Source organism: Jaculus jaculus, chromosome 16, assembly GCF_020740685.1.
Source record: "Jaculus jaculus isolate mJacJac1 chromosome 16, mJacJac1.mat.Y.cur, whole genome shotgun sequence".
In the NCBI taxonomy this organism is placed as follows: Eukaryota; Metazoa; Chordata; class Mammalia; order Rodentia; family Dipodidae; genus Jaculus; species Jaculus jaculus.
This window is the reverse complement of record NC_059117.1, coordinates 6,128,749-6,197,697: the sequence shown is the minus strand read 5'-3', so window position 1 is coordinate 6,197,697 and position 68,949 is coordinate 6,128,749. Positions and strand designations below refer to the sequence as shown.

The following is a 68,949-nucleotide window of genomic DNA, read 5'->3' as shown; positions in this document are numbered from 1 at the left end:
TGGGTCCTGGGGAATCGAGCCTTGAACTGGGGTCCTTAGGCTTCACCGGCAAGTGCTTAACCACTAAGCCATCTCTCCAGCCCTTCCCTGAACTTTTGATAGAATTCTACAATAAGTCCAACTGAATCTTGGTTTTACCTTGTAAGTAGACTTGTATTTACTGCTTCAATCTCATTGTTAGGTTTAGAGATTAATATCTAAACTATAAAAGAATTAGCTGAGCATGGTAGTGCACACCTTTAATCCCAGCACTCCAGCAGTAGAGGTAGGAAGATAGCCGTGAGTTCGGGGCCACCCTGAGATTACATAGTGAATTCCAGGTCAGCCTCAGCTAGATTGAAACCGTACCTCAAAAAAAAAAAAAAAAAAGAGAGAGAGAGAGAGAGAGAGAGAGAAAGAAAGAAAGAAAGAAAGAAAGAAAGAAAGAAAGAAAGAAAGAGAAAGAATTAAAATAGTTGAACAACAAATCCACCACTGAACAAATGGTCCAATGAACCAAACAGTTCTCAAAATAAATACAAACAGCCAATAAACTTTTATTTCATTTTATTTGATAGAGAGAGAGAAAGAGGCAGAGAGAAAAGAATGTGTGTTCCAGGGCCTCTAGCCACTGTAAACAAACTTGATGCATGCACCGCCTTGTGCATCTCGTTTTCGTGGGTACTAGAGAATTGAACCTGGGTCCTTGGGCTTCACAGGCAAGCACCTTAACCACCAACCCATCTCTCCAGCCCCTAACAAACTCCTTTAAGTTTAGCATCTCTAGTCATCAGAGATACCCAAATTAAAACTACTTTGAGATTCTATCTCACCCCACTCAGAATGGCCACCATCAAAAAAACCAAATGAGAATGAATGCTAGCAAGAATGCAGGGAAAGAGAAAGTTTTATCCACTCTTGGTGGGCATGAGCAGTAGTGTAGCCATTATGGAAATCAGTGTGGAGACTTCTCAAAAAAGTCTAGAAATAAGACTTCTGTAGGTCCCATTTATACCACTCCTGGGCGTATCCCCAGAGGACTCTGCATCCTGCTACAGAGGCACTTGCGCGTCCACGTTCACTGCTACTCTGTTCTCAATAGCTAGGAAACGGAACCAGCCTAGATGCCCATCCACAGACAAATGGATAATGAAAGTGATATAATTCTATTTGTCCATAAAGAAAAGTGAGATTATGAATTTGCAGGCAAATGGGTGGAGCTGAAAGATCATATGAGGAGTGACAACCCAGGAAGATGAATAACACATGTCCTGTCTCTCATGAGGATTTTGCTTCTAAATGTTAAATGTGTGTATCTAAGTGGGAGCAAGTGTGGATAAAGGCCAGGGCTAGAAAGTGGCCCATGAGACGAGAGATAAGAGACTTTCAAGGAGGGGTGGGGAAAACAGTAGAACACACGAGGTGTTACAGTAACTGGGAATAACTCGAGAGAAAAGGTACAGCAGGGAAGACAGGAAGATGGGGCCCGGGGGAGAATCAACCTAAACAGCGTATTATGAAAATGCCCCAAGAAGCCGGGCGTGGTGGCGCGCGCCTTTAATCCCAGCACTCGGGAGGCAGAGGTAGGAGGATCGCCGAGAGTTCGAGGCCACCCTGAGACTACATAGTGAATTCCAGGTCAGCCTGAGCCAGAGTGAGACCCTACCTTGAAAAATCAAAAAAAAAAAAAAAAATGCCCCAAGAAAAGCTGTTACTGTGTAAACTACGTTAATATTTTTTTTAAGTAAAGGAAATAAAATTGAAGTTCTTCAGCTGGGAAGGGAAAGGTGTTTGCTAATTGTGCAGTTACTTACGCAGTTACTAATTGTGCTTCAACCAGACTCCGGGGTGAAAGGTTCCCTCCCCACATCCCCAGAGCTGTCCCTGACTTTCTACCCTGCTCAGTGGTATCTGCTGCTTGTAATGTGCTTGTGTGTTGAGTTCTCCCCTCAGTGTGTGTGGGATTTGAGATTTTTAGTAGTGATTACAAGGTAGCTAATTAACCAATTGCATAAGTTCTCATTTGGCCAAACTGTATGCTTGTCACTTAATTAAGAACTCCATCTGGTTACTGTTATAAAATAAAAATTCAGATTTTTAATCTTTGTTAAAGTCTTAAAATACTTCTGAGTTAAAATTGAATGTAGGGATCACTCGCTGTGGGCTGCTCCCATTTTACAGAAGCTCTGCTTTCTTTCCTTTTTTTAACTTCTATAAATTTTTTTTTTATATACCTGACTTTGGAAAAAATTAAATGGCCAGATGTGGTGGTGTACATCTTTAATCTCAGCATTCAGAAGGCAGAGGTGGGAGGATATCCATGAGTTCAAGGCCACCCTGAGATTACATGGTGAATTCCAGGTCAGTCTGGGCTAAGATGAGACCCTACCATGAAAAACCACAAAAACATTGAATCTTTCAAAAATTAAATGAAATTTATGAATGTCAAAAGTGGATTTAAAATTCCTATGTTTCAGCCAGGCTGGTAATGAATACCTTTAAACAGTATATTCTGGAGTATGAGGTAGGAGGAATAGGAGGAATGCTGTGAGTTTCAGGTCAGTCTGGGCTAGAGTGAGACCGTAACTCAAAAAAAAAAAAAAAAAAAAAAATGAGCCCGATGTGGTGGCATACGCCTTTAGTCCCAGAATTTGGGAGGCAGAGGTAGGAGGATCACCATGAGTTCAAGGCCACCCTGAGACTACACAGTGAATTCTAGGTCAGCCTGAACTAGAGTGAGAGTCTACCTCGAAAACCAAAAAAAGGAAAAGAAAGAAAGAAAAAAATGTATTTCTCTCTCAGTCACACATTAACTTTAGCATCAACAGTGGAAAGTCATAGGGGAGATGGGAAAGATATTGAGATACTTGGCCCTTGCAGCATATAGTGGGTGGACATGGGCAGCTGATAGAGGAATAATTTATGTGCTGTGCACAGTATTTTTCGGTTGGAGATCTGAGGAAAGGAAAAGCAGTCTTCACCTGTGAATAGCTGCCTGTCACCTTCAGACATGTTGAAACTTAAGATTAAGAATCTGTGTTATTGATTAAATCTTTTTTTGTTTTGTTTTGGTTTTTGTTTTTTCCAGATAGAGTCTCACTCTAGCCCAGGCTGACCTGGATGGAATTCACTAATTAGTCTCAGGGTAGCCTTGAATTCATGGTGATCCTCCTACCTCTGCCTCCAAAGTGCTGGGACTAAAGGCGTGCCAGCACACCCAGCTTGACACTATTGAATCGTTGTGCATGTACATATATGGAGAACTTATTCTGTTTTCACCACATATTTAGACCAAGCCTGAGAAAATTGCAATGCAGAATTAGTATCCCACACCAAAATATAAAACTCTATGGTTTGGGAATTAATGAAATAAGATTCATCTATTTAAAGAAATGTTGAGGGCTGGAGAGATGGCTTAGTGGTTAAGGTGTTTCCCTGCAAAGCCAAAGTACCCAGGTTTCACTCACCAGGACCCACATAAGCCAGATGCACACGGTAGCACACGCATCTGGAGTTCATTTGCAGTAGTTGTAGGTCCTGGCTCACCCATTCTCTCTCTCTCTCTCTCTCTCTCTCTCTCTCTCTCTCTCTCTCTCTCTCTCCCAAATAAATAAATAAAGTTTTTTAAACAATTAAAATTAAAGAAATGTTGGTGTTGTAATGCAAAGGTACACATGTAAAACTAAGACCTAATTCTTATTTCTAATGTCTTTAAGACTTTCTTAAACATATTATTCTGCTCTTAGCAACATTTTGTAATTGACTTAAAGACAAAATTTTATATTTTGTTTAAAAAGTTTAAGTTTGGGGCTGAAGAGATTGCTTAGTGGTTAAGGTACATGCCTGTGAAGCCTAAGGACCCAGGTTTGATTCTCCAAGTCCCATGTAAGCCAGGTGCACATGGTGGCACATGTATCTGGAGTTCTTTTGCAGTGGCTAGAGACCCTGACATGCCATTCTCACTCACTCTTTCTCTCTCTCTCTCTCCCTCTCCCTCTTTCTGTCTGTAATTAATAAATAAATAAAAATAAAATCTTTTTTTAAAAACTTTAAGTTTTCTGATACTTATGCATTGAGCTTTTAACTACTCAGGAAGTTGTCTTACCAAAGCCACAAAGCTGAAGTTCATCCAATTATCTGTTTATATTTAAAAAAAAAACACTTTATAAGCAACTACTTTGAAGCAATTTTAGTACAATTAATGCCATAGATATCTGTGACCACAAACATGTAGAGCTATGTATCTGAACTTTATGGCCTATGCAAAAGTTTGCAGAGTTAAAGGCATGTAAATTTAATACATAGAAAATGACCAGTAAGTACTGTTATCAGTATTATTTAGATAGAAAAACCTGCCGTTGGGGAAATCTTGCTATCTCAAACCTTGGTGTCTGCTTCAGTTAACTTTGTGTTGCTGAGACAAAGCGCCTGACCAAAAGCATCTGATGGGAAAAAGGGTTTACTCTGGCTTACGGACTTGAGGGAAAGCTCCAGGATGGCAGAGGAAAGCATGGAGAGCACAGGCTGCCCATCACCTCTGCCATGGCAGGAGGGAAACAGCAGCAGGAGAGCGAGCCCAACTCCAACAAGCGGGCTATAACACCCTAAGCCTGCCCCCAACAACACACCTCCTCCTGCCAGACTCCTGAACTGCCACCAGCTGGGGACCAAGCATTCAAAGCACATGAGTTTATGGGGACATCTGATTCAAACAACCAAAGTATCCATGTATTCGCCATAATTAAGCACATATTTTGTTTTTCTATATGAGATACACTTGTTGTCACAAAATAAGAGCTGGAGAGATGGCTTAGCAGTTAATTGCTAGCCTGTGAAGCCTAAGGACCCCAGTTTGAGGCTTGATTCCCCGGGACCCACATTAGCCAGATGCATCTGGAGTTTATTTGTAGTGGCTGGAGGCCATATTGTGCTCATTCCCCCCACCCCGCCTCTCTCTCTCTCTCTCCTCTCTCTCCCTCTGTCACTCTCAAATAAATAAACAAAAAGAAACAAAAAAAAAAAAACAAGTCTGTCTGTAATAATTAGCATTGTTTCCTATATTTGTAAGAGTTCTAAAATTGTGGGTCAATATTTTAGCCCTACTGTTTTACTGAGCCAAAGATTCAAAGGAAGCACTTTCAATCACTGGGCTGTCTCCCGAGTTTCCTTATCAAAGATTCTAAATTTTGCTTCAATTGAAGAAGCTGAATTGATATAAGGGACTTTTGTGATTGTCACTGACCCTCTTATAGATATTAGCCTTCTAGGATCAGAGCTTAGGAAAGGAAAATCCCTACAAAGTGGAATTGCAGAGAGTTAACGTCTTCCCTGTCTGTGTTCACGTGGTCCTAATTGTATCATGGCTCTTTGGTTAGACCTGCTTTCACACTGCTCTCCAAGCAATGCCTCCTGGTAGTTAAGAGGTGGTGAACTTTGGTCAGCTGAGGAATATATCTGTAAACAAGTACTTAGTTTTCAAACTAGTTTTCTTTAAATATTTGCTCTTGCTGGCTACATTTTTGTGAAGCTTTATAACTGTTGTCTGTTAGCGTTCTGAAGAAGCAGAACTTCCAGCAAAAAGGAACAGGCACGATTTTTAGATGTGAGGATATCACCACAGGCCAGACACGATGGAGTCTATGCCTTCCCCTCTTCCTATAGCACGCAGTTGCTGAAAATCGACCATAAGTGCTTAGTGTACTAACTCCTTGACATCTGTCACTTTCTCCCACCCACCAAAAGTGTGATCCAATCAGGCCCACCAGGATAGATCTCATCCTGTTGATGAAAGATTATCAAGACCAGATGGTTAATCAGGAATGTCTTCAAAGAATACTGTCCAGAGATCAAGGGAGAAGTTGTCAGAATTAAAATGAAGTCATGCTGGGCATGGTGGTGCCTGCCTGAACTCCCAGCACTTAGGAGGTTAAAACAGGAGGATTATACCTTTCCAGCTAGCTTGGGCTTCACAGCAAGACCCTGTCTAGAAGCCAACAAGAAGATGGAGTTTCTTGTGCCAGCCCTCTCAAATGTGACTAAAGCCAAGATGTTACAAAGAAATTGGTCATGTGCACAGTTACTGGACACTAACTAAATGTCTTTTAACCTTGGGTCCTACTTGTATTCTGATTATGATATTTGTTTCAGACACAAGCATATTTTTCTTCAAGATTGAAGCATTAAAACAAAGGGAAGGGAAATTAAGCCCCTGGCAGAAATGAAGACACTGTTAAGAGACACTGTGTTAATGCCTTTGGCTCTCAGGCTATTGATCAAAATATACCACAAGGAATAAGAATCGTGCTGGGAAAGGGAGATGCTAAAGCCTGGTGCCAGCCAGAGGGTTAGTGTGTCTCCTGGAAAGATATTTCCAACAGTTTGACAACCTGTCAGATGACCTTGGAGCCTGGGTAAGACCACGTAATGACAAGGATGGCCTAGTTATGTATGCCTCTTGCTCTCTATTTAAACCTAAACCTTGTGTCAGAACGCTAAGAGTGAACTTGGTGGGTGGGGGAATCACTGGACCCCTTTATCTTCTGACTGGAGGAGCTCGTGGCTGTCAACTACAAGAGAGAATTAAGGGGGAAATATAGAATGCTGACTGTAGGTCACAGTGTAGTGGGCGTCCATGCCAACTGACTATGCGGTGGAGGTGCATCTGTTTGGGGGTAAAAACTGGATCTGCTACCTCCTGTCCTCTGGGAGGCCCACAGAGTGCACAGCATGCCTGAAACATTCCAGAAATTGCAGGGGTCATGGGGACATGCAAGGAGAGATTCATTTGTTCAGTGGAGAATAGAGAAAAAATGTCCTGTACTTGGTCACAGCGTACATAACCAGGAACAAGGATGTCTCCACCCACACCGCGCACGTGTTGAAGGAATCTCGGTGGATGGGGTTTCCACAGCCACATGCAGAGGACAGCGTGCATACCGAGTCCACGCTTGCTTTTTTGTTTTTCTTTTTAACTTTCTGTTGAAAACTTCCACAAGTATAGGCAATATAGCATGCTCATAATTGCCTCACAATGCCCCCGTTTCCCGCTTCCAAGTTTCCCTTCCACGGAATGGCTTCTTTCCAATTACACTCTCTTCTATTTGAATGTCATCATTTTTTTCTCTCTCCTATTATGCAGGTCCTGTGTAGGTTCTGTCGTCACTGTGAGGTCAGGAGTATCAAGGCTACTGTGTGCTTGGGAAACAGCATTTTAAGCACGCCTCCCCTTCTTTGGCTCTTACATTCTTTCTCCCCCCACCTCTTCCACAATGGCCCCTGAGCCTCGGAGGTTGTGACAGAGATGTCTTGCTTAGTGCTGAACATTCCACTGTCATTTCTCAGAACTACAGTGGGATTTTAATCATCCCAGTGGTCACCACCATCTGAAAAGAGCAGCTTCTCTAACCAAACCTGAGACTCTTCATGGACCCCTGCAGAGATTAATAACGAAGGCACCAGAGTGACGTACTGTGGGGAAGAAGGAGACCTGGATGGGGGGGCCAGGGAGGGGGAGAGGATTGGAGAGGAATCTAACTGCATGACCTTCAAAATGTAACAATTTTGAGTGCTTACGTTTCAGTTTCCTTAGCCATTCAAAACCATTTTAAAATGTACAACAATGGCTTCAAAAGTTTAACCACCTATCATCTGTTTTTAATCCAATCAAAAAATATAAGGACAATGAGGACATCCCAAAACGAAATTTTCAGATGACATGATGGAATTTCTCATTGCTGCTTAAGACTCAGTCTGTAGTCCTTGTCCTTGCATTCCACTTCCCCTAAGAGAGTCGCAAACCCTCCTGACGTCCAGTCTTACTGTTCCTTCTCTCATTGCCCTCAGTGACCAGAGGAATCAATACACTTGGCATCAATCGAATTGGCTTACTTGTTTGTCTTTTTCCTTGAAAGTGAAGTTCATGGGCCTTCTTTAAGAACCTGATGAGAGAAATGATCCTCCAACCTCTTCAGAGTCCTGGATCCTGTCGCCAACCCCGCCTATGAAACCCAGCTGCCCAAGTTTATAATACGGAAATGATCAACTGATCTAAATGAGGGAACGCGTCCAGTGTTTTCTCTCCATCTTAGTGGTGATGTGTTTCTTCACCAGAAAAACACGGGAATGAGAATACTCGGAGGCTCCGAGGTGTCCCAACAACACTGTTTCTTGAAAACTACTTTTCAAATAAGCTTCTTTCCGCCTGTCACAGACGTTTACCTCCATGGTAGAGCACAATGTCCTTCGTGTGCTTTTACAAGACTCGGCGCCTCCTAGTATTCAGTGCTCCGCCAAAAATCTATGCAGGCAGTGCATCCTCGTATTAAAGTTTGTCAGATTTTAACTATAATGTCTAAACTAGAAATCAGATGGTGAAACCAAGAAAAAAGAAAAAACAAAAACAGGTCAATGGCGCGCTCTGCTGGCAGAATGTGGTATGAACAATTTAATGTGTGTTGGGGTTTTTTGGGGGGGAGCTGGGGGAAGTAGTTCGAGGTAGGGTCTCCCTGTAGTTCAGGCTAACCTGGAATTCATTCTGTCATCTCACTCTGGCCTCGAACGCACAGTGCTCCTCCTACCTCAGCCTTTCAAGTGCTGGGATTGAAGGCATGCACCACCATGCCCCACTTCAATGTATGTTTTGTACTGTGAATTAAGTTTCATTATGAAGTTTTGTGTGTGTGTTTTTTTTAAACAAATTTTACCTTTTTGTAAAATCCCCTCCTAGTCTCTTCCATTCCCTGTCCCCTTTGGGCCCTCCACACAAAATCACCTCCTTTCAACTCTCCTGCCGCATTTCCTTTTCTCCTCATCTACCCCTGGGGCTGGGGAGGAAGTTCAGCAGGTGAAGGCAATTGCATGAAAAGCTGCTGCTCCGGGTTTGTCTCCCCAGGAGTCACGTGAGGCCAAGTGCTCATGCTTCTGGAGTTTGTTTGCAGCGAGAGCCTAGTGTGTGTTTCTTTCTTTCCCTCTCTCTCTCTCTCTCTCTCTCTCAAGAACACTGGTGCTTTGACTCATGAGTCCTACATAAACTCATGTACTCTCCATGCTTGGTCCCCAGCTGGTGACAGTTTGGGAGGTGGTGCCTCGCTGCAGGAATTGGCGTTCTGGGAGTGGCCTTTTGGGTGATATAGCCCAGCTTCCCCCTTGTCAGCGCCCAGCTCACGCTCTTACTGAGGGCTTCTGCCTGCTGTGGCAGGAGGTGATTCCCGCCTCTGCTCTACCATCCTTCTCTGCCATCAGGAAGCTCTCCCCAGAGACCATCAGCCAGAATGAAACCTCCCCTCCCATCTGTTGCTTTTGGAAAGTGTTTTCTTCAAGCAATACAAAGGATAACTATGACAGACAGGTACCACATTGGGATAAAGGGATGGAAAAAGATGTTTCGAGCAAATGGAAATAAGACGAAACAACTTTAAACCTAGATATATCGGAATAGATAAAGAAGACTGCTCCATACTACTCAATGGAAACCACTTGCCAAGATATAATAACAATCTTAAACTTATATGTACAGAACGTATGCAGTGGATTTTATAAAGCAAAATCTCCTAGGAAAAAAAAAAAGCTAAATACATTGGATTTACCAAACACAATAGTAGTAGATGACTTCAATCCTCCACCATCACCAATAGACAGATCATCTAAACAGAAAACAGAGAAACAATGTAGCTAAATGGCATCATAGATCAAATGGACTTAACAGCCATCAACATTCTATCTACACATACAGAATACACATTCTTCTCAGCAGCCCATGGAACCTTCTCTAAAATGAATGATAAATTAGAGCAAAAGGCAAGTCTCGCTGGGCATGGTGGCGCATGCCTTTAATCCCAGCACTTGGAGGCAGAGGGAGTTGGATCATTGTTGAGTTTGAGGCCACGCTGAGATTACATAGTGAATTCCAGGTCAGCCTGGGCTAGAGTGAGACCCTATCTCAGAAAAAAAAAAAAAAAAGCAAGTTTCCACAAATGTAAGAAAACTGCCATAACTCCTTGTATTATATTTAAACACAATGCAACAAGAAGAACATCAGAAAATAAACTCCATGAGATCAAGCTACCTACACACTACTGAGCAATGAATGGAATATTTAAAAACCAAAAAATTCCTAGAATTGAACAAAAATGAAAATACAATATACTAAAGCTATGGGACACAATGAAGGGAGGTTTAAGAGGGAAGCTTATAGCTCTAAAGACCTATGTTAAAAAAATAATGAGATTTTGGGTGAAGAGATGGCCTAGCAGTTAAGGCATTTGCCTGCAAAGCCAAAGGATCCTGATTTGATTCTCCAGGACGATTTAAGTGAGATACACAAGAGGGCACATGTGTCTGGAGTCATTTGAAGTCCAGGCTCATACATTCTCTCTCTCACTCTCCCTCTTTCTCTCTCTGAAATAAATAAATAAAATATATTAAAAAATAATGAGATTTTAAATAAGTAACTATCCATTTAAAGGCTTTTAAAAAAAAGAAAAGAAAAATATAAACCTAAAACAAATCATCACGATAAGGGCAGAAATCAGTGAATTATAAATGAACAAAACAATCAACTCTTATTAGTTTTATACAATATTGTTCTCTTTATATCAAAATGGCTTTGAATATGCTTATTTCTTTGCACTCATATGTAAATTTTAGAATCACTGCATCAAGTTCTAAAAATAATAATAATAATAATAAGTATTCCCACGGTGATTATTGCGGGGACTTCATGCTGAATGCATGTGTCAATTTAAGAAGAATAAGTTTTCAAAGTATCAATTTTCCAACTCATGCATATAAGATAACTGTGTCTTATTTAATTAGGCTAGCCACCATTTTGTACTTTGTTTTTTTTAATTATGTATTTTTTTTTAATTTTTTTGATTTTTTAAATTTTATTTATTTATTTATTTGAGAGTGACAGACACAGAGAGAAAGACAGAGAGAGAGAGAGAGAGAGAGAATGGGCGCGCCAGGACTTCCAGCCACTGCAAACGAACTCTAGACGCGAGCGCCCCCTTGTGCATCTGGCTAACGTGGGACCTGGGGAACTGAGCCTCGAACCGGGGTCCTTAGGCTTCACAGGCAAGTGCTTAACCACTAAGCCATCTCTCCAGCCCTTTTTTTTAAAAAAAATTTATTTATTTATTTGAGAGAAACAGACAGAGAACAAGGCAGAGAGAGAGAGAGAATGAGTGCGCCAGGGCTTCCAGCCACTGCAGATGAATTCCAGATGCATGTGCCCCTTGTGCATCTGGCTAATGTGGGTCCTGGGGAATTAAGACTCAAATCGGGGTCCTTAGGCTTCACAGGCAAGCACTTAACTGCTAAGCCATCTATCCAGCCCACATTTTGTACTTTGTGTATATAAATCTTACACTTTTATTGGCTTATCACAAAATATTATTTCTATTGCTACAGTAGACATTTTAAAATTATATTTTCCAATTATTTACTGCTAGCATATTAAATTCACATTGATTTTTGTATATTAGCTATATGATTCTCAATGTGTTATTAGTTTAAGGAGTTGTTTTATAAAATTTCTTTTCAACTTTTCCACTTAAACACTAACAAGTCATGGATATAAATGGCAAAAATTAAGCCGAGCTCTACTCACGAAATTAGGTCTCTTAGAATCTGTGAAGTATGGAGATGTAAATAAAAAGTAAACTTGGGGCACTTTTTTAATGCACTAAAACTTTATGATTCCACAGCCAACAGGAATGAGAACATAACACAAGGAGCATCGCGGGTTCAAGGTTTCTGCCACATTTGTATTTAGTTTGTTGAAGAAAGAATTCTGGAGGGAGTCAGTGATGGCTTGTGTTGAATGTCAACCTGACGAGACCTAGAATCACCTGTGAGGGACTATCTAGATGGCATAGCCTCTGAGCAAATCGTGAGGGGTATCTCCATCGGGGTAGTGAAGGTGGGAAGACCCGCACTGTCCGTGGATAGCACCATGCCCTGGGCTGGGTCGTGGACGGTATGAAAATGAGAGTGATGGCTGAGCAGCATGTACAACTCTGCGTCCTCCCTGGGCTGTAAGTGACCAGCTGCCTCAGGCATCCACCACTCCGCCTTTCATGCCGTGATGGAACGAGGCACAATCTGGAACTGTAAACTGAGATAGACCCTCCCTACCTTAAACTGATTTTTTGGCCAGGTATTTTACCCTAGCAATGAAAAGGCAGCTACTAATAACATGACACCCACAATTAGGAAGTCATCATATGCTCCTCAAAAGTGTTCCTCACAGTAAATTCATTTGTAAAGTGAGTCAGGGCTGAATAGATTTCTGGTGGTTAAAGCACATGCCTGCAAAGCTTAACAACCCTGGATTCAATTCCCTAGTAACCACCCAAAGACGCCCATGCATCTGGAGTTCACTTGCAGCAGCTAGAGACCCTGGCACACCCATTTCCTCCCTGTGTCTGGCTCTCTTCTGTCTCTTTCTGCTTGAAAATAAATGAAGTTTTTAAATGTATTTTTAAAAAGTAAGTCCGAGCCAGGCATGGTGGCACACACCTTTAATCCCAGCACTCGGGAGGCAGAGGTAGGAGGATCATCATGAGTTCGAGGTCACCCTGAGACAACATAGTGAATTCCAGGTCAGCCTGAGCTAGAGTGAGATCCTACCTCAAAAATAAAATAATAAAATAATAAAATAAAATAAAAATAAAGTAATCCATCTCCTGAATAAGATGGTGAAGTAGTACTTTGCACTTATAATTCCAGAAAGATCTATGCCTGAAAGTACCCTTACAAAAACTATGAAACCCAAGTGAGAGATTACACAGCAACTTGGTGTTGCACAAAAATGAGGCACGTTGAAGAGGGGAGGAAACAGAGTTTAGATCTCCATATCATCCCAAGGTGGCCTGAGCAGCATAGTGTGCAGCGCAGTAGATAACCTCTGAATGAAGGAAGGAGCATAAAGTGACAGCCTGCTTAGATTTGTACCCCAGCTCTAGGCATCACCATGGAAGCCTGGTGCCAAGCCCAGGTGTGGCATAGCTGGATCAAATGGAAGAACGCTTCAGACATTTGAGAAACCTCAAACCTGGCTGTACAAGTTTGCACTCTCACAGTAGTGGCTGAAGGTTCCTCTTTCCCCACATCCTTGCCAGCAATTGTTGTCATGTCTTTTTTTTTTTATGATAGTCATTCTGTTTGGTTTAATTTGCATTTCCCCAGTGGCTAAAAATGATGAGCATTTTTGAGATGTTTATTGGCCATTTGTATTTCTTCCCTTGAAACTCTGTACAGTTTCCTGCCCAATTTTAGAGTGGGTTAAGTGATTTTTTTTTATTGATTAGTTTTTTTTATTTTAGTTCTTTGTATATTCTACATATTAAACCTCTGTCAGATGTATACCTGGCAAACATTTTCTCCCATTATCTATAGTGTCTCTTAACCCTGTTGAGAGTTCACTTATCTGTTCAATAGCTGATCTATCGCTTTCAGGGTTTCATCACTTTCTTTTTCCCTTGGCTACTATGGTTTTATGCAGTATTTATATTTATTATTTATTATTTTTATTTATTATTTTCATCTATGGCCATTGCCTCCCTGAACATGCCCAATCTTGTCTGATCTCTGAAGCTAAGCAGGGTCGGGCCTGGCTAGTACTTGGATAGGGGAAAGAATTTTCCAAAAGGCATATATCTTGGTCTGCTCTCCAGACGTTTTTTCTGTAGTTGTTTCACATTTTCAGGTCTCATATTGAGTCTCTTTATCCACTTGGAGTTGATTTTTTATGCAGGGCAAGAGAGAAGGACCTAGATTCATTTTTCCACATGGAGTTATCCAGTTTCCCCAATACCATTTGTTAAAAATAGTCTCTTTTCTCCAATGTGAGTTTTTGGCCACTCTGTCAAAGACCAGATGACTGTAGGTACTTCAACTTATATCTGGATCTTCTATTCTGTTTCATTGATTTATGTGTTATTTCTGTGCTGTTAACATGCTCTTTTTACTACTGTAGTTTTGTAAGATTCCTTGAAATCTGGTATGGCAATACTTGCAGCAGTATTCTTTTCCCTGAGGACATTTTGGCTATCCAAGGCCTTTTGTGCTTCCATATGAATTTTGAGATTATTTTTCTATTTCTGTGAAGAATGGTGCTGGATTTTTTATTTTTTTTGTATTTTGGTTTTTGGTTTTTGGTTTTTCGAGGTGGGATCTCAATCTAGCCCAGGCTGACCTGGAATTCACTATGTAGTCTCAGGGTGGCCTCAAACTCACAGCGATCCTCCTACCTCTGCCTCCCAGTGCTGGGATTAAAGGCGTGCGCCACCACACCCGGCTGGAATTTTGATTGGAATTACATTGAATCTGTGTATTTATTTTTGTAGGATAACCCATTTTCATGATACGAATGTATCTAATCCATGTACATAGGAGATAATTCCAACTTCTCATGTATTCAATTTATTTCTTCTGTTTCAATGCATTCACTATAGAGGTCTTTCACTGATACTAAGTTGTTTACAGGAATTCTAGGGCCATATTTGGCTTTGTTTATTCTGTCTTGACTCAAATTGATAAATAAAAAATATATATATTAATTCAGACTAGAGAGAAAGCTCAACAGTTAGAGGCACTTGCTTGCAAAGCCTGATGGCCTGAGTTCAATTCCTTAGAACCCATGTAGAGCCGGAAGTGTTACATGTGTCTGGATTTCATTTGCAGCACCCCCGGTATGTCCATGCTGGGGCAATCTCTCTTTTTCTATCTCTTTCTCTCCCCCTCTCTCTCGTTCCCTCTGTCCCTGTGAAGTAAATAACTCAGTTTAAAAGATTAAAATTTCTTTTAAAAATTCCAATAATTCGGAGTGCACTCTTAGATAAATCATCATAAGTTTACAAATGGCCCAGTAGCTAAAATCCTCCTGGGCAGGCACCGACACAGTCAGATAGCATTTCTCATGGCTACACAAATGCCAGCAGAGCTCTCCACACACCTCTGATTTTATGTTTGTTCTGCATATCTTCCCTACTGTTGCAGTCCAGTTCGCATTGCTGGTAGAAATCACCCAACCAAGAGCAGCTTCTGGGAAAAAGATTTTTTTAAAAAATATTTTTATTTATTTGTTTGAAAGTGACAGGTAGAGAGAGAGAGAAAGAGAACGGGCGCGCCAGGGCCTCCAGCCACTGCAAACAAACTCCAGACGCGTGCGGCCCCTTGTGCATCTGGCTAACGTGGGACCTGGGGAATCAAGCCTCGAACCGGGGTCCTCAGGCTTCACAGGCAAGCGCTTAACCGCTAAGCCATCTCTCCAGCCCGGAAAAAGAGATTTATTTTGGCTTACAGGCTCGAGGGGAAGCTCCATGATGGCAGGGGAAAACGATGGCATGAGCAGAGGGTGGACATCACCCCCTGGCCAACAGAAGGTGGACCACAGCAACAAGAGGGTCTGCCAAACACTGGCAAGGGGAAACTGGCTTTAATACCCGTAAGCCGGCCCCCAACAATACACTCACTCCAGGAGGCATTAATTCCCAAATCTCCATCAGCTGGGAACCTAGCATTGAGAACACCGAAGTTTATGGGGGACACCTGAATCAAACCACCACATTCCGCCCCTGGCCCCCATAAACTGATAATCATACATGATGTAAAATGCAATGCATTCATCTCATTTTAAAAGTCCCCATAGTTTTTATCAATCCCAATGATATTTATACATCCCCATAGTCTAAGATCTTTTAACTGAGCCATAATACCAAAACAACCTCAAAAAACCCATAATGGCACAGAATAAATATTCACACTGCAAAAGATGGCATTGGGCATAGCAAAGAAACCTTCAACTAATACAAGATTTAAAACAACCAGGGCAAATATCAAACTCTATAGCTTCAAGACCAGCAACTCTAGCCAGTGACAAATCTTCAAGTCCAATAATTCTAACCAGCAACAAGTCTCTGGCATTCCAATTCCGCCCCTCCAGCTAGGCTACTCACAGTCCTGGGAAACTTCATCAGGGCCGGCAGCTCCTCGGCAGCCATCTCATGGTCTCGGCATCTCCACTGGGTCTCCACTGCAAGCCACGGTTCATCCTCATGGCCCCATAGGGTCTCTATGCAGGCAACCAGCAAACCCGCTTCACACTGCCCATGGCCATTTCCAAAACACAAGACTGTGTTGCAAACTCAATGACCCTCTTTCCAGCATTTCTTATACTCCGTGAAACCAGGTAGGGTGCCAATTTGTTAATCCAGGGGGGTAATAAAGCAGACTTTGAAGAACAGGACACTCCTTGAGCACCCAGGACCCTTCAAAAGAGTTGACATTCTTTCTGTTGCCCCAGCACAGGTCTCAAAGGTTGTAATCTCTCAGTTGCAGCTGAACGGGCAGCAGTTCACCCAAAGATTTTTCTTTCTGTGCCATATTCCTCTGCTCACACCAGTTCATTTCTACACAAAGCAACCCTGCACAACTTCTCAGGACATGGGCACAAGAGCAAGCTTCTCACACAAACTGCTAACCCAGTCCAGGCAAAGCTCTTTCTCATCCTCATAAACCAAGCCTCACAGTCCATAGTTCTTACTGCATTCAGGTCTTGTAGCTCTGACCATAGTAGTCCATCAAGCTGTACTTAGAGCACTGCAAAGCATCTGTTAGGCCAAGGTTTCACTCTTTCCACTTTCCTCTTGAAAATCAGCTTCAAAAGGCCAAAGCCACACAGTCAGGTGTCTAGCAGCAATTCCACTCCTCGGTACCACTTTACTGTTGCAGTACGGTTCGCATTGCTGGTAGAAATCACCCAACCAAGAGCAGCTTCTGGGAAAAAGAGATTTATTTTGGCTTACAGGCTCGAGGGGAAGCTCCACGATGGCAGGGGAAAACGATGGCATGAGCAGAGGGTGGACATCACCCCCTGGCCAACAGAAGGTGGACCACAGCAACAGGAGGGTGTGCCAAACACTGGCAAGGGGAAACTGCCTTTAATACCCATAAGCTGGCCCCCAACAATACACTCCCTCCAGGAGGCATTAATTCCCAAATCTCCATCAGCTGGGAACCTAGCATTGAGAACACCAAAGTTTATGGGGGACACCTGAATCAAACCACCACACCTACTAACTACAAACAAAAAAAACACATAATGTATACTTTGGTGTCACACAGGTAGACTATTTCAAGTCAACACAGATTTGTTAAAAAGAGAAAAAGCCCCCAAAGACAAGGCCTGAAAAACTACAGCTGTCCAAATGGTTCAGAAGAGTCCCAAAGATAAACTCAGACTTCCTCTCAGACAAACTGCAAAATGTGTATTAGGGGCTGGAGAGATGGCTCAGCAGTTAAGGCACTTGCCTGCAAAGCCAAAGGACCCAGGTTCAATTCCCTAGGACCCACATAAGCCAGATGCACAAATAACACATGCATCTGGACTTCATTTGCAGTGGCTTGAGGTTCTGGCATGCCCATTCTCTCTCATGTGCTTGCTCGCTCTCCCTCCCTCCTTCTTTCTCTCTCAAATAAATTAATAAAAATATTTTTAATGCGTATTAGTTTATAAAGAACTAAACAATTCAGAAGGCCCTCCAAACTGACAAGGAAATGGAAGGGCGAGGCCCAAGGACAACCAATCAGAAACACACACCCACCGGACTTGAGGACTCTGTGAGTTCAAACACTCATAACTCTGCCTCATCCAGTAGTAGCAGGAATCAACTGGAGCAGGCCAAAGTAGAGAGATAAGAAAAAGAAATCCTGAAATAAACATGACTTTAGCAGCAATGTGGGACAATTCAATCTGTCTTCTCTTTCCAGGTTAATTTCCTGTGAGTAGGTGACACCCAAAAAGAGTCTTTTCCCTTAGCTGCCTCACCTAAGTTGTAACCATAGTTATTTTTAGTTTGCTTCTTTCTTTCTTATTCAACTTTTTTAAAATTATTATTAACAATATATTTTGAATGGACACATCATATGTTGCTACTCTCTTTTCCCTCATCCCTGCCCCCACTCCTCTGGGGACCCTCCTCAGTGGGGTTCAGGAATTCCCCATGGGGTTGTGGGTCATGCGTTTCGACAGCAGCAGCCAGATTTGGGGAGGAGGCAATGGCCCTGGGCATGGGGTCTCAATGTGTGGCTCTTAGTCCTTCTGCCCCTCTTCTACTAAACTCCCTGAGCCATGGTAGGTGAGTTTTAAGTCTACTTCAGCGACTACCTGCCTGAGGCAAACCCTATTGCTGAAGACACCATATGCTGCTGACGCAGAGTATGGAGAGACGTGGACGGAATCTGGAAGAAATCCAGTCCCCAGACAGCCTGTCTCGTGCTGGAAAGCTCTACATGAGCTACTGGAAAAAGTGGCCAACAATGTTCGGATCGACCAGAGGTCTAAGCTACTCAGAAGCAAACACCCTGACGGGATGTACACACCAGGGCAATAGTGACGCAGTGTTGGTGGGTAACTGGTTGGCTACGAGATCCACTCAGTGGAAAGGAACCATATCTGGAATTTGAAACCAGGTCAGAATCCTACGGAGACAAAGATTATGCTCTCCAGTGTCAAGCCCTCTCTGGTCTTTGGCGGAAAGAGAGGCTACATCGATCAAATTCTCCCTAAATTAATAATTCTTATCCCATTTAAACTATGCTGATTTCACTCTGTATTTGAGAATCTATTTTCTTTTTCCTTTTCTTTTTTCCAGAAGGTAACAAGGCTGGAGGAGATAAACCACCCCTCGGACTTCAGCCAAGCCACAGTTGAATCCACAGAGGAATGGGAAGATGAACAAGAGCGCTGCTTCCAGGCTGAACCTGACAATCAGTGCCAGGGTGAAGGAGACAGACCCTGAAGATTCTCAATACCTACCAAACAGAGATCCAGAGGCTCCTAAGAGCCCATCACTGGCATAGACTTAAAATGTAAAGCAGCCTCAACAGGTTACTCTCTGCCACTTATTGTCAATGTGCTAATTACAGATACAGTAACACTGAGATGCAAAGAAATGAGAATGATTTGGTATGGCCACAGCAAGAAGAGGAATAGATAAAGCGGTGCCGTGACCCCGTTTGTCTTCTAAGTACATGAGATTTAGGCCTAGATAAAAGGTACGAAGTGTGCATAGTGAAGCAGCCTCACCAAAGTGTGGTCCTGTCTATCACTTACCTACCATTGTCTCAGCTCTAGGCCTCTAGCTTGGTCTGATTGCTTTTTAATGTTAGCTTCTCCCATCACCCAAGGAGTCCCATCTGGTTCATGAAAGATGGTCACTTCTGTGTCTGGTGTCGCTCACCTTCATGGGTAACTGCTCTCCTCTGGAAGGTGGTTTATCTTGTGAGTTCATGTTCTTCCGGGAACCCAAGGTTACTGCAGTTTTAGGAAAATGACTCCTCTCTGTGCCTTTAATCTTTAAAGGGGATGGGCTTCATTCAACAGACTCTCATTCACTGATTAACATGCTGACTTATAAAGGCAAGAAGATGCCCCAAAAGTAAAGAGGACAGGAATGAAATTAAGTCAGGCATGCTCAGTTTTTCATCCTATTTTTAGTTACCTTGTTGGTCCAAGCAAGGAGTTAATGCTTTTTAACCAAAGCAATTTGTAAATGTCTATTTTAATACTAAATACTGCTTTTTAAGATGCTAGGTCTAGATATAACCTTAGCAACTGTGTGTCTCAATGTCCTTATTTTATTATCAAGGAGAAGAAGATGGGTGCTATAAAATATTTGTGGCACAGAGGGCTATAAATATGAAACCCACTACCTGCAAAGACACACTTCCTTCACAGCTTCAAAAGTTAACAGACCATCTCTGAGATATCTTCCAGCTCTTAGAAATTTTACTTTTCAAGCCCTTTCATAGAATAAATTCAAGAATTTTTAGTCTAGGTAAATTTGGATCCCAAACTTTAAAAAAAATCAATGTCCTCTTGAATGCAAAATATTTAATCTCTTTAAGCATAATGTTGCACAAGGGTGAAAAGGTTCTCACTGTACCTTCTATATTCTTTCTCTGGGCCACAAATTAAATTGACATAAGACAAATTAAGAGAAAAGATTTACAGATTTATTCCCTGCACATTCCATATCATATGGAATAAAATTAATACCCTGAAATGGTGATCCTGTCAAGCTTATATGGGGAAAGAAAGGCAAGTGAGGAGAGAGTAAACAAATTGGGGGAAAGATGAATGAGCCCTCTGAAGAACAGCCAATGACCTAGGACAGTGTCTGAGCATGGGGTGTACCTCTGGTCTCCTCTACTGTAATATGCGTTTAATTATTACAGATTGAGGAGGTCACCAGGAAGGGGATACAGTACTACTGGGTTCATTTTGTAGGAGCTACCTTTAGGCTAATAAGGAAAGCTCGGAACAAGCTCCCAGTATTTCGTGATCTCTGAATACCTGTAGTTTGAAATCGAAAATGACATAGTCTAGGTGACATTTCCTAATGTTTCAGAATCATCTGACAAAGAGAGCATCATATGGGATTGCTGTCCACAGCAAATCAAGAAATGTATTTGAGGTATCCTTGTACAATTGACATCATTATATATTAACTATTTATATATTAATTCTCTTCTATTGAATGTCTAACTTTTTAAGACATATGGAAGCATCACAAAATGTCATAGGTATGAAAGGGATTGTAAAAGTCACACTCCTGATGCTACTCTGAGCCATCTTACTCAGTGCCTCTGAGGCAAGACAGACAGACAGACAGGTAAATCTGGGGGTGGGGGTGAAAAGAGAAAGGCATCTCAAACTCATGAGTCTGGTTGAAGCCCCTCACCAGCAGAAAAATAAGAATTCTAACACAATTAACAATGGCTTGAGGGCTGGAGGGACAGCTTAGCACTTAAGGTATTTGCTTGCAAAGCCAAAGAACCCAGGCTCAATTTCCCAGGACTTACATAAGCCAGATGCACAAGGTGGCATATGCATCTGGAGTTCATCTACAGTGGCTGGAGGCCCTGGTGCACCCATTCTCTTGCTCTCTTGCACTCTCTCTCTCTCTCCCTCTTTTTCTGTCAAATAGATAAAAATATTTTTTAAAACAATGTCTTAAATCCCTTTGCCTCTTTTCCATCTGTATGCTGAAGTTTTCAGGAATCTCATCCAAAACCTCTTTTACCATAACAGCCACACCCTGGATCCCTTGTGAAGACCTAGTGACTCCCAGTTTTATCTTAGTAGATTATGTCTCCATGGACAGTTGATAATCTCACTTATCAAAGAATGAGAAAGAGATAAAAGAGGAAGGAGCCTCTGGAATACATTGAACAATAGAATTACAAACTGTGTCTATAAATCTATCTATGTGTCCTCGCTCTCACGATGCTTGAGTATGACTCTCCTTGAAACGCCATATCCACAGTTGGGTCTATCTTACTCTGCTGAGTGACTTTCTCTTAGAGGAAGAAGCCACTCACGCACTCAGGCGTGCTCTCATTCTATTTATGGACTTCCTGTCTTTCTCCTCACCCTCACATTGAAGCCTGTATTGAAATAGCTTTACTAAAACCTTTAACTCTGCCTCAAACTGGCCCTGCTTGGAATCCATGCTCATGTCAAGGCCATAAATCCTGGAGTTAGTCTGAGCTGAAGTCCACAGGGGACCTCCTCAGGCTGAGGAGATGACAATTAACAGCTATATCTCAGTGCCTCTCTGCGGACACAACCCTATCTGACCACCTACCATGTGCCTGTGTTTCAATACCTTCAGTGACAGAAATACTCTTCCTTCCAAAGAAACCTATTTTATCTTGGGGCCAGCTTGATTTTTAGATAATTCTTCTGTAGAATTCTCACTCAGTTATCTTAGTGTCAAACATTAGCATCATACAAACATGCCTTCTACAAAAAGCCATTTAGGTATATAAAGACCCCATTATTATCCTCTAAACCTTTGTTCCATGAGTTCCTATTTTCTTTTCTTAATTCAAAAAAATTTTTTTTCAAGCAGAAAGAGAGAGAATGTGTGCACCAGGGCATAGTGCCACTGCAAGCAAACTCCAGATGCATGTGCCACTTTGTGCATCTGGCTTTACGTGGGTTCTGGGGAATCAAACCTGGGTCATTAGATTTTCCAGGCAAGTGCCTTAACCATTGAGCATCTCCCCAGTCCAGGTTTTCAGTGTCAGCACCAACCTAACTCTTGTCTTTGCGTTCCAGATTATTTATAGTCCTGTAAACATAGTTCGTGCCAAAAATTACCACAGTAGTCCAGATGTGGCTAATCGGCATCGTGACGTGGGACCATCACTGTCCACATTCTAACTTCTATATCTGTGTTGATACAGTCTGAGCGCATTCTGGTTTTTTCCGACATTTGACTCATAAAGCTATGACTCACACCGAGACAACTGTTTAATGAATGCACTGAACATTCTTATCTGACAGTAGATATCACAAAGCTACTCACTTATTATTTCTGCAGTTGAGCAGATGGCTATCCGAATTAAGACCAGGACTATTCCTGCTAATTTCAACGTGTCACACTCATTCTCGTCCTAATTTGGTCCCACCGCTCAATACAAGTTTCACAGCATGCCTCCTGCTCACCATGTCCCAGCACTGGGATAGGAGATATGATAGTTTTGTGCAGAGCCCTGGGTGCAGTGGAGTCAAGCAAGGAGCCCGGACCTGAAATGGAATTCACTAAGCTCAAGGTGGAGCCTAGAAGACCGCTGGTGCGCTGTCCAAGTGCTGAACCGGAGGCAAAAGCAAGGTGCCCTAAGGAAGGGCATGGCTGATTCATGAATGTGCTCCATGACAGCCCAAATACTTTCCAAAACCAGTGAAATCTTATTCTGAAGCTTGTGAGGAAAAGAATGGAGAATCTTATAGATAAGAAGCTAAGGTCCATGAGGCCCCAAGGGAAAAAGTTTTTTGTAATATGAAGAGCAACTAAGCGCAAGGCAGGAAGCGCAGTAGAATTCTAGTCCAAATAATTTGAGTCTAGGAATGTTTCTGCTGGGCAAAGCCATGGGATTGAAGACTCTATACATCCGACTCTGAGGCTGAGTGACAATTTGTCGTGTATCTTGCCTATATTGGAAGGCTCGGGGGCAGGGAGGAGGAGGAGCAGTGCTGGAGTGGATCCAACAGATGGGAGCCAGTGATGGAGAAAGCAGAAGCTGGAGAATGGGAAAGGGAGGAATTCATGCAGCCCTTGCAGTCCAGGGACAGTGTAAAGACTCAGCCTAGGAGAGGTCCTGACACACACTCCTGGGAAGTCACATGCTCCCGCCTTCCACTATTTGGATTTCCTTCTATGTAGTCCTATAATTTTCCTTAAGATCAGATTTCCTTGAGAACAATGTCCCTTGTGATGTTTTTTTTTTTTTCTGATGTTCATTGGACATTTTTCGAAAGATATGTGCTAGAATCAGTGTTCCAATATTCATTTAAAAAATATATATGTGCGTGGTGGCGCACGCCTTTAATCCCAGCACTTGGGAGGCAGAGGTAGGAGGATTGCAGTGAGTTCGAGGCCACCCTGAGACTCCATAGTGAATTCCAGGTCAGCCTGGGCCAGAGACTCTACTTCAAAAAACCAAAAAAATAAAAATAAATAAAATAAATTAAAAAATAAAAAATATATATTCTTTGTATTTGCAAGCAGAGAGAGGCAGCAAAAGAGACAGACAAAGAGAATGGGTGTGTCGGGGTCTCCAGCTGCTTCAAACCAACTCCAGATACATGTGTCACTTCGTGCATCTGGCTTTATGTGGGTACTGGGGACTCAAACCCAGATCATTAGGCTTTGCAGGCAAATGTCTTAAATGCTAAGCCATTTCTCCAGCCCCATATTCAACTCATTTACATTATACTAGGATGTTGTTCTTATCCAAAGGGATAGTGTGAGCAGAGAAGACTAAATACCTTGCTAAATTCTATGAATAATGCCCACTCTGCAAGTCTCTCAATCTCATGGCTGGATTTATAAAGGAAATGGAAGGGTGGGGAGATAGCTTATGTGGTAAAGCACTGGTCTCACAAAGCATGATGGCCCAGGTTCAGTGCTCAATAACCAAGTGCAAAGCCCAGGAATGGAAGTACCTCTGTAATCCCAAACCCTCGGGAAGAAAAGACACGGGAACCCCTGGGGCTTACTTTCCAGCTTGGTGTAGGAGGAGACAGCATTCCTGGGGACACCTCAGGTTGTCCTCTGGCCTTCACATGCACACGCATGCATGAAAAGTAAATGTAAATAAATATACATATATAAAGGAAATGGAGATACTTCAGTATAAATTTTTAATGTTATTTTTTAATTTATTTATTTGAGAGAGGGAAAAAGGGAGAGAGAGAGAATGGATGTGCCAGGGCTTCCAGCCACTACCAACTCCAGATGCATGAGCCACCTTGTGCATCTGGCTTATGTGGGTCCTAAGGAACTGAACTGAGGTCCTTTGGCTTTGCAGGCATGCGCCTTAACCACTCCAGCCCCTTTGGTATAATTTTTAATAGAACCCAATTACAAATTCTAGTCACCTATTGCTTTTTTGGTGACCACTTGTTTAGTGATTAAAATCCTGTCTGGCATGAGCTACTTTTCTAAGCATTCCAAAGCTGGTGAGCCATGCTAAGAACTTTGAGAATGATCCTCGAAACACTGGGCGAGTGTTTAGGTTGCCAGCAGTATGCCACTATCAAATTAACATGCACAAGCCAGTGTGCATGGGGATATGGCTCAGAGGGTAAAGATGCTTGCTTCCAAAGCCCACCGGGCCAAGTCCAACTTCCCAGAGCCCACATAGAGGTGGATTCAAAGTGGTGCATGCCACTGAGATCCCAACACGCTTAAAGCAACGGGGAATGGAGGCAGAAGGAAGCAAAGCCCCCAGGCCAGCCAACCTAACGTTCATTCGCAGTCTGGAAACTCATTTGCAGAAGCAAGAAATCCTGTCTCAAGGAAGGCACAGCACAAACACCTTGCAGTGGTCCTCTGACCACACACTCTGTCTCTGTGAGGGAGATGATGCCTCAGAATACCTCTTTCCACACAAAATCAGGGTACAGAGCCTGCTTTGGTGGCAGATGCCTGTCACCCCAGCTCTCAAGAGGCTGAGACAAGGGAAGTGCTGTGAGCCTGAGGCCAGTGTGGCAGTCAGTGCCGCATAAGCACTGGGCCAAGACCTCATCTGAGGAGGAAAAGGCAGGCAGTACCGAGCACTGCAAGGTCGCGGATATCCAGGCCATTTTGTGTCTGGAAGAATGCATTGTAAGCAGTCCTACACGTACTTCTTTAGGAAATATTATGATCTTATTTAAATTTTATATAATATTCCTTTATGTCACATGTAAACATTATGTCCAAAGAGGATGAAAAAAAATCAAACCCAGATCATAATGGCTAATAGTTTCGATATGTCCAATTTCTTCCTTTTTGGCTTTTCCAGCTATTCCTCTACCCGGAAGAATGTTTCCCTGCTTGCGAAGCCTTATGTTGATTAGATCCTGGGAACCAGCCTTCTGTGCAATGGGGGACGTAAAATAATATTGAACATAAAATTTGGCCTCTGCATGCCTGGGCTGTTATTGTTGGTCACTAGGTGGTGCTGTGTACTAGGTTTCCGGGAAAGAAGCCTGGGCTCAACGTTCCAAAGCTTCTTAGGGCTTAGTGACTATGAAGAGATGGAATACTGCAGGTCTGACTCCAAATTGTCTTGAGCTATTTTAAACCCCTTAAACAGACATTAGTTGCCCACCTCTGTGTGACCTAACAGTCGTTGGACTATTAGGTAAACCTTTTGGGAATGTGTGAACAGATCCCTAGCTTCTACCAAAAGCTAAAAAAAAAATGTCATCAGATTGCTATAATCTGCCTCCCTAATGTACCCATCAATGTGCTTGAAAAGTGTTCTACTTTATGACATTGTTCTGTTACTATAAAAACTTGGTAAAGCTGTTATCATATTGAAACCTTGAACTTAGGATCACCTAAATCTGTGTTTCCAGACCATGGCAGCTTATCTGGCTCAAGAAAAACAACTATTGCATTCCCTTTGAAATGAGAACTGTGTTTTGTATTGACAATTTTACTGTCAAATTTGGAGCACCAAGGGTGACCCACTGTCACCAGAGTGTCACATGGGCTTGTGCCAGGAACCAGCATGGTCCTTTGTGCCCGACTATGGCACTGCCTCCTTGGATGGAGGTTGGTGAGATCTTTGTAGGGCCCCAGACTTCCCTCTGACTTGGTCAACGATCCATTGGTTGATTCTGAACTGATTTCTGGGTATCCTCTTATTTTCAGCAAACTTGGTCTGAGCATTAAGTAACTGTGTTTGTTTTTGGAGCATGCAATCAGAACAACCATTGGTTTTGTTTGCTTTTTGTGGTTAGAGTGTTTGCTTATTTGCTAGGATTTGGCCTTTTTCTCTGGCTACCTTCCCAATGACTAACTGGATCGTTTCATGCATCCATTCTTGCTTATTGCAACCTCTCCCCCTTAACAGAAATTCTATAGGAACTTGGTCATAAAGACAGCAAACATAAGAGGGCATGTTCCCTCCAGCTCAACAATATGAAGGTGCCAAAGAGAATTTCCCAGGACACACAAAGGACCTACAGGGAATAACAAGGCAACACACACTACTCCTAAGCATGTCTGGATTTGGTAAAAGGGGAGGCAATGGCATGCTCACTGGGGACCTGGGCCATGTGGCCTGGTCCACCTCGCTCCAGGCAGATAGCCTACATGCATACCTGGGTTTGAACAGGGAGGAGTTGTCACACACTCTGGATTTATGTCTCATTAAAGTTTTGAGGGGGTCTTTCATCATGGTGGGGAAAGAATGGCAAGAGCAGGAAGCTGGCTCACATGATCACATGTCAACAAGAAGGGAGTAGTCTCTGAGGTAGCTAGCTATCGCCCAGTAGGGCTGGATCAATAACCTCAAGGTCTGCTCCCAGTAACACATCTACTCAAGAAAGGCTCTACCTCCCAAAGACTCTGCCTGGCTGCAATTATATGAGGCTTAATCACAAACACATGAAGCTAGGAGGGACACCTTGTATTCAAGGTAGTACAGTTTGTATAAATGAAAATGTATGAAACTGACTATTTTGTAATCTCTACTAAAATCTTAAATGAGGTGGGGGAATGTCTACTAATCCTTCAGAGTGCCCCCATTCCTGTGACAGTCTGCAGTGAGGTGGGGAATGTCCAATCAGTGAGAACCATTCATGACCACTTTCTTCCCTTCTTTGGGCTGAACTGGGGTCAAAGTTCCCGTTTTGTATGTTTTCATGAGATTGCCAGACAGATGTGGCCACAAAAAGACATAAAAGAGGTGCAGAAAAAAAGATGAAGCTTTTGGTTAAGGTCTTAGAAAGACGGGCCACACGCGCCCACATATGCGGCAAGGGATGGATGCAGCACTGAGCAGGCTCCACCCAGGTGGGGAGCAGAACAAACGGGAGGACTTTGAAAGAAAGGCTGTTTTGGGCTCTGGGTGGAGTGCACAAGTAAAAGACAGGAGGGCACTTCCCTGGTGCTAAAGAAAAAATCATCTAGTGGCTCTTGTTAAAGCACAGTAAGGCCGACTTCACTCAGAATTATCTCCATAGGCACAGGGACCATGTGAATGGGACTTTGCCCTGGAGGAAAGAGACTGGACTCAACTCTGAATACAGCAAGAGCAACCAGGTGAGAGTCAGTGGGTGGAAAATCACTAAGAAATGTCAATGGTAAAGAGTACTTACTGAGACGACCTAATCAGGTTCCTGCTGAAAACAGGAGAATGGGAGACCCACTCAGATATGAAAGTGGGTTACATATTGAGGTTGAAGTTCTTGCTAAATTAGCAGGGCTTTTTTGTTGCTATTGTTTTGAAACTACATTTTACAAGGGCGTAGATGGGCCTAGGAGAAGGTTTAGGGGGAGGCTGAAGCATCAAAGCATATATGTCACCAAATCACAGGGCAGGCCACGAAGAGGAACTTGTGGCCATGCCACTGGTGCTCCAGGCACCGACTCTGTGCACTCATGGCTTACTGCTGAAGATGATAAGGACCCCAAAAAATATGAAATGAAAAAAACTATGCAATACATAGCCCTTATTGTTCAAATCCAGCCCCACATTCTTCTCAAAACAACACTACCTCTGCTGCACACACGCATGCACGCACGCACACACAAACGTGGCTCCAGTATGGACAAACTCAGGGCACAGTGACAGAAGTATTTACCATATCAGAATTGATATAAAAGTTTCACTAAGAAACACAGCAGGCAAATTCTGAGAGTAAGAGCAAGAGAAAGAGAAAAACACCTCTGAGAAGGAATAGGGTCCTTTTATAATAGTTAGTTACCTGGAATGGTCTTCTGGGCCATTTCTGTGCGAATATTATATGATTAGATAAGAGGTGGGCAGCTCATTATCCTGTTAGGTAGTAAATTTTATAACACTATTTGTTCTTCCTGGGTCTGGCCATTTGGGGGTGAGGTGCCAAGGACCATTAAGAGTTAGGCTATAATTATTCGTATCAGGTACAAGGAATCACTGGGTCAGGCTCCAGGGAGTCAGTCTAGTTGCTGGAGTGGGGGTCGGTCTGCTGATTTTGGCCCACTTTTCTCTATAAGGATGATCTGCTCCTGGACTAGATGGTTGTACATGCTCTCACAGGGCAGAGGGGAGATCAAGTCGTTGCAAATGGGCCGACGCTGCTCACAAGTCCCCAGAACTCTTCAGAGATGGCCGGTTTTAGCTGTGGCAGCCTTCCTGTACCTCGAGAGGGCTTATATGTTTTGGGCTCCCTGTACGTCCAGTTTCTTCTGGGTCGTTTTGTCTTTTGCAGTCTCCCAGGTGGGACGATGGCTCCTACAAACGGTGGCCATCAGTAGTGGACGGACTGAGTTTCCTATGACAACAGCGTGGGCATTGGGAGCATTGAGGAGCCTTCTTTTTTTTCTAATATATTTCTTTAATTTTTTATTTATTTATTTGAGAGCGACAGACAGAAAGACAGATAGAGGGAAGAGAATGGGCGCGCCAGGGCTTACAAACTCCAGACGCGTGCGCCCCCCTTGTGCATCTGGCTAACGTGGGACCTGGGGAACCGAGCCTCGAACTGGGGTCTTTAGGCTTCACAGGCAAGCGCTTAACCGCTAAGCCATCTCTCCAGCCCGAGGAGCCTTCTTTATCTGAGGGTAGACCCAGAAGGCATGCGACTGCAACAGACACTCTGCTGTGTCAAAAGTGTTTCCTTGAACTCAGGGGAGCTAAATCCCTCCTGTGATAGCTCTCTCCTCATGGTCAGGCATAGTGTGTTTCACATGTATGCTATCTTCTGAGGTTGGCTGAGTTGTAGATCAGCAGGACAAGGTGGCAATGGGAACTCAAACTTTCGCATCAACCCATTCTGAGGCCAAAGGCTGGAGTGACTGGGTTTGGTGCCACTGTTTTCTTTCATGTTACTTCTGCCACTACATTAATGGGCACATTGTTTGGACTCATGAAATTTTCCGTTATGCCACTATCATTCTTGCCTTTCTCATTCACTAACTGAGCACCCCCCCCCGAGGGCAGAAACTTCTAACTATCTGATCATCACCTAGGACCATTGCTTGTTAAATGGAAAACTGGAATAAACCTCAAGGAGAAATTATCATATCGGTTTGGTTCTGAGTAAACAATATGAAGACTACAGACCAAGACTGTGAAATTACGTATTGTGAATATATAAATGCAATCATCCATTTGTTTGCTTTTTATAATACGTGTTATACTGCTAGCCAATTAATATTGAACGCTTTTCTCTGGCTGATAAAATTATATGATTAAGCACACTTTCATATTATCTCTTGTTACCAGATACGTCCGTCTATTCAAAACAAAGAGACTGAAAATAAAGCATAAATTGAAAAGACAGGGGGAGCCTGTGACTCCTCCTCCAAGGCACCCCCCCCCCAACAGTGAAGACCGGGAGGGACAGTATCCCTGCTCCTTCCTGAGAGATTAGCCTTCAGCTGGCTCAGGCAGTTGGGGAATGCTCTTCTTTAGGAGAGATTTTCCCCCATAAAATATCAAAGCTGTTGCCATTCCTGCGTCTAAGGCATCCACAGGCCGAGCACCGGAGCAGCGGCCCCTGCGGGCTGCAGAGCGTGGGGATGCGCTCGCCCGGCCCTGCGAAGCGCGCACGCCCCGAATGAGCTCGGGCGGGCAGCTCCCCGCGCCCGAGCGCGCTCGGCGGCCCTCGGCGGGGCCCTAGCCGCGGGAGGAGGGGTCGGCCGCCGCCGCCCGCCCGCCCGCCCGAGCGAGCGACTCCAGCGCGGCTCCCGCCCAGCACGGGCGGCCGGTCCTTCGCTCGGGGCCGCGGCCCCGGCCCGATGCGCCCTCCGCGAGGCGGCCGCCGCGCCCGCCCCGCCGCCGGCCAGCCAGCCCGCCGCCTCGGGCGTGCCGCAGGCGCCTAGACCCCGCCGCGACCGCGCCGTCTCCGCGGAGGTTTGTCCCAGCTCGCGCGCCGTGCCGGAGCAGCTGCGCTCGGGGAGCGCGCGGCGGACATGGGCGAGACCATGTCCAAGAGACTGAGGCTGCAGCTGGGAGGAGAGGCGGACATGGAGGAACGGGCCTTCCCCAACCCCTTCCCGGACTACGAGGCCGCCGCCGCCTCCGCCGCGGGGCTCGCGGCCGGGGGAGCCGAGGACGCCGGCTGCGCCCGCCCGCCGCCCACCGCCGACAAGCCCTCGGGCCTGCCTTTCCACCCGGACGGGAAGGTGAGTGCGGCCGGGCCGCGGTGGGGGCGGGGCGGGGCGGGGCGCGGCGGGGGGCGCCGGCAATGGTAGCGTCCGTGCGCCGCGCCCTGTCGCCGTGACGCCATCCGCGCGCGGCGCGCCGCCATCCGCGCCGTGACGCCATCCGCGCTGCGCCGGCATCCGCGCTGTGACGTCATCCGCGGCGCGCCGGCATCCGCGCTGTGACGTCATCCGCGGCGCGCCGGCATCCGCGCTGTGACGTCATCCGCGGCGCGCCGCCACCCGCGCTGTGGCGTCATCCGCGCGCGCCGGCCCTGGCCCGCTTGGCTGGGTGACGGACCGAGCGCCCTTGGTCGTTCCCGCCTCCGGAGCTTTCAGGGACGGCCTGGGGCACTTCATGGGGAAGCACGACGACGTCGTGGCGTCGTTCCGAAGCTGACACTCGCGTCCCGGTCCTTCGCCCTTGGAGTGACGGCGGCCCAGAGGCAGCAGCGAAAAGGCTTCGCTGGGCGGGTAGGGTGGCTCACGGCAGCGAAGCTGAGGCAGGCTTGCCCGTGAGTTCGAGGTCAGCCTGGACAACGTTCGGCGCAACGAGTATCAGGCGGGCCCCTATTGCAGAATAAGATGCTGTCTGGAAAAAAAGAAAAGAAAGGATTCAAAACAAAACAACAACAAAAACAGAAATGGTGGGCCGAAGAGATACTTGTCTGCAGAGACATCCCCGGTTCGATTCCCCAGTACCCAGATATAGCCAGACGCACAGGGTGGTGCATGCGTCTAGTTCTTTTGCTGTGGCCGATTCTCTGTGTGTCTGTTCTATTTCTCACTGCAAATAAATAAAATTGCTCCTTTCTCCCCCAAAGAAAATACCAGAAGCTGCAGGGCATGCCTTTAATACCAGTGCTCAAGAGGCAGTGATAGGAGGATGGCTGTGAGTTTAGGTCACCATGAGCTAGAATGAGACCCTACCTCAAAAACGACAAAAAAAAAAAAAAAAACCATAAACCTTTGTCATTTTCTGTGTGCCCAGGAATTGGAGGCCAGCATAGAAAGCCAGATTTAATCCTAAGGGTTCTCAGCGGTGCCAGAGAATGCAAACGTCAGGAAACGCTAGCAGGAAGAAAGTTGCAAAGTTAACTTGATGCACTTTATGTGATGCCTGATGAGGAATGGAAGGCCAAGTAGCAAGTATATTTATACTAGACTGAACAAAGGCAATCGTGGGAAAGGAGCTAATAAGGAACCAAAAGCAGAGTGGTTATTTTGATGAGCACTAATAAAATTCCCCTTGATACTGGGACTTTGGGTGTCTTTGAGAGCAACAGAGGGTTTCTCAAGTCTTGGTTGGGCTGTATGGAACTAAGGAGTTAAGAGTGCTGGACGTTCATAGCTGCACAAAACTTTCACTGAGTCAGTGACTTCCTGGATTTTGTCTTACAAATTTGATTGAAATACATAGAGAGTGAAGTTTAGAAAGATTTTATTATCGAGTTTCAACTGTGAGTCTTATAAAATTAAAACACAAGCTAAATGCATCTAACATATAAGGGCAAAAAGTAAATGTCACCAATGCAAAAAGGAAGAATGTAACATAGCAAGGAAAGATTGAAAAACAGTAGGACAAACTTCTCATCCTGCAGCTAAAGCCTGACACCTGGGACTTGTGACGAAATCATTTGAGCTCAGAAAGGCATTAGCAGCTTCCTACCTCCGCCCAGACAGAACCCACCCTAGCCAACAGCTTTCCTTGGCAGTCTTCCGACAGTCCTGGCATTTCCAATATCTTGGGGTCTCCACTGTAACCCACGGTTCATCTTCACAGCTCCATGCCATGTACCCACCCCCATGGTCCCCATGCAGGAACTATGACCCAGCATCACACTCTACAGCATCAGTGCTCCCAGAACCATGGTTGGCATCCAGTGATCCTATTTCCTGAATATGTCATACTTTCAAAACCAGTGCCAGGTTAGCTGTCAAACTTGTTGATTCATGGGGGAGTGAAGCCCAACTTGAGAAGCAGAAAACTCACGCAGCATTTTTCCTTCAGGCTCTGTTCTCTCCTTTCAAAAGAATCATCACTTATGCCAGGCGTAGTGGTACACACCATTAATCCCAGCTTTCAGGGGCAGATCACCATGAGTTTAAGGCCACCCTAAGACTACATAGTGAATTCCAAGTCAGCCTGGACCAGAGTGAGACCCTACCTCAAAAAAAAAAAAAAAAAAAAAAAGAAAAGGAAAAAAATCATCGCTTCTGTTGGCCCAGTGCCCACCAGCTGGCCTGTCCTCAGTGGTGGTGATCTTTTCAGTATTGTAAGTGAAACAATACAGTCTCTGTACCCAGGACCAGCTCACATCTTTCTTATGCCAAACTTCACATTATCACACCTTTGCACTCTGTATTTCTTCCATCACATAAGCCAGTTCATTGCTTTAAAAGTCAGCTTTGCTCAAGTTCTCAGGACGTGGGTAGAACACAGCCAGAGTAGCACGGGAGCCGCCTCTAGCGCAGTCCCAGTAAAGTCTTTCCTTCTCTTTATGAAGCTTCGTAAGTCAGGTTTCACAGTCCACTTTTATCTATACTGTGCTCTTTCAAACTCTCCCCACAGTGGCCCATTAAGCTCTGCTTCTCTAGTCCAAGTTCCAAATCCTTCCATGTTCCTCCTGAAATATAGTTCCAATTACCCAACTTCTGGTACCACTAATTTTTGGGGAGTGCCTTCTTGTTAATGAGACAAAACACCCTACCAGAAGCAGCGTAAAGAGTTAAAGACAGGGGCATACAAAATTTACAATGTGACATGTTGATTATTGCAAACGGGAATCACTTGGGGAGCTGTAACTTCAAAAAGGGCCATTTGACCTGACTTCTCTGCCTGCAGCCAATTATAGAAAGTTTCTTAGGGGCTGGTGAGATGGCTTAGTGATTAAGGCACTTACCTGCAAAGCCTAAGGATCCATGTTCAACTCTCCAGATCCCACTTAAGTCAGACACACGAAGGTGAGGCACACTCCAAAGTTGCACATGCCCAGTAGGTGGCACAAGCATCTGGAGTTCAATTTCAGTACCTGAGGTCCTGGCACGCCAATTCTCTCTCTCTCTAAAATTAAAAATAAGAATAAAAAAGGTCTCTTAGGAGGGGCATCTCATAGCATTAAAGTGACAAAGAGTGTTTCACTCCGTACTGGAAGTTGGAACTGTGATGAACTTGAGTAAGCAGCTCCTTGAAGTAACTTGCCTTCCACAAGCTTTCCCCCCCACCAACTTTATCTCTTATTGACATCCCTAGAATTTAGTTCAGAGATCTATGTCTTGTATTCATACATAAATGTATTATTCTTTATCTAAAAAGAGTAAAAACAACTTGCTTTGGTGTTCTTTAACCTTTACTCTGTGTTAAAAATTCTCATACATACATACAATTTATAAAATTTGTATAGTGGTTTCAATATAAATGTCTTCCATGTCAGATGTTTGTGTTTAAGCTTCTACTCAGTCCCCAGCTAGTGGAGTTTGGGAGGTAGAGCCTTGCTGGAGGAAGTGGGCTGCTGGGGGCAGACCTTGGGATCCATGAGTCTAGCCTCTTGTGGGTTGAGAGCCACCTGGCACTTGGCTGTTCTCTGCTATGGATGTGTGGTGATGTGAGCTAATTGCTTTGCTCTATTATGATGCTTCCCTTCAAAACTGTAAACCCAAAATACAACACTTTCCTTTCGAAAGCTGCCTCTGGTTGGGTGTTTTGTCTCAAAAAAAGAGAAGCTAACTGCTACAACTTGTGTCATTTTCTCCTGTTAATTGGCTTTTGTATTAATTCATTTCCTAGATCCAGCCAGTTAATCTACACAAAGATTAACATGTGGTAAAAGGAACCTGCTCCCCCCCTTACAACACAAACAAGAGTTTTAATCATATCCCATGCAAGATGTGCACTTTATTATTGCTATTACCTGCTTGTTGAGACAGGGTCTCACTATGTAGCTCAGGCTGGCCTTGAACTCTCTATTCTGCTTTGTCACCTGAGTGGTAGGATTACAGACTTTATAGTTAAAAGTCTATGCACTTTATAAAGACAAAGGTCAAAAGTAAATGTTTGGCAAAGCATCATTTAGAAAGTTGAAATAACTATTTTGATCTCACATAAGATAGATTTATAACAGGAAGGTAAAAGTCCCTATTAGATTTTTAATACCTCAAATTTGTACTGAAAGGCTCCTGAATCAGAGATTTGTTAGTTTTACCTGTGGAGGCATTGCCATAAACAGAGGGTTGGCTGCCCTACAAATATGAAGTCTAATTCAGAGTGGAATGATCTCGGTGTGCTATAAAGGATAAAGAAGCAATTGTCTCTCCTTCCCTTCTGAGATAGTCTCACTGGAAGAATCCCGTCCTGGCACGCTGTATAAGAAGCAAACTCAGTACCATTTTGAAGTCATTGGAAACATACAATCCTCACCTTTAAAATATACACTGTGGCCAGATGTGGTGGCACACGCCTTTAATTCCATTGCTAAGGAGGCAGAGGTAGAGGGATCTCTTGAGTTCAATGCCAGCCTGGGACTACACAGTGAATTCCAGATCAGCCTTGGCTAAAGTGAGACACCTCCTCGAAAAAATAAAAATGTACCAAGTGTAAGAAGCAAGGTCAGTACCATTTTAAAGTCATTGGAAGTATCCTATCTTCACCTTAGGAATGCATGCTGTAAATGTAGGTAAGAGACAAATTCAGTACCATTTTAAAGTGTGTACGTGGTTTCAGCTCATTTGAAACATAAACAGTTACATTTACTAAACCTCTCTGGAGTTTTTACTATGTATGCTGATGCAAATGAATTCCTAAGGCTTATATTTAGTTCAGAATCTTTAAATTCTAGTAAAATTTGCCTTGAAAGCCTTAATTATGCAGAAACATTCTACAAGGGTACATTTCACTATGAAATTCAATTTGTCAGGGGTATTTAACATTGTAAGTTGTGTATGCTTAATAACAACGTCAACATACACACCAGGGTTAAACAAGACAATTGTAGAGGGAGAACTTAAGTCACTTATAATTATCAGACTTTGAGAACCCCCCCCCAGCAGGTGATACAGCAAATAAACTTGTAAAAATGAACAGTGGTAGAAAAGATCCCAACACAACCAACCACAGCTGTAGGAACCTGACATAGTTCTCTTATGAAAGACTGTTGGAAGCGAAGACAAACACATTTTCTTTGCTCTCAGTAGCTTTAGGTGTAATACTTCTTTTTTATTCTTTGTTAATTTATTAGGAAATATATTTGTTTTTATTTACTGAGAAATTTTGCATGTGCTTGTTTTTCCTTTTGCATGAGAGGTAGTAATAATTTGGGGTCATTTGTGCTTATACATTCCTTTTTATTTATAATTGTTCCATATATTTTCCTTTTCATTAATTGTTGTAACTATGTAAACATTTCTCCTTGCTCATTTTCATTTATAACTTTTGCAAATACTTCCCTTTTCAGTAATTTTAATTTATAACCTGTAAATATTTCCCCCTTGTCAGTAATTTTTAAACAATCTGTATTAGTCATTCTTCTCATTCCTGTGACAAAATACCTGACAGAAGCAACTTAAAGGAAGAAGGATTTGTTTTGGGTCACAGTTTAGGATAGTTGTTTTGTTTTATTGTGTTGTGTTGTGTATTGAGACAGAGTCTCATGTAGACTAGGCTGGCCTTGAGTTCCTGACTGACCTGCCTTCACTTCCCAAGTGCTGGCAGACAAGTGTTCATTTGGCATGTTGTTGCTCAGAAGGGACAGAGTGTGTCAGGTATGAGGCATGACAGTGGGAGTGTCTGCTCTTGGAAGCGGAGTCAGGAAGCAGTGGGATGGTGCTAGTGATTATATGGCTCTTCCCTTTCTCATTTAGTCCAGAATCCCAGCCAGTGGGATCCCAGCTCTCCCCTCTTCAGTTGACGCACTCACAGACACACCTAGAGGCATGTCTCGTAGATGATTCTAGAGCCAGTCAAATTGACCATCTAAATTAACTATGATCCAATTTTTTAGATTCTGTACTTTATCAAAACAAAAGTATTTGTATAGTCATCTTCTGTTTTTCTTTTCTGTTCCCCTCTTTGAATTTTTTTCTTTTTTGAGTAAAATTGTGAATGTATGAAAACAAAGAGAAATACCAGGTTTATAGAGGAATGTAGAAAGTTTCCCAGAATCTGACAAAGGCTATGCATCTATATACCCTGAGTACACTTAGAGAATAAGTTAACCATGACATTAGGGACAATAGAAAATTGTATATTGTGTGTAAACATAGCCTCTCCAATCACCTCCTTAAATGCCTGGAACATCTTGATATTGTTCATATTAAATTGCCAATATTTCACATATCCTCCATGATCTGCTGTCAGTATCCACATGTCATTATGTGACTCAGTCATGGCCCTCACTGGACTATTGCGAGCCTTCAGTATTGTTTCAGTGTTTAAAGTAAGTCCATTCCATAAGATGAACTCTTCCCTAAGAGCCCCCGTGACCATCCACCTTCCTTCTGTGGTCCACCTCACTGTGAAAACTGAGCACTTTTCTGTTTGTTGCTGTCCAAACGTATTTTGTTGATACTGCATCCATAGTTCTTCAACACTCCTATAGGGGGGACCAGAGCATTATAATAACCTGCATCAGGATGAATTGCCCACATTTATCTTTGATCTTTGCCATAGTCTAATCTCCAAATATTTAATTACGAATGGATTATAGTCTGTGGGTTTTTTTGGTTAACATCTTTTCTCATCCATTTTCCATCAAAGTTGCTACATTGCTTGTTACTGTGAAAAATCAGGTCACTTGCAAAACATTTGTCAAGGTGCCTGGTGTTGGAATCTTGGCCTTTGGAAAAATCTTGGGGAAAAGCCAGTTTCTGTAGCCACAGTGATGTTTTCCTTCTAGGATATGTCTCAGGTTGAGCAGCACTCCCAATGGTGAGTGAAACATCTGTCTTCACTGAAGGGAGTGGCTATCCTTGGACTGTTATCCTTTGGCCCCTTCAACTACTTTGAAAGGGGCAGCCACCATTTTTCCCTGCTTTTTTTTTTTTTGTGTGTGAGGTTATGTCTTAGAATCCTGTTTGTGAGTTGTAATCCACATTGATCATTATTTAATTAAAACAGCAACCTTGTAAAAGCCAGGGCATATGCCAGCCAACTAAGATGGACCAAATGATATCACTTCTCCCTACTATGTCTAATGCACTTTTGGCAACTCTTGCAAAATTAGCATGTTCTTGTGCAATATAAATATATGTCTTCTTTTTGTTCTTAGATCATTCATAAACTCACAAGGCGGATCCAGACCAAAATCAAAGACCTTCTACAGCAGATGGAGGAAGGACTGAAAACAGCTGACCCTCATGATTGCTCGGCTTACACTGGCTGGACAGGTATGGGGAGTGTGGAACTGAGATGTTCTGTTCTTCAATTACAGGTTGTAAGACTTAGCTTTGACATTTTCTTTAAAGTGGTAAATTTTTATACTTTTGAAATAAACTTTTAGACTGTCTTCATCAGTGAGATGTTTTGGGATTTTATTTTTGAAGAAATGCTTTCTACCTGAAGGTTTGACCTTTAGAATGTAGATGTCATAGTTTTTAATAGTATTTGTTTAATATAGGCCCTGATAGGATAAGAGCAACCTTATCCTACATCAGTTATGTTCATTTGTTGGTGTCGTTTTAATCCTCATGATAAGTTATGATTGAATGATTTCTTTGATATGTTTCATAAACAGTTTACCCTGTTGCATCTACTCAATTTGACTCATTTGTACACAAAGATTTTTATTTTGATTTATACATAACATTTTTACTAATTTTTGTGTTTATGACAACATTTAAACAAAAAGTTAACAATATTCAGAACAAATTATGTCATCAAACTTGCCTTAATTAATCTTCACATTCTTACTGGTCTTCTGTCATCAGGATCTTACTCTAGTCTCTCATCTCCCTGGCCCTTGTGATTTTCAGATGAGACATACAAGTGTGTAGAAGATAGAGTCCATTTCAAAATAAGTAAAGCATATATTCAAGGCAGAAGTGTGGAGAGCAGACAAAGGGGCCATTGTGCCCTGGCCCACTCTCTGTCTGTCTGTCTGTCTGTCCCTCCCCCTCTCTCTCTCTCTCTCTCTCTCTCTCTCTCTGTCAAATAAATAAAGAAATAAATAGCATAGTCACAGGTTGGGACTACTGTGAGAAGATACCTAGTTTTACAATACATAACCAAAAATAATAGCCCTGATAATTTTGTTCTTTGTATTCGTATTCAAATGAATATTCATATTTACTTCAGTGAAGTTTATATCTTACCAATAAAACATTTACATTTTTTCATTAGAGTCAATTATATCAGATATGTACACCCAGACACACATGGATACAAATTACTGACAGAGTGAAAGAAGTTTATCCTAAAGTAAAATGAGGTATTCGTGCTTGACCAAAAGCAAATACAAAGTATTATAGGGGGAAAACGTATTTGAGAAGAAAAATATCTACTAATAGCATAGGTTTTCCCTAAGAAGTCTTATAACTTACAGCCTTTCTTGTTGAAAAGGGTTTTTAATACTCTCATTGTTGACCCCAAACTGGCTATGCATTAGAATCAGGGAGAGACCTTTGTAACAAACATTAGGAATTTGGGGTGGGTTCTAGGAACCAGTATTTCTTATACGTCCTCAGCTGTTGTCGTCTTCTGGAATCCCTGATAGAAGCAGCAGGAGGACTTGGTCTCAGAGATGGAAATAGTAAACACAGGACTGACATTGTGAAAGGCGCAGGCCTGCCTAAGTCCCAGCAGCCAGTCCCCTGAGGAAGCCTCTCCTCTTTGCCTCACTAGGAGCATAGGGTGAGCATCTTGACAGGGACTAGTTTGGGTGTACATAAGTTCCAGAGGCCAGATCCCTTTAGACTTCTCTCCTTCATCCTGGGCAGAGAGTAAGAGCCAGAGTCTTGACTGGGATTGGGAAGAGTGGGTGCGTTCCAGCAGGCACACTCCTGCAGAAACCCTTTCCTCTGCACCCTGCACCATGCTGGGCATCTGGATTAGAACAGACACTGGCAAGTTCCAGCAGTGGACGGTCTTTATACATCCTCTCCCCTCCACCCCACACAGAGCACAGGACCTGCCTCTTGGATACTACAGACTTGCCTAATTTCCAGCAGCTGGATCTTTGTAGAAATCTTCCTTCCTTCACCCAGTCCTATGCACAGGACCTGACATCTTACTTGGAACGTAATTGGAACAGGGGTCCTTAAGTTCTAGCAGCTAGATTCCCTTTAATAAAGAAATCCTCTTTACTCCTTGAGTGCAGTCTATCCACCACTGGGAATAAAGCTGAGGTCTAACGTTTAAATTCTCTTTAGCAATCATCCCATCCCCCACAAGGGGGGAGGGGCAGACACCAAAATCTCATTTGGGTTGGGAGCCTAGTGTAAGTTCCAGCACAGCATCAAGTGAGTTGAGACCACCTCATTCACAAAGACCCCAAGCACTACAAAGCAGAGCAAAGACAAGCAAACACAAAGCAGCAAGCACTGTGCCAAGTACGCAGCACAGGTATGCTAGAGAAACCTGACTAAAACGCCATCTCCAGCTGGCGCACGCACACACCAAGCCAATGTGCAGTAGATAACCCCAGTGAGAACTACCAAGGCAGGATTCCAAATTACTCAAAATAGTGACTATAACACGAGTGGAATACTGGATCAGTGCAAAGAGGACACAATCAAACAGCTACATAAAAGGACAGAATGCAGAAGTCTAACCAGGATATGAAAAGGTTCTCAAGAAAAAGATAGAAACCCTGAAGAAAAACATGGAAAGAAGGACAGAAACTAAACCGTGAAAGAAGGGATGAAAGGACGTCGTAGATCACATAGACACAGATAGTACAGAACACTACAGAAAACACATCTTTCTCAGCAACCAAGGCACACAGGTCCCAGGGGCCAGTCCATGCTGCACTGGTGTAGAGCTGAGAAGCATTGTGCATGTGGCTTTTGTTTGGTAGGCGTGAAAGATGTGAGATTGTAGAGGGGGTTGTCATGATGCTATCCTCCAGGGTTAATAAAGAGGCTTGAAGGTAGGATAGTAGAACACTTGATATTAAAGACAGGGAAAGCTAGAGATGGAAAGATTTGAGCATGCATAAGTTGGCAGGATAAGAATGTATGAAAAAGCCATTTGGAAAACTGCTGCTTTATAAGCCAATTAAAAATGTAACTTAAAGAAAAGCAGTTTTTTGAGGTACTCTGCCTGAGTGGATAATGCAGCTTCTAGAAGCCATGAGTTATTAAACAAAAGTCCCAGTGTTAGGTGTGAGATGCCTCTCTATAATTTTTAAATCAGGAAATCGCCAGAGGCTCCTAAAACAGTACAGGCCACTGCTGTTGCTCTTGGTTGCCCTCCAGAACATGATGGTAGCATTCTGTTGCTGAATACATGCTTGCAACACTGTGGTTGCAGGGCATGAAGACATTGAGCTGGGATTAAGCTGTAAGCTTCCTCCCTGCTGGCTAGCCGTTATCATGCCAGAAGTTACTATATAGGCAGCTGGGGAAGAAAAGTCTTCTTTAGTCCTATCCAGGTGTGGACTCTACATGCTGTGGTACTGACCTGCCAGGCAAGGTACATGTGCTGGTGCAGTAGTGACATACATGGTTGCTTTGGAGATAGCCAACTGCCCTCTGAGTAATTTGAAGACCATGCCACAGGAGAGAATGCATGCCTAGTCCTGTAACCCTGGTCAGAAGCCCAGGCTTGAGCATTCACAGGCCCTGGAGGGAAAACTACTACTGTTGTTTTACTAAATAGACAGTGTGTCAAAGTACCTTCTAAACATTTACGCTTACACCTGTAGGTCAGTGCAGCTGTTACCTTGGTCAGAAAATCTCCTTTTTCCAGTGGTCAGTGGTAATAGAGGAACTCGTCAGTCTTCGTTATGCACTAAGTGCTGAAAATAAGTGACGACTGCTCAGCCCCGTGCGGAACGTGTCTGTCCTGCCCTCCAGGGCTCGGGAGCATGGCAGAAGAGGCAGCAGAAAGGATGTAAGAGCCAGAGCATGGGGAGGAGGGTTGTGGAACCCTGTCTTCTCGTGTCACAGCATCGGTGACAACCTGCACACGGCTCTGGCATGGACGGTGAGGCTTGGGAGGCCCACCTCTCCATGAGGGATTAGTTGGTGGTTACTGTTTACTTAAGGAGAGGAGTCACTGTCTTCAGTGGTGTCATGCTTTGGTAAGTAATCCCGCCCATGACCATGCAAGCAACCTGATTAAACTCAGGGCAGGGTCACAAAAAACATGAAAGTAGGAAAGAACTGAGTGGGGAGGGAAAAAGGATTCAGGAGGGCGTTCAGCAGTCGTAGGAATGGCTTATGAGACAGTAGTGGAGTGAGTGTGATCAATACATACTATATATATGTATAAAATTATCAAAAATATGTATATGTACACACACACACACACACACACACACACACACTAATAAAAAGGACTGATTGGAGCTTGTTGCAGTCAGGTTTGTATTTCTGGCAGAAATCGCCCAACCAAGAGCAGCTTTGGGGAAGAAAGGTTTATTTTAGCTTACAAGCTCTAAGGGAAGCTCCACATGGCAGGAGAAAATGATGGCATGAGCAGAGGGTGGACATCACCCCCTGGCCAACATCAGATGGACAACAACAGGAGAGTGTGCCAGATATTAGCAAGGAAACGCCCATAAGCCCGCCCCCAGCAATATGCCGCCTCAGGAGGTGATAATTCCCAAATCTCCATTAGCTGGAACGTAGCATTCAGAACACCTAAGTTTATGGAGGACACCTGAATCAAACCATAACATTCTACCCCTGGCCCCCATAAAATGATAACCATACATGATATAAAATACAGTGTATTCAGTCCAACTTTAAAAGTCCCCATAGTTTTTATCAATTCCATTGATGTTTACACATCCCCATAGTCCAAGATCTTTTAACAGCCATAATACCAAAATATCCCCCAAAACCCCCAATGGCACAGAATAAACATTCATTCTGCAGAATATGGCATTGAGCATAGCAAAGAAATATTCAGCCAATACAAGATTTAAAACAACCAGGGCAAGCATCAAACTGTAGCTTCAAGTCCAAAAGCTCTAACCAGTGACAAATCTCCAAGTGCAATCATTCTAACCAGCAACAAGTCTCTGGAGTTCCAGTTCTGCCCTATCCACCTAGGCTACTCACAGTCCTGGAAAATTTCATCTGGGCCAGCAGCTCTCCTTAGCAGCCATGTCATGGTCCCAGCATCTCCACTTGATCTCCATTGCAATCCACGGTTCATGCTCAGGGCTCCATTGAGTCTCCATGTAGGCATCCAGCAAACCTGCTTCACACTGCCCATGGCCATTCCAGAACACAAGACCACATTGCAACTCAATGACCCTCTCTTTTCTGCATTTCTTATATTCCACAGTACCAAGTAGGGTGCCAATTTGTTAATCCAGGGGGGAATAAAGTAGACCTTGAAGAACAGGACACTCCTTGAACACTCAGGCCCCTTCAAAAGAGTACATTCTTCCTGTTGCCCCAGTGCAGGTCAGCTGGCCCAACCTCAGTGGTTGTAATCTCTCAACTGCAGCTGAACGGGTGGCATTTCACCCCAAAAAAACTGTTCACGCCAGTTCATTTCTACACAAAGCAACCCTGCTCAAATTCTCAGGACATGGGCATTAACAGCAAGCTTCTCACACTAATTGCTAGCCCAGCCCAAGCAAAGCTCTTTCTCACCCTCATAAGCCAAACATCATAGTTCATAGTTCAAACTACATTCAAGTCTTTCAACTCTGACCAGAATAGTCCATCAAGCTGTACTTACAGCACTGCAAGGCATCTCTTAGGCCAAGATATCAGATCCTTTAACATTCCTCTTGAAAATCAGCTCCAAAAAGCCAAAGCCACACAGTCAGGTATCTAGCAGCAAATGATACCACTCCTCGGTACCAACATTACTGTTGCAGTCAGGTTTGCGTTGCTGGCAGAAATCACCTAACCAAGAACAGCTTGTTGGAAAAAGGGTTTATTCTGGTTTACAGGCTGAAGGGAAGCTCCATGATGGCAGGAGGAAGTGATGGCATGAAAAGAGGGTGGCCATCATTCCCTGGCCAACATAAGGTGGACAATAGCAACAGGAGAGAGTGCCAAACAATGACAAGGGGAAACTGGCTATAACACCCATAAGCCATAACCCCAACAATACACTGCCTCCAGGAGGTGTTAATTCCCAAATCTCCATTAGCTGTGAACCTAGCATTCCGAACACCTAAGTTTATGGGGGACACCTGAATCAAACCACCACAGGGCTAGAGAGACAGCTCAGCAGTAAGGGACTTACCTGCAAAGCCCAAGGACCCTGGTCCATATCCCAATAGCCACATAAAGCCAGGTATACAAGGTAGCACATGCATCTGGAGTTTGTTTGTTGCAGTAGCTACAGGCCCTGGTGTGCCCATTCTCTCTCTCTCTTTTTCTCTCTATCTGCCTATTTCTCTCTGTCACTCTAAATAAATAAATAAGATATATATGTGTGTGTGTGTGTGTGTGTGTGTGTGTTGTTATATATATTGTAAGGGAATGATTGCCCTGTGGTGGTGTTCATGCACTTAAGTCCATGAACACATAACCTCAGTTCCCCTGTATTCTAAAGAGATTGAAGTAGAAATTGGTGAAGGAAAATGGAGTCATTACAGTTCAGCTGGGTTGGAGAAGTGCCTTAGTTTCCTTCCTACCCACCATGCCTGTTGCTATTTACAGTTTGTACAAAGTTATGAGACAGAGGCTGAATTAGGGACATTTGTAAATTGAGCTGTGAGACAGGTTAACGGGTCCTTTTCTGGCAGGAATGGGTTCTGGCCCAGGTGGCCTCCATTGTCCCTGTTTTGTTACGGAAATAATTTTTCATGCAAGCCTGTGCCAGGGAAAATTAGGTCTTAAAGATCCTTCTTTTTCCTTATTGGTGCATATTCATGGTGATGTTAAAAGATGTCAAGGATTAATTTGAGATGTGAGGTATTGTGAATTGAAGAATCCAAGAACGAAGCAGCTAAAATACAACATGAACAATAGTCAGAAGAGGACATTAAATGACTATCAAAGAACCTCAGTTTTATATTAATTCATTTAGCCTTCTCACCTTCATATCATTTCTTTCAATCATTTTTCACACAATGTATTTTATTAAGTTTATAGTTATGCTGATTCCTTTTTTACTTAGCTTGTCATGTTGACTTTTTACTAATCCACAATAATTGTATTGATGAGTTTCTGTGATAGTTCCATTCCTGACGAAATTCAGTCACCCTCTTCCAGTCCACCCTCAACCTGGGAATTTCTTTAATAAGCCTCCAGAGACTTTCTGACAAAGAGCCTCACTAGGTCTCTAGTTCTTTTTTGTGTATGGGGAGGAAGGGTTGAGATGGGCCCTCACGTAGACCAGCCTGGCCTTGAACTCCCTTCTGCAGCTGAGGATGATCAAAACTGCAGACCCTCTCGCCTATGACGCCTAAGTGCAGGAATGACAAGTCTTGTCAGCAGTCCACTTCTGGACTTCTGTTCAGTACAACAGACATGTGATTGGGTGATAAGGTGTCACCACTACACTAGTTGCCTCCATCATGTTGGTAAGAGTTCTGTAAATAATGATTTGACTCGCTGGTTAGATGGCTGATTACTTGATAACTAAAACTCATGAAAAATTGAAAGATGATATAAAATCCAAAAAAGGTACTGAATTCATAATAACATAGAAATAACTTTAAGCAAAATAAAAGAGAATTCTTGTTAGTTTGAGATACAAAGGAGACCAAATAGAATGAACATAACTTGGGCATGAATAAGAATCAAGAGTAACAGGCAGTGGGCAATGATGACACATGCCCTTGGTCCCCAGCACTTTGAAACTGAGGTGGGAGGCTGAGGCAAGAGAATCCCTGTGAGCTCAAGGCCAGCTTGGGGGCTACAGACTGAGACTGTGCCCAGAAAAAAAAAACAACCAAAAAAAAAGGATTGAGCAGCACTGAATCGCTGTGTCAGGCCACTTAGTAAGATAATAGGCTTCATTTTGTGTTGTGTCTTTTTCTACCTTAATTTCAATACGTTTGTTTTTTGGAAAGTTTGAGAGTTTATATTTAAGAAATAATGTGTAACTTTGTGGAACATTCTATGTTAGGAAATATACAGACTTTGCAAAAGAAGGTATTTCATTTAATTAGAAAATAACATCCAGCCGGGCGTGGTGGCTCATGCCTTTAATCCCAGCACTCGGGAGGCAGAGGTAGGAGGATCGCCAAGAGTTCGAGGCCACCCTGAGACTACAGAGTGAATTCCAGGTCAGCCTGAGCTAGAGTGAGACCCTACCTCAAAAAAAAACAAAAAAAAGAAAAGAAAAGAAAATAACATCCTGAAGATAAATAAGAGTGCTAGTAGTAATACTTTTCTTTGGGGCGGGGGCATCATTCCAGGAATAGCCCTCTTGTACCTGCAGCTGTACCGAGTCACTTGTGACCAGACCTATCTGCTCCGATCCCTGGATTACGTGAAGAGAACCCTTCGGAATCTGAGTGGTCGCAGAGTCACATTCCTCTGTGGAGATGCTGGGCCTCTTGCTGTGGGAGCCGTGATATATCATAAACTCAAAAGTGACTGTGAGTCACAGGAGTGCATCTCAAAGTGAGCTTATAAAAAATTGGAGATTTCTTCAAATTTTTTGTTGAAGTTATTACTGTACGAAGATGTTCAAAAATTAGGGGTGGAGGGCTGGAGAGATGGCTTAGCAGGTAAGGCATTTGCCTGCAAAGCCAAAGGATCCCTGTTTGACTCTCCAGGACCCACATAAACCAGATGCACAAGGGGGCACATGCATCTGGAGTTCATTTACAGTGGCTGGAGGCCCTGGTGTGCCCTTTCTCTCCCTCCCTCCCTTCCTCCCTCCCTCCCTCCCTCCCTCCTTCCCTACCCCCCCCACCTCTAACTCTATCTCTCTCTGCCTCTTTCTGTCTCTCAAATAAATAATAAATAAAGACCACTTTTTAAAAATTTGGGCTGGAGAGACAGCTTAGTAGTTAAGGTTCCTGGCTATAAACCGAAAGGACCCAGGTTCAGTTCTCTAGAAGCCACATGAAACCAGATGCACAAGATGGCACAAAATCTGAGTTTGTTTGCAGTGACTGGAAGTCCTGGCATGCCCATTCTCTCTATATACATCTGTCTGTCTCTCCCTCTCTCTCATCTCTAAAATAAAAAAAGATTTTTTAAAGAAATTATTTTCTTTTTTAAATATTTTATGTATTTGAGAGGGAGAGAGAGAGAGAATGGGTGTTCCAGGGCTTCCAGCCAGTGCATACAAACTCTAGACACATGTGCCGCCTTGTACATCTGGCATTTCGTGGCCACTTATGCTGCAGTGACTGAGATGTGGAGGTGAGGGAGTGATGACAGGGTGTGAACTTGTGCTGCAGTGACTGAGATGTGGAGATGAGGGAGTGATGATGGGGTGTGAACTTGTGCTGCAGTGACTGAGATGTGGATATGAGAGAGTGATGATGGGGTGTGAACTTGTGCTGCAGTGATTGAGATGTGGAGATGAGGGAGTGATGACAGGGTGTGAACTTATGCTGCAGTGATTGAGATGTGGAGATGAGGGAGTGATGATGGGGTGTGAACTGGTGCTGCAGTGACTGAGATGTGGATATGAGAGAGTGATGATGGGGTGTGAACTTATGCTGCAGTGACTGAGATGTGGAGGTGAGGGAGTGATGACAGGGTGTGAACTTGTGCTGCAGTGATTGAGATGTGGAGATGAGGGAGTGATGATGGGGTGTGAACTTGTGCTGCAGTGACTGAGATGTGGAGATGAGAGAGTGATGATGGGGTGTGAACTTGTGCTGCAGTGATTGAGATGTGGAAATGAGAGAGTGATGATGGGGTGTGAACTTGTGCTGCAGTGACTGAGATGTGGAGATGAGAGAGTGATGATGGGGTGTGAACTTGTGCTGCAGTGACTGAGATGTGGAGGTGAGGGACTGATGATGGGGTGTGAACTTGTGCTGCACTGACTGAGATGTGGAGATGAGGGAGTGATGATGGGGTGTGAACTTGTGCTGCACTGACTGAGATGTGGATATGAGGGAGTGATGATGGGGTGTGAACTTGTGCTGCAGTGACTGAGATGTGGAGATGAGAGAGTGATGATGGGGTGTGAACTTGTGCTGCACTGACTGAGATGTGGAGATGAGGGACTGATGATGGGGTGTGAACTTGTGCTGCAGTGACTGAGATGTGGAGGTGAAGGAGTGATGATGGGGTATGAACTTGTGCTGCAGTGACTGAGATGTGGAGATGAGGGAGTGATGATGGGGTCTGAAATTGTGCTGCACTGACTGAGATGTGGAGATGAGGGAATGATGATGGGGTGTGAAATTGTGCTGCAGTGATTGAGATGTGGAGATGAGGGAGTGATGATGGGGTGTGAACTTGTGCTGCAGTGACTGAGATGTGGAGGTGATGGAGTGATGATGGAGTGTGAAATTGTGCTGCAGTGACTGAGATGTGGAGATGAGGGAATGATGATGGGGTGTGAACTTGTGCTGCACTGACTGAGATGTGGAGATGAGGGACTGATGATGGGGTGTGAACTTGTGCTGCAGTGACTGAGATGTGGAGGTGAAGGAGTGATGATGGGGTATGAACTTGTGCTGCAGTGACTGAGATGTGGAGATGAGGGAGTGATGATGGGGTCTGAAATTGTGCTGCAGTGACTGAGATGTGGAGATGATGGAGTGATGATGGGGTGTGAACTTGTGCTGCAGTGACTGAGATGTGGAGATGAGGGACTGATGATGGGGTGTGAACTTGTGCTGCAGTGATTGAGATGTGGAGATGAGGGAGTGATGATGGGGTGTGAACTTGTGCTGCAGTAACTGAGATGTGGAGATGAGGGAGTGATGATGGGGTGTGAACTGGTGCTGCAGAGACAGATGTGGAGGTGAGGGAGTGATGATGGGGTGTGATCTTGTGCTGCAGTGGTTGGTGTGTAACCTTTCTTGTTGAAGCAGACAGCATGGCTTCTTCTAGGGTCTGGTAGAATTTCTGACACAAGCTACACAATTAATGCTGAGCACTGGAGTGATTCACTGTCCCAGGCAAATGTTTCACCATGGTTCCATCTTTGCTTATATTTTAAATCACTGTCTTGTATTGCTAGATTTTAAAATGTGAAATGTGTTTTTCCTACAATATTTAACCTATATATATAAAGTGTTTTTTTTCCAGTGCTACTAGGCACACTGTTGACCAGTGAGCTCGGTTTGACAGATAATTGGTTCTTAATTTTGATATTTTAAAGATGAATTAGTAGAGAAGTTTTCATTATTTTCTAGGTTTAGAAGTATTATTTAGTCATGATTTGAAATTTCAAAATATCACACAATTCTCAAAGTGACTAGGGGTAATTTCTTTTTTAGGAAGAGCTATTTGAGACATTTTCTGGAAAAAATAATTTGTGTTTTTGATTAGACTTTTACAGATGCACCGATCTGTGGTCTGTCAGGAGTCCGAGCTCCCTGACGAGCTGCTCTATGGACGAGCCGGCTACCTGTACGCCTTACTGTACGTGAGCTCAGAGCTTGGCCCCAGCGCTGTGTGTGAATCCGCCATTCAAGAGGTAACTGCAGCTGCTGGGTCTGTGCACATTCAGAGCTGTATGTTGGCAGAGCGGTACATTAATTGCTGTTCTCTGCTTCCACATGGGATATTTATAAAGCATCTTCTACAAATTTAGGAGAATAGTTGCTTCTCTTCTTAGTAGTATTTTTTAAAATTCATCCTTTATCCTTTATTGATTCAGCTGGTTTCATCATTGCAAAGGTAGAATGTTTCTGTGTCAGGAAGTATTTGAGGTGACTGGTCAGGTATTCACCTTGCATCTGACTCTGCTATTCTGTGTATGTATCCCCGTCCACACCACCAGATCTTAGCGCCCTTAGCCTGTCTGGAAGGGGAAGAAAACAGCTTCTTTTGTCATGACTCTGTTTCCAAGTTTCCCACCCACGTCTGTTCACAGCTCATTGACATAACTTACATGACTAGCTGGGAGGCCAGATGTCCAGCCACAACACAGGAATACTATCGTCAGAGGATGAGAAGAGCATGGATACAAGGCAACAGTGGAAGTTTTTGCCACAGAATCATTCCAGACACGCCTCTCTTTCACTCTAATTAAAACCCCCAAAGCAGAGCACCCTCTTAACACTTTTAGCCTGTCCTAGCGGTTGACTATAGCTACCAAGCAGTGGATGTCACAAACACTTTCTAATCGGAAGGTTTTCTAGAATTTAGTAGACGTTTCATAGAATGAAATTCTGAACCCTTGGTTAGACTTCTTTATGTCTTTTTCTTCTCCTCAGACATTGCCTTCTGAGTCCTTTTTGCCTGCATGTATTAGATAAACACAGTAGTTAGCTAATAACTTCTTACACACTAATGTTAATTAGGCCAGATCAACATACTTGGACATTTGTTTAGATTTATGGTGTCTTTCTCTCTGCAGGTAGTTAGTGCTATTATTGAATCAGGAAAGACTTTGTCAAGGGAAGAAAGGAAAACTGAGCGTTGCCCCCTGCTGTATCAGTGGCACAGGAAGCAGTATGTTGGAGCAGCCCATGGCCTGGCTGGAATCTACTACATGTTAATGCAGGTGAGCAACCCAAACGTGCTCTGGGATGCAAACACATTAACCTCATTACAGTATATCAGGTCAGTATGAATAGGAAATCAAATTCTTTGTACAGGCCAGGTGAGCTGAAGTAGAATAAGGCTATTTTAAATCACATATGTTTGAGTTGTTTTATAGCAATGGATTCTTTAGCTCTGTACAAATTGGTTGTTTCCCCTTCACTGCTCTCATCCTCTGGCTAGTTGAAGTAGGTCCTCTGGTAATGCTCATGCAGAATCCCCCCTGAGACAGAGCTTTGGTCATAGTGAGATGCTCCCAAGTTGTTGTCACTGGTATTTGAAATTATGAATGAGTTTATTTCTCAGGTGATGCTCTTGTCTTGCAGTTATCCATGGCACCTCCTGAGTTGGGAGGTGACACATCTGTGAAATCTTCAGAAATGTACCCTAAATATTACTTTACCCATTGCTTCTGGCTTTCTGGTCCAAGGCCCCCTTCTGGCAACACAGTCTTCTGTTTTCTTTTTCTTCCCCTCTTTACTCATTTTTTTTTTAATTTTAATTGAGCCATTGTTGATTTACAAAATCACAAAGCTAGTAAGTCAAGGAGCATGGAGAGTAGAATTTTGGATTCCCTGCCCAAAACGCCTATATACCATTTTTTTAAAGTCACCTCACATTCCCATTCTCTAACCCACTGTAATGCTGTTGCTCACTGAAGGAAGCCAGGAAATCCCCACCCACACAAAGACTTCCTGTTTTGGTCATTGGTTGTCTTTGTTACTATAGAAAGTAAAACATGTTGGGGCTGGAGAGATGGCTTAGCAGTTAAGCACTTGCCTGTGAAGCCTAAGGACCCCAGGTTCAAGGCTTCATTTCTCAGGACCCACATTAGCCAGATGCACAAGGTGGGACATGCATCTGGAGTTCGTTTGCAGTGGCTGGAGGCCTTGGCTTGCCTATTTCTCTCTCTCTCTCTCTCTCTCTCTCTCTCAAATAAATGAACTTAAAAATCTATATTTAAAACAAGTAAAGCATGCATATATTCTGCCTGTGAATTTGTTAATAGTACAAGTATATGTTTCCAAGATACCTATTCACTCTTATTCTGAAGAGTTAGTAGATTTGGGTTATGTATTACTTAAGGTTTCCCAGAGAAACAAAACCAATAGATTTAAATACATAACACAGCAATATTAATTGTAGTAATTGGCTTAAAGCAAATTTAGTAGTGCACAGGTTCCCACACCAGTCCACACCCTAACCCTGAGAGCCAGAGGCACAGATGATACCTGAGCCCACAGCAGGAGGATACTGCTCTCTCTGCAGGCAGGCTGTTGGGCGGGAGGCATTTGCCCACTCGGGCGTCAGTGGATTACATAATGTCTGCAGCTTTGGGAAGGATCATCTGTGTTACTGAGCTTCAAATCAAATGCTAATCCCATGTGCAAACACCCTCACTGACACAACAAGACAGTAGCTCAGGAACCTTTCTTCCTGAAGTTGCCTGTCTTTCTTGCACAGGGGCCATGCTAATCTCTGTACCATTCCAGTTTTAGTATATGTGCTGCCGAAATGAGCACTCAGGAACTTTTCCTACTCGTATAGAGGATAGTGCCCTTTGAGGAAACATAATAATGTGAGAATCACTGGAAGTGGTTTAGATTCCAATGTTTAGGTTGATTGTATTGCATTTTAGGAGTTTCTGTGAGAGAAATACAAATCTGCTTGTTTGTTTTTAAAGTGGAACACATGGGAATACTGTTTCGTAAGCCTTATATTTAGAAGTGTGTGTCATCTTGGAGGACATGAAGCAGGGTTGTGGAGCTGGCTGGGAGACACATTTGCATGTCCGTCCTTACACCACATCTCCTGTCCTGTGGTGGCGCAGTGTCTACTGCAAGCTGTCATTTGGAAAACCACCAGAACAGTTTATACACCAACTTTTTTAAATGTCAATGAAACAAAACTCTACTTTTGTAATGGCAGAACAAATATGGTTCTTTTACAGATCCTTTTAAAAATAAGCAGGAAAAACAAAAACATAAGCCCTAATTGTTTGATGAAACTAGGAGCTTTGTGGGATCTCAAAACTAAGACTATACAAACCAAAAATAGGTGAAAAAATGTTAAGTGATATTAAGCCAAGGTTTCAAATCCTTCCACATTCCTCTTGAAAATCAGCTCCAAAGGGCCAAAGCCACACAGTCAGGTGTCTAGCAGCACCCACTCCTCTGGTACCAACATTACTGTTGCAGTCAGGTTCACATTGCTGGTAGAAATCACCCAACCAAGAGCAGCTTTGGGAAAAATGGGTTTATTTCAGCTTACAGGCTGGAGGAGGAAGCTCCATGATGGCAGGGGGAAATGATGGCATGAGCAGAGGGTGGACATCACCCCTTGGCCAATATAAGGTGGACAACAGCAATGGGAGTGTGCCAAACACTGGCAAAGGGACACTGGTTATTATACCCATAAGCCTGCCCCAAAAGTACACTGCCTCCAGCAGGTGTTACTTCCCAAATCTTCATCACCTGGGAACCTAGGCTTCAGAACACCTAGGTTTATGGGGACACTTGCATCAAACCTCCACACACAGCAACAGGAGCATGCCTAAGCAGTCAGGGAGGAAAGAGCAGAGCCCATCAGATCTGTCTGCTAGTGGCCCACTTTCTTCAGCTAGGACCCTCTCTTAGTGGTTCCACAGCTCCCCCAAACAGCCAGGCAGCTTGGAACCAAGTTTCATACATGAGCCTGTGGGACATTCTGTATTCAGAGCATGACAAACATCCAGCTCAGGTATAAGCTTCGTAGACAACTAGCCACCTGTATTGGTTAATTGTATGTGCCAGCTTGTCTGAGCCATGGTTCCCAGACATTTGGTCAAACAGTATTCTGGACATTTTCCTAAGAGATGAGATTTTCACTCAAATTAGTAGACTTTAAGTAAGCATCATACCCTTTATAATATGGGTGGACTTCACCTAATCAATCAAAGGTTTTAGTAGAAGAAAAGGCTGACTTCCCTGAAACATGAGGGCGTTGTCCAGAAGTCTGCCATTGGACCTCTACAACATTCACTCTAGTTATATAGCAATGCCTGTGGCCTTGGACTGCCACTCTGTTCTGTTTTTTTTCATGGTAAGGTCTCACTCTAGCCCATGCTGACCTTGAACTCCCAGTGGTCCTACTACCTCTGCCCCCGGTGCTGGATTTGAAGGCGTGGCCACCATGCCAGACAGACTGCCACACTTCCTTGAGTCCTCAGCCTGCCTGCCAGTCACGCTAGTCAGATTTTGACGTGCTGACTCTCTAGTGCAAAGACCAGTTCTTTAGATCTGCGTCTCTGTACATACACTGTCCACACTGTCACTGCGCTCCTTGAGCCCTGACCCAGTCATTCGAGGACCAGTTCTTCAGATCTGCGTCTCTGTGCATACACTGTCCACACTGTCACTGCGCTCCTTGAGCCCTGACCCAGTCATTCGAGGACCAGCTCTTTAGATCTGCGTCTCTGTGCATACACTGTCCACACTGTCACTGCGCTCCTTGAGCTCTGACCCAGTCATTCGGCAGGTCCCTCCTATATGCTGCCTTATGTACAAATACATGCCAGAGAATTACCTGACATCTGAGAAAAGCCTCCAACTTGAAAGATCAGCAACCTAAGTAATGGGAAAAAACAACTCAGAGTCAAGTTATCTGGGAAGAAAAATAAAGCATCAAAGCTGTTGTGTCAAAGGAACAAAAACTACCATAGGAACAATGGAACACTTACCTGCTAGTTGGTGGGGCAAAACACCTGACCACTAGCAACTTATGGAAGGAAAAAGTTTTCCTCACGCTTAAAGTTTTGAGGGGAATTGTCATCATGGCTGGGAAAACATAGCAGGAGCAGACAGCTGAGCATGAAGTCTCCACAGCAGCAAGGAGGAAGAAGAGAAGGTGATACCTATGTAGAACACAGTCAGAAATGGTGATGAGGGTTGGAGATGTGGCTCAGCGGTTAAGGCCCTCACTTGCGAAGCCTAAGGAACCAGGTTTGACTCTCCACATCCCATGTAAACCAGACACACAAAGGTGAGGCAAGTGCCAGGTCGCAAATGCCCACTAGATGGCAAAAGCATCTGGAGCTTGATTGTAGTGGCTGAGGCCCTGGCACACCAATTCTCTCTCTTTCTTCCTCTCCCTCTCTCTGTCTCCAAAATAAAGAAAAACAATGGAGATGAGAAAAATATTTTCTTGAAATGATTAGAAGAGTTAGTGACCTCACCCATCTTTCCCAAGGAAACTTATTTTACTTCAGTGAAGTTAAAAGCATTGCCGTTCCTTAAATTATCTCTTTTCTTCATGCTTAACAGAATTATCTTTTTGTTAAATGAGTTTTTTATTTTATATAAATGTCATGTTATTGTTTTTATGGCTTTAATAGAATAAGAATAATTTTTAAAGTCTCTTCAGTTTTCAGTGTAATCCATACCACCTCTGTAAATTCACTGTTAGAACCAAATGAAAGTTAAGTCAATGAGCAGGTACTCATTCTCTACCCCAGACATTAACAGTGATGCAGAATTATGTCACACTGGAGATACCAGATTAGCCACATCTTGCTATCCAATTGTTACCATCACATTTTGCATGAAAATCTATGTAGTATCTCAAGACTCTGAATATTTTTATTTTAGTACTTTTAAAGCAAACAGAGCTTCAAGTGTGGGGTGGGTGGGGGGAAGGGTATTACCATGGGATGTTTTTTATAATCATGGAAAATGTTAATAAAAATTGTGAAAAGATAAAAAATAAAATTTTTAAAAAAGAAGAAAATAAACAGAGCCTCAAAAATAGTATTTTTGCTGGGTGTGGTGGTGCATGCCTTTAATCCCAGCACTTGGGAGCCCGAGGTAGGAGGATTGCCATGAGTTCAAAGCCACCCTGAGACTACATGGTGAATTCCAGATCAGTCTAGACTAGAGTGAACCCCTACCTTGAAAAAAAAAAATATTTTTGAGGTGTTTCTAATCCTAGTTCCTATAATAGAACTTTAACACAACTTCAATAAATTCTGATAGGTAATCTTTAATGAGTGTTTCCAGTAAGAGAAGCTATTATTATACAAATTATTATATGAAAAAGGCAGGCATACATTTTTCTCTGGGTGATTCAAAGAGGTTAAGTAACCATTTTCCCTTGTTTATTCCTCACAACCACCTCAGGACTTAATTACTGTGATTCCCCCATAAAGAAACTGAGGTTAAATAATTGTCTATATTGAAAAAAGCCAGTTAATTAAATTAGGAAACATGGTGTACTTGGGTTTTTAAGGCAAGAACTTCATGGGAGGAAATTAAGTGCTGGTATTTTGGCAACACAGTATAACAAAATTTTTCATAGTTCAGGGTCACTAGAGAGTGAACCATACTCCATACTACTCTGTAGGATGGTTTCCTTTCAAGTTGTTGGTCCTGATTCATAAAAGAAAAGGAAAATAAATTCAATATACTATAATATAAACACATTGAAGATTTCAGAGAGTTGAAACTAAATGTCTGAGTTTGAAAAAACAGATGATTGAATTCTAACTTTGTACTTTTTTCAGTATTGCAGTAACTAATGTCTTACTAGGTTATTTCTGATACTATAGTTTAAACAAAAACCAAATGTTTCTCTTTTTTCTTTCTTTAAAGCCAGCAGCAAAAGTGGACCAAGAAACCTTGACAGAAATGGTGAAACCTAGTATTGATTATTTGCGTCACAAGAGATTTCGATCTGGGAATTACCCATCATCATTAAGCAATGAAACTGATCGACTGGTCCATTGGTGCCATGGTGCCCCAGGCGTCATCCATATGCTCATGCAGGCCTATCAGGTGAGGACTTGAGCACTTGTCACGGGGATCCATTTCACCACCAAGCTTTCAGGTTATCTGGGAAGCCCATTCGATCACGTGCTAAAGACTTGAGAGTTTTTGTTTTTGTTTTCTAACAAAGTAAATAGTCTTTTATTGCAGTGTTCACCACCACTGTGGTTAATACTGCAACTGTGTGTGTGAAGGAGAACATGCATGACAGGAAAGTGAGATTTCTAATTCAGTGAATCTGCAGAGAAGCAATAGTATTATAACAAAATTTGGCATCATTTTACAATGTTGATTGTATCACAAGATTATAATTGTATTTATTCAACACCTTTTAAATTTTAGTGTAAAATTATAATCTGTAAAATAGAATTATTCACAAGAAATAGGTATACCTGTGTTATTATAAGAAAAGTCATTTCCTTCCTAATTTACCAGAATTTTTAGTTCTCCTTCAACTATAATTCTAAAAATATTCAAGTAATTTGAGTATTCAGAAATGACTTAAAAAGTTATATTTTAAGTGTAGTACAATGACACGTACTGCTTGAAAAACAAAAGAATTTAATGATTCATTTTATTTTATTTTATTTTTTATTTATTTGCCAGGAGAGAGAATGGTTGTACCAGGGCCTCTCCCCACTGCAAATGGACTCAGATGCATGCACCACTTTGTGCATCTAGCTTTATGTGGGTAGTGGGAGCTTTGCATGCAAGCACTTGTAACCACTGAGCAGTCTCTCCATTCCTCATCTTCTTTTAAATTGAAACATGATCTTCAAAGCACTGCTTCTCCTTGTTCAGTATCTTAGAGCAATTGTCACTTCAAAGATAGGAAGATATGAAAATGCCTTTACTATTATAAATATTTTAACAGCCAAGTGGGAGCACAATACTGACAATACAAAAGAAGCTTTCTCATTCTCCAAATAGACATGAAACCACTGGCAACTGAAAGCTTTGGTTTGTGAGCCTTTCCTTTCAGCTTCACGAGCTCAGCACTGCAGCAGTGGTGCTGGCTGTTGATCGTGCCACGGACTGCTTTCTCAGGGCTTCGCCAGTTACACTGTGTGCAGCCAAAGAGATCGGTAATGGATGCTTCTGTGCACCCTTCCGTCTTGGACAGTTCCACTCGCACAAGCCTGTGTCATCAGCTCTTCCTACCACTTTGGCTAGTCTGGGAGCAGCTACCTAGTGTTTGCTTATGACTCAGAGCAGCTGCTCTTTGCAGGTCTGTGCTCAGGGTTCCCTTTGAACGTTGTCCCCCAGCCTGCTTATTCCAAAAGTGACATTTCTCTTGAATAAAGGGCATGAGTCAGAGATAGTTAAGATATCATATTTAGTCATTCAGACCTAATGAAGTTGTTGCTTTCATTAAAATTCCTTAAAACAATGTTTATTTACTTATTTGTATGTGTGTGTGCATGTGGTGGGGTCATGCCAGCGCTTCTTGCCACTGCAAACAAATGTCCATGTGGCTTTATGTGAATGGCTAGGGAATTGAACCTGAGCCCGCAGACTATGCAAGCAAGAGCCTTTAACTGCTGAACCATCTCTCTGCTGCCTATATTATGGTTCTAAAACCCAAGGCAGGGGACTGTCTGGACATAGGAAGGCAGCAGGGGAATTTTGAAAGGAAAAAAAACCTCAGTTGCATGGTGGTGGGCATGAACTACAGAAAAGTTAGGGGCAGAGATGGCTGGAGGGTCCCTGCCTGTGGTCTTGCCGCCCGTTACCCCTGCAGCGCCCACGGCACTTGCCAGCACTAGGAGTTCCAGCAGCAGGGAGCTGTCTGTCTTCTCCGTTCCCCATGGTCTCTTGAAGTCCTGTAACTGCACCCAGTGCTGTCTTCAGCAATAGAGTCTTACACTTAGCTCTGGTGGGTAACCAAGTGCTTTGACAATGGCATACATTGTTTTGGGGGCCTCATGGGTCTCCCTGATGAACAGCTCACTGTGAATGACACAGTCCTGTCCCTGGGATTCACCTGCAAAAGCCTATGTATGGCTTTAGAGTGAAGCCTTCTACAGCACAGTAGGGTACCCCTCCACCTCTTTAGCAGTTACATCTGTTATTAACTGACCAAGAGCTAGTTTGATAGCACCCACTCATGCCCGCTTTAGTTTTCAGCACTGTGAGCTACTTTTTAGAATGCCTTCCACAAAACTCTAAATAAAGGAATAGGCTTATATTTGGTATTGTAAGGTGCTATGTACCATGTTGCTAGTAGGTTTTTAAAGTTTTTAATATATTAACTGTGCAATAATAGTTTCATTATGTTATTTTCATACATGTGTGTTATGTACTTTGATCCTATTCATTCCCCATTATTCTCTCTTCCTCCTTCCCTTTCTTGCTGGTCTCCTTCTTCTCAGATCATCTCCCTTCTACTTTGATGCCTTTGTAAACTGTAGATTCCACATATGGCAAAAAAAGGATTCACCTTTATGAGCCTGTTATTTTACTTAGCCTGATGATCTCCAGTGCTTATTTTCTTGTAAATGACATAATTTTCTTCTCTGTGGCTGAATAAAACTTAATTGTGTGTGTATACGCCACATTGTCTTTATTCATTCATCTGTTTGTTTTTCAACCCACAGGCTAATTCAGCTTTTTCCTAATGTTGCATGCTTTCCTTAGCAGCAAAGGAAAGAAGGGAGTGTCTGACTCTTCACTCAGAACCACCCTACACTAGTTTGGTTTCTCGTTATTCAGGTTTTTAAAGAAGAAAAATACTTGAAAGAGGCCATGGACTGCAGTGATGTGATTTGGCAGCGAGGGCTGCTCCGGAAGGGCTATGGGATTTGTCATGGGACCTCTGGGAACGGATATGCTTTTCTGTCCCTTTACCATCTCACGCAGGATAAGAAGTACCTGTATCGAGCTTGCAAGGTGAGGTCTCCTCTATCCAAACAGCTTTGAGCTCCCCCAAACAGTCCAGACTCTCCCATGGCGTACAGGACAGTCAGGAAGGAGGTGCACACATTCCTGACAGAAAGCACAGCAGGCACAGCGCCGCAGAGGCAGAGAGCGGCTTAGTGTATTCGGAAAACAGAGCCCGTCAGTGTAGCAGGGTGTCATGGGAGAGGTGTATGGCAAGAAATCGTGTCAGGTTAGTGCACAGAGGCCAAAGAACGTAAGTCCTTGGTCAGGAATTAGTTCTCAACCTTGGTTGCACCTGAGAACCACCGAACCCACTCGAGCCAATGTGAGCAAGTGAGCCCTGTCCCCACTGGTTTTAATCCTCAGAGGCACTGTGTCCTCGTTTTAAAGATGGCACACCATGCTGGGACTTCTCTTTAAACAGCTCACTGTGGACCTGGTGGGAAGAATGATAAAAGAGCTTGGCTTTCCACACACTGGTGTTTAGTCACTAATGAGAGAAATGCAGTTACACAACAAGGCAGTGTCCATTATGATAAGAAGGAGGGATATAGACATATTTGGGATGTAAAATGCACATAATTTAGTTTAGATTTTTAATGTGGAGAAAATGGAAATATCTGAGTGCATTTTCCTGCTGTCAGACAGAGAAGCCAGGTAGATGGTGCACCAAGCCAGGGGGAAAGCTAAGCAGTTGAACGGCAGAAAGGAGAGTAAGCTTTTTTCCTGTGTTGGGTTTGATAGTTGGTGTTGCAGTCTGGTTCGCATTGCTGGTAGAAATCACCTAACCAAGAGCAGCTTCTGGGAAAAAGAGTTTTATTTTGGCTTACAGGCTCGAGGGGAAGCTCCACAATGGCAGGGAAAAACGATGGCATGAGCAGAAGGTGGACATCACCCCCTGGCCAACATAAGATGGACCACAGCAACAGGAGGGTGTGCCAAACACTGGCATGGGGAAACTAGCTTTAATACCCGCCCCCAACAATACACTCCCTCCAGGAGGCATTAATTCCCAAATCTCCATCAGCTGGGAACCTAGCATTGAGAACACCGAAGTTTATGGGGGACACCTGAATCAAACCACCACATTCCACCCCTGGCCCCCATAAACTGATATCCATACATGATGTAAAATACAGTGCTTTCAGTCTGACTTTAAAAATCCCCATAGTTTTTATCAATTCCAATGATGTTCATACATCCCCATAGTCCAAGATCTTTTAACTGAGCCATAATACCAAAAAATAACCACAAAAAACCCATAATGGCACAGATTAATATTCATACTGCAAAAGATGGCATTGGGCATAGCAAAGAAACATTCAACCAATACAAGATTTAAAACAACCAGGGCAAATATCAAACTCTGTAGTTTCAAGTCCAGCAACTCTAACCAGTGACAAATCTTCAAGTCCGATAATTCTAACCAGCAACAAGTCTCTGGCATTCCAATTCCGCCCCTCCAGCTAGGCTACTCACAGTCCTGGAAAACTTCATCGGGCCAGCAGCTCCCTGGCAGCCATCTCATGGTACCAGCATCTCCGCTGGGTCTCCACTGCAAGCCACGGTTCATCCTCATGGCCCCATGGGGTCTCTATGCAGGCAACCAGCAAACCCGTTTCACACTGCCCATGGCCATTTCCAAAACACAAGACCATGTTGCAAACTCAATGACCCTCTTTCCCGCATTTCTTATACTCCACGATACCAGGTGGGGTGCCAATTTGTTAATCCAGTGGGGAATAAAGCAGACATTGAAGAATAGGACACTCCTGAGCACTCAGGCCCCTTCTAAAGAGTCTACATTCTTCTTGTTGCCCCAGCACAGGTCAGCTAGCCCAGTCTCAAAGGTTGTAATCTCTCAGTTGCAGCTGACCGGGCAACAGTTCACCCAAAGATTTTTCTTTCTGTGCCATATCCCTCTGCTCACACCAGTTCATTTCTACGTAAAGCAACTCTGCACAACTTTTCAGGAGACAGGCATAACAGCAAGCTTTTCACACAAACTGCTAGCCCAGTCCAAGCAAAGCTCTTTCTCACCCTCATAAGCCAAACCTCACAGTCCATAGTTCTTACTGCATTCAGGTCTTGCAGCTCAGAACAGAACAGTCCATCAAGCTGTACTTACAGCACTGCAAGGCATCTCTTAGGCCTAGGTTTCAACTCCTTCCACTTTCCTCTTGAAAATCAGCTACAAAAGGCTGAAGCCACATAGTCAGGTGTCTAGCAGCAACCCCACTCCTCGGTACCACTTTACTGTTGCAGTCCGGTTCGCATTGCTGGTAGCAATCACCTAACCAAGAGCAGCTTCTGGGAAAAAGAGTTTTATTTTGGCTTACAGGCTCGAGGGGAAGCTCCACGATGACAGGGGAAAACGATGGCATGAGCAGAAGGTGGACATCACCCCCTGGCCAACATAAAATGGACCACAGCAACAGGAGGGTGTGCCAAACACTGGCATGGGGAAACTAGCTTTAATACCAATAAGCCCACCCCCACCAATACACTCCCTCCAGGAGGCATTGATTCCCAAATCTCCATCAGCTGAGAACCTAGCATTCAGAACACCTAAGTTTGTGGGGGACACCTGAATCAAACCACCACAGTTGGGTTTGTTTGTGCTTTGTGTACAAATGACAAAACTGTCAGCTTAAGCAGGAAGTCTAATATGGTACAGAAAAGCGTACTGAATAGATGGGAGCAGGAGAGACAGTGTCAAGGAGCTCAAAGGGAAGAGCAGGGCTCCCGGCTGAGCAGTGGAGACCAGGAAGTGCGGAGGAAGAAGCAGGCAAGGCACGAGGCTATACTGTGGGACAGTGACTAGGTGTGGTGTGGGGACCCAGCAGTGAGGACTGAAGGCAGTTCAGAGGCAGCTCCTTTCACTCAAGAAGCAAGGGGGTGGGGTTACTTCTGGAGTGAGGTGCCTCCAAGGAGCAGTCAGTTGTTGAGCTATTGTTTCTTGTTCAGGCTTCCCTAAGATTTTTGACATAGGTGGATGTCACTGTCAGGTGAGGAAACAGGCAAGAAAAAGTCACCAACTATCCAGATCTCAGCCATCTGGGGAGTGGTGACCTCACCCTGTCGAGCACCCTGACTGGAATTATTCCTGCAAGAACTGGTCTGCTTTGATTCTTGTGAATTCATATTAATATCCCACTCATTACCTTTTCATCAGGTAGAAATTCTGTTCTTTAAAAAATATCTCGCTTTTTAGTTTGCAGAGTGGTGTCTAGATTATGGAGCACATGGATGCCGCATTCCTGACAGACCCTATTCCCTCTTTGAAGGTAGGAGTGAGAAAATACAGCAAAACCACATTTAAACATTTGGGATTGTGCCATTGGTTCCCCTGTCTTTGAAGGTGCTACTACATTTGATCTTGCTTCAGAACTAAAGTGATATTAGTGTATTGCTGAAAAGGGTAATAAGTCTTTTATCTTCCAGATTTTTGCTCCCATAAATATCTGGGGGTTCTTTGGTCTCTGTGAAGTTCAGATGTAGACAAAGCCTGGCAGGCTTGCTGCTCGGTGATGGGAAAGTTCACTCCTATACATTTCATCTAGAATATTGTGTATATTCTTTTTATAAGTTCAGTGGAAGCTTAATTCTTTAAACTACATAAAAATGCTATTAATTAATATTATCAATTAGAAGTATCACTAATGAGGGGATAAAAGAGAATAACCTGTTATAATTACTATAAAATAAAAATAATATAGAAGAGCTGGAGAGATGGCTTAGCATTTAAATGCTTGCCTGTGAAGCCTAAGAACCCCCGTTTGAGGCTCGGCTCCCCAGGACCCACGTTAGCCAGATGCGCAAGGGGCACACGCATCTGGAGTTTCTTTGCAGTGGCTGAAGGCCCTGGCATGCCCATTCTCTGCCCATTCTCTCTGTTTTTCTCTCTCTCTCTCTCTATCTACCTCTTTCTCTCTGTCGCTCCCAAATAAATAAATAAAGATAAACAAAAATATAGAAATACTAGTAATGAGATAATAATTAGGAAAAAATGTGCATTAATATTGAATAAACTTCTGAAAAAGAAGTGTATTAACAAGGCCATCAGTAAAAACAACAATGAGAGTGTGCCCAGGTTGACAGAATGTAATTCAGGAGATGTAATAGCAGTCCTAGAAAGAGAAGTAAGTATCATGTGTGTGTGTGTGTGTGCGCGTGTGTGCGTGTGTGTGTGTGTGTGTGCGCGCGTGTGTGTGCACGCGCATTTACAAGTCACAGAAAACAAGGTGCAAGGACACAGTGATGTCAGCTGTTTTCCCCATGTGCATGAGATGCTGTGCATGTGGGTGCACGTGTGTGGATGTGTATGCATGTGTCTGGAGGTCAAAGGTTGATACCAGGTGTCTTCCTACTAGCTGTCCACTTTACTTATTGAGGCAGGGTCTCTTGCTGACCAGAGCTTGCTAATTCAGCTGATCTAGTAAGCCAGCTTGAGTACTAGGGTGACACACTCATTGCCCTGCCATGCTCACCCAGCTGTGAATGGGTGCCAGGGGTCAGAACTTGAGTTCATCCAATGATCTATCTTCCCAGCCCTGGTGAGAACTTCTAACTGTATCAGAGTTACATCTTACAAATCTGCCCAAAAGTAAACTTCAGAAGGAATAAGTTAAGCTTTTTAAGTTAAGTAGATGGGCATTGCATTTCATCAATGACTTTGTTGTATCATTTGATAAGACAATGTAATTTTTCTTGATTAGCTTATTAATATAAGAGAATTTTGTGTTGTGGGGTAAACAATTAGTCTTACTGCATAATTCTTTTATTATTTATTGCTAAATTTTTCTTGCTTACATTTTGTTAAATTTGCTTTGTACCTATTCTCATGAAGAATATTAATTTCTAGTTTTTATTCTGTGCTGTCTTTACCTGGTTTTGATAATAGGACAAGACCTAAGAAAATGTGCAGAGAAATAGTCTCTCCTGTTCTGTTTTCTGGGACAGTCTATTATTTATCTAAGAATCGGTGGTAACTTAATTAAATTATTGTTGGAATTCTCTAGAAAAAAAATTCTGGACCTGAATGTTTTTTCCTAATTTTAAAACAATTGCAATATTGTTAACAGTTACAGAACTGTTCGCATTATCTCTTATATATTTGGTGAGTTGTAGTAGTTTGCAGTTTTTGAGAAGTTGGCCCATTTCATCTGTAGTATCAGATTTATGTATATAAAGCTTTTGGTAGTGTCCTTTATTATCTTTTTAGAGTCAGAGTCATATGTAGTAATGTGACATTTTATTTTTTATCATGGTAACTTTTGTCACATAATATAAATATGAGAAGAAAATAGAATATTTGCCATATCTTTGTGGGATATTATCCTTTTAATATTCAAAAAATATATAGGGGAGATTCTTCTCAGATAAAAACCTTTAGTTCTTTTTAAAAAGTTGTGTGTGTATGTGTCTCACACACAAAAGTGCCTCTTGCAAATGGACCATCAGATTCTTGGGCCACTTTTTGGATCTGACTTTATATGTGAACTGAAGCAGGCAGATTTTACAAGCATGTATTTTAACCACTGAGACATCTCCCTAATCCCCTGAAACTCTTAATGTCCTATTAGCTAGCCATCTCAGCATTCTGGAGGCTCAGGAAAGAGATCATAAGATTGAAGCTAGCCTGGACACTAATAGAAAAAAGTAAAAATAATAAAAAATTTTTAAATGATAATTTATATCAGATAACAGAGTCAATATATGAACTCTAAAATGGAAACCATTGAGGCTTATGTATTCAGTTTTCCAATAGCAAATTAAAAGCCCTGTAGGGGTCAAAATTTCACTTTTGAACATACAGCTCCCTCGTAGCTGGGAGGTTACCAGGTCTTCTCTGCCCTGTGCCTCTCCTAGTACATAGCAGAAAGAACTAGCAATAAATATTAACCACGCTTCTGTCTGGAAGCCAGAGGATAATTACTGAGTGCATGGAGGCCAGGCCAGAAGAAACAGCAGGCTACAGGTCACTGTACCGTGCTGGTGCTCTCATTTCTGCCAAAGGCTGCATCCTGTGGGACCTGTGTCTGCCCTCCAAACCTGGAAACAAGGCATTTGTCCCTAGTCTTTCTAGGGCCCTCCAAAAGGTGTTAAGGATCACTGTTTGTTTATAATGAGTTCTAACTGGTCAGGGATTTTCATTTTTAAAATAAGCTTCTGAAACCCTTTCCCTAAAGAAAAAAATTATAGAAAAACTGAGACCAACACAAATGTTCTTCAGTTAAAGAAAAGTAAAGAAGAAGCAATCTTTATTGCACTACTCAGTGACAAGAAGGGTAGAAGTTCTGACACACAACCACGAATGGAGTACAGGAACACTGACTGAGAGGAGAGCCCACAGAGGAGGTGGCATAGTATGATTCTGTCTATTCAGGTTCTGAAACAGGCAGAACTCGTCTGCGGCAGGTGCTGTTGGGGCTTAGGGTAGATAGTAAAAGAATACATGGAATTTCTCAGGTGATGGATCATTCACATCACGATTGGGGTTTGTTATGTGAAAGTATGTATATCTGTGAAAACTCAGAGACACGCCCTTCAGATTCGTATGTTCTGCTGTACATAAATGTAGCAAAAGAAAAACTAAGCAAACAGAGCTAGGAGGGAGGAATGGTTTCACTGAGGTGGAAACACTAGCCTAGAAGCCTAAGGCAGTGACAAGCTTCTTCCTAGCCCTTCTAGAAATTTCAGCCAGTCACTTTTGAAAACTGACTTTATCATTGCTATGCTTTAGGGTAGGAATATTTTTAAAGAGAATTTTATTGTATTTTTATTTATGTATTTATATTGGGGGGAGACAGGCAGATAGAGAAAGAATTGGCACTCCAGGGCATCCAGCCTCTGCAGATGAGCTCCAGATACATGCACTACTTTGTGCATCTGGCTTGCATGGGTCCTGGGGAATCAAACCTGGCTTATTTGGCTTTTGCAGGCAAGTGCCTTAACCACTAAGCCATCTCTCCAGCCCTGATGTAGGGATTTTGACTAAAGCAAATAGCATTTGTTTGAAAGTTACTTTTTTAGAGCCAAAAAGAAGATAGTACAATATAGTTCTCTTATGTGGACTGATGCTGTCAAAGCCCTGAGTTCCATGTTATGTATTGAAATATCATAACTGGCAGCTTCTGAAGCTCTACTTCTTTGTAGACAGCATGTTGGATCATCATATGCTAGGAGGGTACCCAGGCCTCCTACTGCTCAGCAAGCATTCTACTGCTGGATGCGCCCTAGATCCCTATCTGTATCTGCCACTGGACACACCCTAGATCCCTATCTGTACCTGCTACTGGACACACCCTAGATCCCTATCTGTATCTGCCACTGGACACGCCCTAGATCCATATCTGTACCTGCTACTGGACATGCCCTAGATCCCTATCTGTACCTGCTACTGGACACACCCTAGATCCATACCTGTATCTGCTACTGGACACACCCTAGATCCATATCTGTATCTGCCACTGGACATGCCCTAGATCCCTATCTGTACCGGCTACTGGACACACCCTAGATCCATACCTGTATCTGCTACTGGACACACCCTAGATCCATACCTGTACCTGCTACTGGACATGCCCTAGATCCCTATCTGTACCGGCTACTGGACACGCCCTAGATCCCTACCTGTATCTGCTACTGGACACGCCCTAGATCCCTATCTGTATCTATATCTGTAGCTCTTGATTGATGGTACTGCAAGGTACAAGATGAAAACCAAAAAGCAGTTCTTAAAAAATAAGATAGTACAGGCAAATGATATTACTGCCTGCAGGATGCTGATATAATTTCTTTGTGTTTTGGTTTTTAGTTTTAGAGGTCATTTTGGTACATGAATGCACTTTGTGTGTGCGTGTGTGTGTGTGTGTGTGTGTGTATGGTATAGTTAGTGACATGATGTTTGGGTGTTCTGTGCAGCTGTGTACACCCTCTGTGTCCATTTGGAAGCCAGAGGAGAGTGTCCAGTGTCTTCTCTCACTTGTTCACGTGTTTCCGTGAGAGGGAATTTTTCACTCAACCTGGAGCTGCTGTGTTTGATCAACAAGCTCCAGCATAGATTCCATAGTCTTCCCCTTCCCCAACTGGGGTTACAGATGTGTGTGGCCACGCCCAGCTTTTCACATGAGTGCTGGGGAGTTAAACTCTTGTGGTCTCAGGCCATCATGCTTGTAAGCCAAGAGTTCTTAACACTGAGCCATCTCCCCAGCCCTGGATTTCTTTGTTTTTAATGATGTCATTTTTAAATGTCATTGGCATAGCCCCTGGTAGAGGAAGGGACTGAACATCGTGTGGCTTCACTCACAAGCCGTGCAGTTCTAAAAGATGCATGCTTCTTTACAGGTATGGCTGGTGCTATTCATTTTCTCTCCGACATCCTGGTTCCAGAGACATCACGGTTTCCGGCATTTGAACTTGGTTCTTTGCAGAAGGATTAAAAAGGTGCAAAAAGACAATTTAAATACCTGTTGGACCAAAATCCACCTGATTGCTTAGTGCCTGGCAGAACCAACTGTGAATCCTGAAAGGAGGAAAATAAAAGAGTTCATCTTTACAGGCCCCCTTTTGTTACAAATATCCCCAAGTTAGAACCTGAGGGATAGAGGCCATCCCATCAGCACAGTGGGCAGTGCTTCCTCACTGGTGTAAGATGCAGCTCTTCCCATGCAGGCTCCTGTAGTGTGCATGTTTCTTGGTGTTGTTTGTCTGTAGGTATACAGTGTTTTACATGGAAAAGCCCTCTCAGCACATAAGCTCTGAACTGAGCATGCATGAGTGTGTGGCAACACCTGCCCCTTGTGCATATACTACCTAACGTAGGGCATCATCTAAACAGAGAAACCATCACATGATGCTTTTCATAAACACCGGAAAGAGAACCCAGATATCTATGTGAGCATACTTCATTAGCATTTTCTGTGGGCAACTTTGAGAAGAGCATGAGGAAAACAGCAGCCCCCAAACTGGAAAGAAACAGGCAAGCCAGACTCCCGGGGAGGCCCACTTGGGCACTGCTTCCCTCTGCACCTTCTGTTCACAGTGTTTTTAAGGAGACCCCGGGTACACTGCGGCTCTTAAGGCTCTAATTTCTCAGCAGAGATTTCAGGACTTGTGTGTCCTTTCAAGGCAGCTAGTGCTCACGCTGCTAAGAGCAACCTTCGGTGGCCATATTACAGGTAGCAGCAACTACGTGTTAGAAATTCAAGAACACTCACCCAAGATATACCTCATTAAAGCAGACCCTTAATTTTATCAGCATAACATTATTATAAAAATAGAATGCATACAGTTCCAAATGAATCAGTTCATACTTTCAATTAAATGTGTCACAGATATCTGGTAAGTAATCAAAGGATAATTTTGGAATTAATACATTCCTTATTTTTCATTCCCTCTTGTGTGATAAAATCAGAAGTACTAGGCTGCATTGATATATATGGGGAACATAATCTAACCAAGGAAATTTACTCTCTGGGTGACTTTGTATTAGTTTTAAGGGCAGTAGTTGGAATCAACCTGCAGTCATTCTACATTGTCATGGTGTGAATCTTCTACACTCTGGGCATTTGTCATGCAAAATAAAACACGTCATAAAATGCACAGAGCTCTAATGGTCTAGTCCTCTCCACAAGGACTCTCTAAATACCAACCAGTCTTAGTTTCTGTTCATAGAGGAGAAAGACAGCTCTCCTCCACACATGTGCAGTGTTTGGAATGCTGAACCTTGTGGTGGGCCAGACACCCCACACGTCTGACCAGGAGTCTCTTCATTGCAGGTACTCTTGCTTCTGACTCATGATTATTCTCATTCACATCAGGTTCCT

General features: G+C 43.2%; 1 protein-coding gene and 2 pseudogenes across 1 annotated transcript; 1 reads left to right on the top strand and 2 right to left on the bottom strand.

Moving 5' to 3' along the window:
• Positions 1 to 30,398: 30,398 nt before the first annotated feature.
• On the top strand, positions 30,399 to 68,725 carry Lancl2 (LanC like 2). Its single transcript, XM_045136064.1, has 9 exons — positions 30,399 to 30,662; positions 37,943 to 38,060; positions 46,172 to 46,379; positions 49,224 to 49,371; positions 50,257 to 50,403; positions 56,066 to 56,248; positions 58,952 to 59,128; positions 62,334 to 62,406; positions 67,469 to 68,725. The coding sequence occupies exons 1-9, from the start codon at positions 30,450 to 30,452 to the stop codon at positions 67,561 to 67,563; spliced, it is 1,362 nt and encodes a 453-aa protein (XP_044991999.1). The 5' UTR covers positions 30,399 to 30,449; the 3' UTR covers positions 67,564 to 68,725.
• Positions 30,903 to 37,696, bottom strand: LOC101616475 (annotated as a pseudogene).
• On the bottom strand, positions 51,865 to 51,964 carry LOC123455418 (annotated as a pseudogene).
• Positions 68,726 to 68,949: the final 224 nt, after the last annotated feature.

What these genes read in the sequence shown, in the direction of transcription:
- Lancl2 (XM_045136064.1), top strand. Translation starts at nt 30,450, where the DNA reads ATGGGCGAGACCATGTCCAAGAGACTGAGGCTGCAGCTGGGAGGAGAG. An exon ending in CTTTCCACCCGGACGGGAAG is followed by an intron (nt 30,663 to 37,942) that starts GTGAGTGCGGCC and finishes TTTTGTTCTTAG; the next exon opens with ATCATTCATAAACTCACAAG. An exon ending in TGCTCATGCAGGCCTATCAG is followed by an intron (nt 56,249 to 58,951) that starts GTGAGGACTTGA and finishes CTCGTTATTCAG; the next exon opens with GTTTTTAAAGAAGAAAAATA.